Raw genomic sequence first — 72,089 nt, 5'->3', positions numbered from 1 at the left:
TTTATCTCTTACCTAATGTACCCACTTTATATATTATGTCCATCCTTTTTAAAGTTCTTATACAAAAACTTTACAAGTATAGATGCACACTTTTAAAATAATTCTACTTTAATTAAACTTAGGAGATAATGTAATCAATTCGTCAATACTGTTTAGGAAATAAATTATTGTTAACTAACTTTGCAGCAATTGCGCAAGTAATAATAACTTGTATTCGCACTAAATGGATTTAAGTTCATACAATATTTGATATGCTAAATAGCAGCTATTATCGCTATATATCTCTTACCTAATGTACCCACTTTATATATTATCTCCATCCTTTTTAAGTTTTAAAGTTCTTATACAAAAACTTTACCAGTATAGATGCGCACTTTTAAAATAATTCTACTTTAATTAAACTTAGGAGATAATATAATGAATTCATCAATACTGTTTAGGAAATAAATTATTATTAACTAACTTTGCAGCAATTGCGCAAGTAATAATAACTTGTATTCGCACTAAATGGATTTAAGTTCATACAACATTTGATATGCTAAATAGCAGCTATTAGCGCTATTTATCTCTTACCTAACGTACCCACTTTATATATTATCTCCATCCTTTTTAAGTTTTAAAGTTTTTATACAAAAACTTTACCAGTATAGATGCGCACTTTTAAAATAATTCTACTTTAATTAAACTTAGGAGATAATATAATCAATACATCAATACTGTTTAGGAAATAAATTATTATTAACTAACTTTGCAGCAATTGCGCAAGTAATAATAACTTGTATTCGCACTAAATGGATTTAAGTTCATACAACATTTGATATGCTTAATAGCAGCTATTAGCGCTATTTATCTCTTACCTATTGTACCCACTTTATATATTATCTCCATCCTTTTTAAGTTTTAAAGTTCTTATACAAAAACTTTACCAGTATAGATGCACACTTTTAAAATAATTCTACTTTAATTAAACTTAGGAGATAATATAATCAATTCATCAATACTGTTTAGGAAATAAATTATTATTAACTAACTTTGCAGCAATTCCGCAAGTAATAATAACTTGTATTCGCACTAAATGGATTTAAGTTCATACAACATTTGATATGCTAAATAGCAGCTATTAGCGCTATTTATCTCTTACCTAATGTACCCACTTTATATATTATCTCCATCCTTTTTAAGTTTTAAAGTTCTTATACTAAACTTTACCAGTATAGATGCACACTTTTAAAATAATTCTACTTTAATTAAACTTAGGAGATAATATCAATTCATCAATACTGTTTAGGAAATAAATTATTATTAACTAACTTTGCAGCAATTGCGCAAGTAATAATAACTTGTAATCGCACTAAATGGATTTAAGTTCATACAACATTTGATATGCTAAATAGCAGCTATTAGCGCTATTTATCTCTTACCTAATGTACCCACTTTATATATTATGTCCATCCTTTTTAAAGTTCTTATACAAAAACTTTACCAGTATAGATGCACACTTTTAAAATAATTCTACTTTAATTAAACTTAGGAGATAATGTAATCAATTCGTCAATACTGTTTAGGAAATAAATTATTATTAACTAACTTTGCAGCAATTGCGCAAGTAATAATAACTTGTATTCGCACTAAATGGATTTAAGTTCATACAACATTTGATATGCTAAATAGCAGCTATTAGCGCTATTTATCTCTTACGTAATGTACCCACTTTATATATTATCTCCATTCTTTTTAAGTTTTAAAGTTCTTATACAAAAACTTTACCAGTATAGATGCACACTTTCAAAATAATTCTACTTTAATTAAACTTAGGAGATAATATAATCAATTCATCAATACTGTTTAGGAAATAAATTATTATTAACTAACTTTGCAGCAATTGCGCAAGTAATAATAACTTGTATTCGCAATAAATGGATTTAAGTTCATACAACATTTGACATGCTAAATAGCAGCTATTAGCGCTATTTATCTCTTACCTAATGTACCCACTTTATATATTATCTCCATCCTTTTTAAGTTTTAAAGTTCTTATACTAAACTTTACCAGTATAGATGCACACTTTTAAAATAATTCTACTTTAATTAAACTTAGGAGATAATATAATCAATTCATCAATACTGTTTAGGAAATAAATTATTATTAACTAACTTTGCAGCAATTGCGCAAGTAATAATAACTTGTATTCGCACTAAATGGATTTAAGTTCATACAACATTTGATATGCTTAATAGCAGCTATTAGGGCTATTTATCTCTTACCTAATGTACCCACTTTATATATTACCTCCATCCTTTTTAAGTTTTAAAGTTCTTATACAAAAACTTTACCAGTATAGATGCACACTTTTAAAATAATTCTACTTTAATTAAACTTAGGAGATAATATAATCAATTCATCAATACTGTTTAGGAAATAAATTATTATTAACTAACTTTGCAGCAATTCCGCAAGTAATAATAACTTGTATTCGCACTAAATGGATTTAAGTTCATACAACATTTGATATGCTAAATAGCAGCTATTAGCGCTATTTATCTCTTACCTAATGTACCCACTTTATATATTATCTCCATCCTTTTTAAGTTTTAAAGTTCTTATACTAAACTTTACCAGTATAGATGCACACTTTTAAAATAATTCTACTTTAATTAAACTTAGGAGATAATATAATCAATTCATCAATACTGTTTAGGAAATAAATTATTATTAACTAACTTTGCAGCAATTGCGCAAGTAATAATAACTTGTAATCGCACTAAATGGATTTAAGTTCATACAACATTTGATATGCTAAATAGCAGCTATTAGCGCTATTTATCTCTTACCTAATGTACCCACTTTATATATTATGTCCATCCTTTTTAAAGTTCTTATACAAAAACTTTACAAGTATAGATGCACACTTTTAAAATAATTCTACTTTAATTAAACTTAGGAGATAATGTAATCAATTCGTCAATACTGTTTAGGAAATAAATTATTGTTAACTAACTTTGCAGCAATTGCGCAAGTAATAATAACTTGTATTCGCACTAAATGGATTTAAGTTCATACAATATTTGATATGCTAAATAGCAGCTATTATCGCTATATATCTCTTACCTAATGTACCCACTTTATATATTATCTCCATCCTTTTTAAGTTTTAAAGTTCTTATACAAAAACTTTACCAGTATAGATGCGCACTTTTAAAATGATTCTACTTTAATTAAACTTAGGAGATAATATAATGAATTCATCAATACTGTTTAGGAAATAAATTATTATTAACTAACTTTGCAGCAATTGCGCAAGTAATAATAACTTATCCTTTTTAAAGTTCTTATACAAAAACTTTACAAGTATAGATGCACACTTTTAAAATAATTCTACTTTAATTAAACTTAGGAGATAATGTAATCAATTCGTCAATACTGTTTAGGAAATAAATTATTGTTAACTAACTTTGCAGCAATTGCGCAAGTAATAATAACTTGTATTCGCACTAAATGGATTTAAGTTCATACAATATTTGATATGCTAAATAGCAGCTATTATCGCTATATATCTCTTACCTAATGTACCCACTTTATATATTATCTCCATCCTTTTTAAGTTTTAAAGTTCTTATACAAAAACTTTACCAGTATAGATGCGCACTTTTAAAATAATTCTACTTTAATAATTCTACTTTAATTTTGTACCCACTTTATATATTATCTCCATCCTTTTTAAGTTTTAAAGTTCTTATACTAAACTTTACCAGTATAGATGCACACTTTTAAAATAATTCTACTTTAATTAAACTTAGGAGATAATATAATCAATTCATCAATACTGTTTAGGAAATAAATTATTATTAACTAACTTTGCAGCAATTGCGCAAGTAATAATAACTTGTAATCGCACTAGATGGATTTAAGTTCATACAACATTTGATATGCTAAATAGCAGCTATTAGCGCTATTCATACAACATTTGATATGCTTAATAGCAGCTATTAGGGCTATTTATCTCTTACCTAATGTACCCACTTTATATATTACCTCCATCCTTTTTAAGTTTTAAAGTTCTTATACAAAAACTTTACCAGTATAGATGCACACTTTTAAAATAATTCTACTTTAATTAAACTTAGGAGATAATATAATCAATTCATCAATACTGTTTAGGAAATAAATTATTATTAACTAACTTTGCAGCAATTCCGCAAGTAATAATATCTTGTATTCGCACTAAATGGATTTAAGTTCATACAACATTTGATATGCTAAATAGCAGCTATTAGCGCTATTTATCTCTTACCTAATGTACCCACTTTATATATTATCTCCATCCTTTTTAAGTTTTAAAGTTCTTATACTAAACTTTACCAGTATAGATGCACACTTTTAAAATAATTCTACTTTAATTAAACTTAGGAGATAATATAATCAATTCATCAATACTGTTTAGGAAATAAATTATTATTAACTAACTTTGCAGCAATTGCGCAAGTAATAATAACTTGTAATCGCACTAAATGGATTTAAGTTCATACAACATTTGATATGCTAAATAGCAGCTATTAGCGCTATTTATCTCTTACCTAATGTACCCACTTTATATATTATGTCCATCCTTTTTAAAGTTCTTATACAAAAACTTTACAAGTATAGATGCACACTTTTAAAATAATTCTACTTTAATTAAACTTAGGAGATAATGTAATCAATTCGTCAATACTGTTTAGGAAATAAATTATTGTTAACTAACTTTGCAGCAATTGCGCAAGTAATAATAACTTGTATTCGCACTAAATGGATTTAAGTTCATACAATATTTGATATGCTAAATAGCAGCTATTATCGCTATATATCTCTTACCTAATGTACCCACTTTATATATTATCTCCATCCTTTTTAAGTTTTAAAGTTCTTATACAAAAACTTTACCAGTATAGATGCGCACTTTTAAAATAATTCTACTTTAATTAAACTTAGGAGATAATATAATGAATTCATCAATACTGTTTAGGAAATAAATTATTATTAACTAACTTTGCAGCAATTGCGCAAGTAATAATAACTTGTATTCGCACTAAATGGATTTAAGTTCATACAACATTTGATATGCTAAATAGCAGCTATTAGCGCTATTTATCTCTTACCTAACGTACCCACTTTATATATTATCTCCATCCTTTTTAAGTTTTAAAGTTTTTATACAAAAACTTTACCAGTATAGATGCGCACTTTTAAAATAATTCTACTTTAATTAAACTTAGGAGATAATATAATCAATACATCAATACTGTTTAGGAAATAAATTATTATTAACTAACTTTGCAGCAATTGCGCAAGTAATAATAACTTGTATTCGCACTAAATGGATTTAAGTTCATACAACATTTGATATGCTTAATAGCAGCTATTAGCGCTATTTATCTCTTACCTATTGTACCCACTTTATATATTATCTCCATCCTTTTTAAGTTTTAAAGTTCTTATACAAAAACTTTACCAGTATAGATGCACACTTTTAAAATAATTCTACTTTAATTAAACTTAGGAGATAATATAATCAATTCATCAATACTGTTTAGGAAATAAATTATTATTAACTAACTTTGCAGCAATTGCGCAAGTAATAATAACTCTATTCGCACTAAATGGATTTAAGTTCATACAACATTTGATATGCTTAATAGCAGCTATTAGGGCTATTTATCTCTTACCTAATGTACCCACTTTATATATTACCTCCATCCTTTTTAAGTTTTAAATTTCATATACAAAAACTTTACCAGTATACATGCACACTTTTAAAATAATTCTACTTTAATTAAACTTAGGAGATAATATAATCAATACATCAATACTGTTTAGGAAATAAATTATTATTAACTAACTTTGCAGCAATTGCGCAAGTAATAATAACTTGTATTCGCACTAAATGGATTTAAGTTCATACAACATTTGATATGCTTAATAGCAGCTATTAGCGCTATTTATCTCTTACCTATTGTACCCACTTTATATATTATCTCCATCCTTTTTAAGTTTTAAAGTTCTTATACAAAAACTTTACCAGTATAGATGCACACTTTTAAAATAATTCTACTTTAATTAAACTTAGGAGATAATATAATCAATTCATCAATACTGTTTAGGAAATAAATTATTATTAACTAACTTTGCAGCAATTGCGCAAGTAATAATAACTTGTATTCGCACTAAATGGATTTAAGTTCATACAACATTTGATATGCTTAATAGCAGCTATTAGGGCTATTTATCTCTTACCTAATGTACCCACTTTATATATTACCTCCATCCTTTTTAAGTTTTAAAGTTCTTATACAAAAACTTTACCAGTATAGATGCACACTTTTAAAATAATTCTACTTTAATTAAACTTAGGAGATAATATAATCAATTCATCAATACTGTTTAGGAAATAAATTATTATTAACTAACTTTGCAGCAATTCCGCAAGTAATAATAACTTGTATTCGCACTAAATGGATTTAAGTTCATACAACATTTGATATGCTAAATAGCAGCTATTAGCGCTATTTATCTCTTACCTAATGTACCCACTTTATATATTATGTCCATCCTTTTTAAAGTTCTTATACAAAAACTTTACAAGTATAGATGCACACTTTTAAAATAATTCTACTTTAATTAAACTTAGGAGATAATGTAATCAATTCGTCAATACTGTTTAGGAAATAAATTATTGTTAACTAACTTTGCAGCAATTGCGCAAGTAATAATAACTTGTATTCGCACTAAATGGATTTAAGTTCATACAACATTTGATATGCTAAATAGCAGCTATTAGCGCTATTTATCTCTTACCTAATGTACCCACTTTATATATTATGTCCATCCTTTTTAAAGTTCTTATACAAAAACTTTACAAGTATAGATGCACACTTTTAAAATAATTCTACTTTAATTAAACTTAGGAGATAATATAATCAATTCATCAATACTGTTTAGGAAATAAATTATTATTAACTAACTTTGCAGCAATTCCGCAAGTAATAATAACTTGTATTCGCACTAAATGGATTTAAGTTCATACAACATTTGATATGCTAAATAGCAGCTATTAGCGCTATTTATCTCTTACCTAATGTACCCACTTTATATATTATGTCCATCCTTTTTAAAGTTCTTATACAAAAACTTTACAAGTATAGATGCACACTTTTAAAATAATTCTACTTTAATTAAACTTAGGAGATAATGTAATCAATTCGTCAATACTGTTTAGGAAATAAATTATTGTTAACTAACTTTGCAGCAATTGCGCAAGTAATAATAACTTGTATTCGCACTAAATGGATTTAAGTTCATACAATATTTGATATGCTAAATAGCAGCTATTATCGCTATATATCTCTTACCTAATGTACCCACTTTATATATTATCTCCATCCTTTTTAAGTTTTAAAGTTCTTATACAAAAACTTTACCAGTATAGATGCGCACTTTTAAAATGATTCTACTTTAATTAAACTTAGGAGATAATATAATGAATTCATCAATACTGTTTAGGAAATAAATTATTATTAACTAACTTTGCAGCAATTGCGCAAGTAATAATAACTTATCCTTTTTAAAGTTCTTATACAAAAACTTTACAAGTATAGATGCACACTTTTAAAATAATTCTACTTTAATTAAACTTAGGAGATAATGTAATCAATTCGTCAATACTGTTTAGGAAATAAATTATTGTTAACTAACTTTGCAGCAATTGCGCAAGTAATAATAACTTGTATTCGCACTAAATGGATTTAAGTTCATACAATATTTGATATGCTAAATAGCAGCTATTATCGCTATATATCTCTTACCTAATGTACCCACTTTATATATTATCTCCATCCTTTTTAAGTTTTAAAGTTCTTATACAAAAACTTTACCAGTATAGATGCGCACTTTTAAAATAATTCTACTTTAATAATTCTACTTTAATTTTGTACCCACTTTATATATTATCTCCATCCTTTTTAAGTTTTAAAGTTCTTATACTAAACTTTACCAGTATAGATGCACACTTTTAAAATAATTCTACTTTAATTAAACTTAGGAGATAATATAATCAATTCATCAATACTGTTTAGGAAATAAATTATTATTAACTAACTTTGCAGCAATTCCGCAAGTAATAATAACTTGTATTCGCACTAAATGGATTTAAGTTCATACAACATTTGATATGCTAAATAGCAGCTATTAGCGCTATTTATCTCTTACCTAATGTACCCACTTTATATATTATGTCCATCCTTTTTAAAGTTCTTATACAAAAACTTTACAAGTATAGATGCACACTTTTAAAATAATTCTACTTTAATTAAACTTAGGAGATAATGTAATCAATTCGTCAATACTGTTTAGGAAATAAATTATTGTTAACTAACTTTGCAGCAATTGCGCAAGTAATAATAACTTGTATTCGCACTAAATGGATTTAAGTTCATACAATATTTGATATGCTAAATAGCAGCTATTATCGCTATATATCTCTTACCTAATGTACCCACTTTATATATTATCTCCATCCTTTTTAAGTTTTAAAGTTCTTATACAAAAACTTTACCAGTATAGATGCGCACTTTTAAAATGATTCTACTTTAATTAAACTTAGGAGATAATATAATGAATTCATCAATACTGTTTAGGAAATAAATTATTATTAACTAACTTTGCAGCAATTGCGCAAGTAATAATAACTTATCCTTTTTAAAGTTCTTATACAAAAACTTTACAAGTATAGATGCACACTTTTAAAATAATTCTACTTTAATTAAACTTAGGAGATAATGTAATCAATTCGTCAATACTGTTTAGGAAATAAATTATTGTTAACTAACTTTGCAGCAATTGCGCAAGTAATAATAACTTGTATTCGCACTAAATGGATTTAAGTTCATACAATATTTGATATGCTAAATAGCAGCTATTATCGCTATATATCTCTTACCTAATGTACCCACTTTATATATTATCTCCATCCTTTTTAAGTTTTAAAGTTCTTATACAAAAACTTTACCAGTATAGATGCGCACTTTTAAAATAATTCTACTTTAATAATTCTACTTTAATTTTGTACCCACTTTATATATTATCTCCATCCTTTTTAAGTTTTAAAGTTCTTATACTAAACTTTACCAGTATAGATGCACACTTTTAAAATAATTCTACTTTAATTAAACTTAGGAGATAATATAATCAATTCATCAATACTGTTTAGGAAATAAATTATTATTAACTAACTTTGCAGCAATTGCGCAAGTAATAATAACTTGTAATCGCACTAAATGGATTTAAGTTCATACAACATTTGATATGCTAAATAGCAGCTATTAGCGCTATTCATACAACATTTGATATGCTTAATAGCAGCTATTAGGGCTATTTATCTCTTACCTAATGTACCCACTTTATATATTACCTCCATCCTTTTTAAGTTTTAAAGTTCTTATACAAAAACTTTACCAGTATAGATGCACACTTTTAAAATAATTCTACTTTAATTAAACTTAGGAGATAATATAATCAATTCATCAATACTGTTTAGGAAATAAATTATTATTAACTAACTTTGCAGCAATTCCGCAAGTAATAATATCTTGTATTCGCACTAAATGGATTTAAGTTCATACAACATTTGATATGCTAAATAGCAGCTATTAGCGCTATTTATCTCTTACCTAATGTACCCACTTTATATATTATCTCCATCCTTTTTAAGTTTTAAAGTTCTTATACTAAACTTTACCAGTATAGATGCACACTTTTAAAATAATTCTACTTTAATTAAACTTAGGAGATAATATAATCAATTCATCAATACTGTTTAGGAAATAAATTATTATTAACTAACTTTGCAGCAATTGCGCAAGTAATAATAACTTGTAATCGCACTAAATGGATTTAAGTTCATACAACATTTGATATGCTAAATAGCAGCTATTAGCGCTATTTATCTCTTACCTAATGTACCCACTTTATATATTATGTCCATCCTTTTTAAAGTTCTTATACAAAAACTTTACAAGTATAGATGCACACTTTTAAAATAATTCTACTTTAATTAAACTTAGGAGATAATGTAATCAATTCGTCAATACTGTTTAGGAAATAAATTATTGTTAACTAACTTTGCAGCAATTGCGCAAGTAATAATAACTTGTATTCGCACTAAATGGATTTAAGTTCATACAATATTTGATATGCTAAATAGCAGCTATTATCGCTATATATCTCTTACCTAATGTACCCACTTTATATATTATCTCCATCCTTTTTAAGTTTTAAAGTTCTTATACAAAAACTTTACCAGTATAGATGCGCACTTTTAAAATAATTCTACTTTAATTAAACTTAGGAGATAATATAATGAATTCATCAATACTGTTTAGGAAATAAATTATTATTAACTAACTTTGCAGCAATTGCGCAAGTAATAATAACTTGTATTCGCACTAAATGGATTTAAGTTCATACAACATTTGATATGCTAAATAGCAGCTATTAGCGCTATTTATCTCTTACCTAACGTACCCACTTTATATATTATCTCCATCCTTTTTAAGTTTTAAAGTTTTTATACAAAAACTTTACCAGTATAGATGCGCACTTTTAAAATAATTCTACTTTAATTAAACTTAGGAGATAATATAATCAATACATCAATACTGTTTAGGAAATAAATTATTATTAACTAACTTTGCAGCAATTGCGCAAGTAATAATAACTTGTATTCGCACTAAATGGATTTAAGTTCATACAACATTTGATATGCTTAATAGCAGCTATTAGCGCTATTTATCTCTTACCTATTGTACCCACTTTATATATTATCTCCATCCTTTTTAAGTTTTAAAGTTCTTATACAAAAACTTTACCAGTATAGATGCACACTTTTAAAATAATTCTACTTTAATTAAACTTAGGAGATAATATAATCAATTCATCAATACTGTTTAGGAAATAAATTATTATTAACTAACTTTGCAGCAATTGCGCAAGTAATAATAACTCTATTCGCACTAAATGGATTTAAGTTCATACAACATTTGATATGCTTAATAGCAGCTATTAGGGCTATTTATCTCTTACCTAATGTACCCACTTTATATATTACCTCCATCCTTTTTAAGTTTTAAATTTCATATACAAAAACTTTACCAGTATACATGCACACTTTTAAAATAATTCTACTTTAATTAAACTTAGGAGATAATATAATCAATACATCAATACTGTTTAGGAAATAAATTATTATTAACTAACTTTGCAGCAATTGCGCAAGTAATAATAACTTGTATTCGCACTAAATGGATTTAAGTTCATACAACATTTGATATGCTTAATAGCAGCTATTAGCGCTATTTATCTCTTACCTATTGTACCCACTTTATATATTATCTCCATCCTTTTTAAGTTTTAAAGTTCTTATACAAAAACTTTACCAGTATAGATGCACACTTTTAAAATAATTCTACTTTAATTAAACTTAGGAGATAATATAATCAATTCATCAATACTGTTTAGGAAATAAATTATTATTAACTAACTTTGCAGCAATTGCGCAAGTAATAATAACTTGTATTCGCACTAAATGGATTTAAGTTCATACAACATTTGATATGCTTAATAGCAGCTATTAGGGCTATTTATCTCTTACCTAATGTACCCACTTTATATATTACCTCCATCCTTTTTAAGTTTTAAAGTTCTTATACAAAAACTTTACCAGTATAGATGCACACTTTTAAAATAATTCTACTTTAATTAAACTTAGGAGATAATATAATCAATTCATCAATACTGTTTAGGAAATAAATTATTATTAACTAACTTTGCAGCAATTCCGCAAGTAATAATAACTTGTATTCGCACTAAATGGATTTAAGTTCATACAACATTTGATATGCTAAATAGCAGCTATTAGCGCTATTTATCTCTTACCTAATGTACCCACTTTATATATTATCTCCATCCTTTTTAAGTTTTAAAGTTCTTATACTAAACTTTACCAGTATAGATGCACACTTTTAAAATAATTCTACTTTAATTAAACTTAGGAGATAATATAATCAATTCATCAATACTGTTTAGGAAATAAATTATTATTAACTAACTTTGCAGCAATTGCGCAAGTAATAATAACTTGTAATCGCACTAAATGGATTTAAGTTCATACAACATTTGATATGCTAAATAGCAGCTATTAGCGCTATTTATCTCTTACCTAATGTACCCACTTTATATATTATGTCCATCCTTTTTAAAGTTCTTATACAAAAACTTTACAAGTATAGATGCACACTTTTAAAATAATTCTACTTTAATTAAACTTAGGAGATAATGTAATCAATTCGTCAATACTGTTTAGGAAATAAATTATTGTTAACTAACTTTGCAGCAATTGCGCAAGTAATAATAACTTGTATTCGCACTAAATGGATTTAGTTCATACAATATTTGATATGCTAAATAGCAGCTATTATCGCTATATATCTCTTACCTAATGTACCCACTTTATATATTATCTCCATCCTTTTTAAGTTTTAAAGTTCTTATACAAAAACTTTACCAGTATAGATGCGCACTTTTAAAATAATTCTACTTTAATTAAACTTAGGAGATAATATAATGAATTCATCAATACTGTTTAGGAAATAAATTATTATTAACTAACTTTGCAGCAATTGCGCAAGTAATAATAACTTGTATTCGCACTAAATGGATTTAAGTTCATACAACATTTGATATGCTAAATAGCAGCTATTAGCGCTATTTATCTCTTACCTAACGTACCCACTTTATATATTATCTCCATCCTTTTTAAGTTTTAAAGTTTTTATACAAAAACTTTACCAGTATAGATGCGCACTTTTAAAATAATTCTACTTTAATTAAACTTAGGAGATAATATAATCAATACATCAATACTGTTTAGGAAATAAATTATTATTAACTAACTTTGCAGCAATTGCGCAAGTAATAATAACTTGTATTCGCACTAAATGGATTTAAGTTCATACAACATTTGATATGCTTAATATCAGCTATTAGCGCTATTTATCTCTTACCTATTGTACCCACTTTATATATTATCTCCATCCTTTTTAAGTTTTAAAGTTCTTATACAAAAACTTTACCAGTATAGATGCACACTTTTAAAATAATTCTACTTTAATTAAACTTAGGAGATAATATAATCAATTCATCAATACTGTTTAGGAAATAAATTATTATTAACTAACTTTGCAGCAATTCCGCAAGTAATAATAACTTGTATTCGCACTAAATGGATTTAAGTTCATACAACATTTGATATGCTAAATAGCAGCTATTAGCGCTATTTATCTCTTACCTAATGTACCCACTTTATATATTATCTCCATCCTTTTTAAGTTTTAAAGTTCTTATACTAAACTTTACCAGTATAGATGCACACTTTTAAAATAATTCTACTTTAATTAAACTTAGGAGATAATATCAATTCATCAATACTGTTTAGGAAATAAATTATTATTAACTAACTTTGCAGCAATTGCGCAAGTAATAATAACTTGTAATCGCACTAAATGGATTTAAGTTCATACAACATTTGATATGCTAAATAGCAGCTATTAGCGCTATTTATCTCTTACCTAATGTACCCACTTTATATATTATGTCCATCCTTTTTAAAGTTCTTATACAAAAACTTTACCAGTATAGATGCACACTTTTAAAATAATTCTACTTTAATTAAACTTAGGAGATAATGTAATCAATTCGTCAATACTGTTTAGGAAATAAATTATTGTTAACTAACTTTGCAGCAATTGCGCAAGTAATAATAACTTGTATTCGCACTAAATGGATTTAAGTTCATACAACATTTGATATGCTAAATAGCAGCTATTAGCGCTATTTATCTCTTACCTAATGTACCCACTTTATATATTATCTCCATCCTTTTTAAGTTTTAAAGTTCTTATACTAAACTTTACCAGTATAGATGCACACTTTTAAAATAATTCTACTTTAATTAAACTTAGGAGATAATGTAATCAATTCGTCAATACTGTTTAGGAAATAAATTATTATTAACTAACTTTGCAGCAATTGCGCAAGTAATAATAACTTGTATTCGCACTAAATGGATTTAAGTTCATACAACATTTGATATGCTAAATAGCAGCTATTAGCGCTATTTATCTCTTACGTAATGTACCCACTTTATATATTATCTCCATTATTTTTAAGTTTTAAAGTTCTTATACAAAAACTTTACCAGTATAGATGCACACTTTCAAAATAATTCTACTTTAATTAAACTTAGGAGATAATATAATCAATTCATCAATACTGTTTAGGAAATAAATTATTATTAACTAACTTTGCAGCAATTGCGCAAGTAATAATAACTTGTATTCGCACTAAATGGATTTAAGTTCATACAACATTTGACATGCTAAATAGCAGCTATTAGCGCTATTTATCTCTTACCTAATGTACCCACTTTATATATTATCTCCATCCTTTTTAAGTTTTAAAGTTCTTATACTAAACTTTACCAGTATAGATGCACACTTTTAAAATAATTCTACTTTAATTAAACTTAGGAGATAATATAATCAATTCATCAATACTGTTTAGGAAATAAATTATTATTAACTAACTTTGCAGCAATTGCGCAAGTAATAATAACTTGTATTCGCACTAAATGGATTTAAGTTCATACAACAATTAATATGCTAAATAGCAGCTATTAGGGCTATTTATCTCTTACCTAATGTACCCACTTTATATATTATCTCCATCCTTTTTAAGTTTTAAAGTTCTTATACTAAACTTTACCAGTATAGATGCACACTTTTAAAATAATTCTACTTTAATTAAACTTAGGAGATAATGTAATCATTTCGTCAATACTGTTTAGGAAATAAATTATTGTTAACTAACTTTGCAGCAATTGCGCAAGTAATAATAACTTGTATTCGCACTAAATGGATTTAAGTTCATACAACATTTGATATGCTAAATAGCAGCTATTAGCGCTATTTATCTCTTACCTAACGTACCCACTTTATATATTATCTCCATCCTTTTTAAGTTTTAAAGTTTTTATACAAAAACTTTACCAGTATAGATGCGCACTTTTAAAATAATTCTACTTTAATTAAACTTAGGAGATAATATAATCAATACATCAATACTGTTTAGGAAATAAATTATTATTAACTAACTTTGCAGCAATTGCGCAAGTAATAATAACTTGTATTCGCACTAAATGGATTTAAGTTCATACAACATTTGATATGCTTAATAGCAGCTATTAGCGCTATTTATCTCTTACCTATTGTACCCACTTTATATATTATCTCCATCCTTTTTAAGTTTTAAAGTTCTTATACAAAAACTTTACCAGTATAGATGCACACTTTTAAAATAATTCTACTTTAATTAAACTTAGGAGATAATATAATCAATTCATCAATACTGTTTAGGAAATAAATTATTATTAACTAACTTTGCAGCAATTCCGCAAGTAATAATAACTTGTATTCGCACTAAATGGATTTAAGTTCATACAACATTTGATATGCTAAATAGCAGCTATTAGCGCTATTTATCTCTTACCTAATGTACCCACTGTATATATTATCTCCATCCTTTTTAAGTTTTAAAGTTCTTATACTAAACTTTACCAGTATAGATGCACACTTTTAAAATAATTCTACTTTAATTAAACTTAGGAGATAATATCAATTCATCAATACTGTTTAGGAAATAAATTATTATTAACTAACTTTGCAGCAATTGCGCAAGTAATAATAACTTGTAATCGCACTAAATGGATTTAAGTTCATACAACATTTGATATGCTAAATAGCAGCTATTAGCGCTATTTATCTCTTACCTAATGTACCCACTTTATATATTATCTCCATCCTTTTTAAGTTTTAAAGTTTTTATACAAAAACTTTACCAGTATAGATGCGCACTTTTAAAATAATTCTACTTTAATTAAACTTAGGAGATAATATAATCAATACATCAATACTGTTTAGGAAATAAATTATTATTAACTAACTTTGCAGCAATTGCGCAAGTAATAATAACTTGTATTCGCACTAAATGGATTTAAGTTCATACAACATTTGATATGCTTAATAGCAGCTATTAGCGCTATTTATCTCTTACCTATTGTACCCACTTTATATATTATCTCCATCCTTTTTAAGTTTTAAAGTTCTTATACTAAACTTTACCAGTATAGATGCACACTTTTAAAATAATTCTACTTTAATTAAACTTAGGAGATAATATCAATTCATCAATACTGTTTAGGAAATAAATTATTATTAACTAACTTTGCAGCAATTGCGCAAGTAATAATAACTTGTATTCGCACTAAATGGATTTAAGTTCATACAACATTTGATATGCTAAATAGCAGCTATTAGCGCTATTTATCTCTTACCTAACGTACCCACTTTATATATTATGTCCATCCTTTTTAAGTTTTAAAGTTTTTATACAAAAACTTTACCAGTATAGATGCACACTTTTAAAATAATTCTACTTTAATTAAACTTAGGAGATAATGTAATCAATTCGTCAATACTGTTTAGGAAATAAATTATTGTTAACTAACTTTGCAGCAATTGCGCAAGTAATAATAACTTGTATTCGCACTAAATGGATTTAAGTTCATACAACATTTGATATGCTAAATAGCAGCTATTAGCGCTATTTATTTCTTACCTAATGTACCCACTTTATATATTATCTCCATCCTTTTTAAGTTTTAAAGTTCTTATACTAAACTTTACCAGTATAGATGCACACTTTTAAAATAATTCTACTTTAATTAAACTTAGGAGATAATGTAATCAATTCGTCAATACTGTTTAGGAAATAAATTATTATTAACTAACTTTGCAGCAATTGCGCAAGTAATAATAACTTGTATTCGCACTAAATGGATTTAAGTTCATACAACATTTGATATGCTAAATAGCAGCTATTAGCGCTATTTATCTCTTACGTAATGTACCCACTTTATATATTATCTCCATTCTTTTTAAGTTTTAAAGTTCTTATACAAAAACTTTACCAGTATAGATGCACACTTTCAAAATAATTCTACTTTAATTAAACTTAGGAGATAATATAATCAATTCATCAATACTGTTTAGGAAATAAATTATTATTAACTAACTTTGCAGCAATTGCGCAAGTAATAATAACTTGTATTCGCACTAAATGGATTTAAGTTCATACAACATTTGACATGCTAAATAGCAGCTATTAGCGCTATTTATCTCTTACCTAATGTACCCACTTTATATATTATCTCCATCCTTTTTAAGTTTTAAAGTTCTTATACTAAACTTTACCAGTATAGATGCACACTTTTAAAATAATTCTACTTTAATTAAACTTAGGAGATAATATAATCAATTCATCAATACTGTTTAGGAAATAAATTATTATTAACTAACTTTGCAGCAATTGCGCAAGTAATAATAACTTGTATTCGCACTAAATGGATTTAAGTTCATACAACAATTAATATGCTAAATAGCAGCTATTAGGGCTATTTATCTCTTACCTAATGTACCCACTTTATATATTATCTCCATCCTTTTTAAGTTTTAAAGTTCTTATACTAAACTTTACCAGTATAGATGCACACTTTTAAAATAATTCTACTTTAATTAAACTTAGGAGATAATGTAATCATTTCGTCAATACTGTTTAGGAAATAAATTATTGTTAACTAACTTTGCAGCAATTGCGCAAGTAATAATAACTTGTATTCGCACTAAATGGATTTAAGTTCATACAACATTTGATATGCTAAATAGCAGCTATTAGCGCTATTTATCTCTTACCTAATGTACCCACTTTATATATTATGTCCATCCTTTTTAAGTTTTAAAGTTTTTATACAAAAACTTTACCAGTATAGATGCACACTTTTAAAATAATTCTACTTTAATTAAACTTAGGAGATAATGTAATCAATTCGTCAATACTGTTTAGGAAATAAATTATTGTTAACTAACTTTGCAGCAATTGCGCAAGTAATAATAACTTGTATTCGCACTAAATGGATTTAAGTTCATACAAGATTTGATATGCTAAATAGCAGCTATTAGCGCTATTTATCTCTTACCTAATGTACCCACTTTATATATTATGTCCATCCTTTTTAAGTTTTAAAGTTTTTATACAAAAACTTTACCAGTATAGATGCACACTTTTAAAATAATTCTACTTTAATTAAACTTAGGAGATAATGTAATCAATTCGTCAATACTGTTTAGGAAATAAATTATTGTTAACTAACTTTGCAGCAATTGCGCAAGTAATAATAACTTGTATTCGTACTAAATGGATTTAAGTTCATACAACATTTGATATGCTAAATAGCAGCTATTAGCGCTATTTATCTCTTACCTAATGTACCCACTTTATATATTATGTCCATCCTTTTTAAAGTTCTTATACAAAAACTTTACAAGTATAGATGCACACTTTTAAAATAATTCTACTTTAATTAAACTTAGGAGATAATGTAATCAATTCGTCAATACTGTTTAGGAAATAAATTATTGTTAACTAACTTTGCCGCAATTGCGCAAGTAATAATAACTTGTATTCGCACTAAATGGATTTAAGTTCATACAACATTTGATATGCTAAATAGCAGCTATTAGCGCTATTTGTCTCTTACCTAATGTACCCACTTTATATATTATCTCCATCCTTTTTAAGTTTTAAAGTTCTTATACTAAACTTTACCAGTATAGATGCACACTTTTAAAATAATTCTACTTTAATTAAACTTAGGAGATAATGTAATCAATTCGTCAATACTGTTTAGGAAATAAATTATTATTAACTAACTTTGCAGCAATTGCGCAAGTAATAATAACTTGTATTCGCACTAAATGGATTTAAGTTGATACAACATTTGATATGCTAAATAGCAGCTATTAGCGCTATTTATGTCTTACGTAATGTACCCACTTTATATATTATCTCCATTCTTTTTAAGTTTTAAAGTTCTTATACAAAAACTTTACCAGTATAGATGCACACTTTTAAAATAATTCTATTTTAATTAAACTTAGGAGATAATATAATCAATTCATCAATACTGTTTAGGAAATAAATTATTATTAACTAACTTTGCAGCAATTGCGCAAGCAATAATAACTTGTATTCGCACTAAATGGATTTAAGTTCATACAACATTTGATATGCTTAATAGCAGCTATTAGCGCTATTTATCTCTTACCTATTGTACCCACTTTATATATTATGTCCATCCTTTTTAAAGTTCTTATACAAAAACTTTACAAGTATAGATGCACACTTTTAAAATAATTCTACTTTAATTAAACTTAGGAGATAATGTAATCAATTCGTCAATACTGTTTAGGAAATAAATTATTGTTAACTAACTTTGCAGCAATTGCGCAAGTAATAATAACTTGTATTCGCACTAAATGGATTTAAGTTCATACAATATTTGATATGCTAAATAGCAGCTATTATCGCTATATATCTCTTACCTAATGTACCCACTTTATATATTATCTCCATCCTTTTTAGTTTTAAAGTTCTTATACAAAAACTTTACCAGTATAGATGCGCACTTTTAAAATAATTCTACTTTAATTAAACTTAGGAGATAATATAATCAATTCGTCAATACTGTTTAGGAAATAAATTATTGTTAACTAACTTTGCAGCAATTGCGCAAGTAATAATAACTTGTATTCGCACTAAATGGATTTAAGTTCATACAACATTTGATATGCTAAATAGCAGCTATTAGCGCTATTTATCTCTTACCTAATGTACCCACTTTATATATTATCTCCATCCTTTTTAAGTTTTAAAGTTCTTATACTAAACTTTACCAGTATAGATGCACACTTTTAAAATAATTCTACTTTAATTAAACTTAGGAGATAATGTAATCAATTCGTCAATACTGTTTAGGAAATAAATTATTATTAACTAACTTTGCAGCAATTGCGCAAGTAATAATAACTTGTATTCGCACTAAATGGATTTAAGTTCATACAACATTTGATATGCTAAATAGCAGCTATTAGCGCTATTTATCTCTTACGTAATGTACCCACTTTATATATTATCTCCATTCTTTTTAAGTTTTAAAGTTCTTATACAAAAACTTTACCAGTATAGATGCACACTTTCAAAATAATTCTACTTTAATTAAACTTAGGAGATAATATAATCAATTCATCAATACTGTTTAGGAAATAAATTATTATTAACTAACTTTGCAGCAATTGCGCAAGTAATAATAACTTGTATTCGCACTAAATGGATTTAAGTTCATACAACATTTGACATGCTAAATAGCAGCTATTAGCGCTATTTATCTCTTACCTAATGTACCCACTTTATATATTATCTCCATCCTTTTTAAGTTTTAAAGTTCTTATACTAAACTTTACCAGTATAGATGCACACTTTTAAAATAATTCTACTTTAATTAAACTTAGGAGATAATATAATCAATTCATCAATACTGTTTAGGAAATAAATTATTATTAACTAACTTTGCAGCAATTGCGCAAGTAATAATAACTTGTATTCGCACTAAATGGATTTAAGTTCATACAACAATTAATATGCTAAATAGCAGCTATTAGGGCTATTTATCTCTTACCTAATGTACCCACTTTATATATTATCTCCATCCTTTTTAAGTTTTAAAGTTCTTATACTAAACTTTACCAGTATAGATGCACACTTTTAAAATAATTCTACTTTAATTAAACTTAGGAGATAATGTAATCATTTCGTCAATACTGTTTAGGAAATAAATTATTGTTAACTAACTTTGCAGCAATTGCGCAAGTAATAATAACTTGTATTCGCACTAAATGGATTTAAGTTCATACAACATTTGATATGCTAAATAGCAGCTATTAGCGCTATTTATCTCTTACCTAATGTACCCACTTTATATATTATGTCCATCCTTTTTAAAGTTCTTATACAAAAACTTTACAAGTATAGATGCACACTTTTAAAATAATTCTACTTTAATTAAACTTAGGAGATAATGTAATCAATTCGTCAATACTGTTTAGGAAATAAATTATTGTTAACTAACTTTGCAGCAATTGCGCAAGTAATAATAACTTGTATTCGCACTAAATGGATTTAAGTTCATACAAGATTTGATATGCTAAATAGCAGCTATTAGCGCTATTTATCTCTTACCTAATGTACCCACTTTATATATTATGTCCATCCTTTTTAAGTTTTAAAGTTTTTATACAAAAACTTTACCAGTATAGATGCACACTTTTAAAATAATTCTACTTTAATTAAACTTAGGAGATAATGTAATCAATTCGTCAATACTGTTTAGGAAATAAATTATTGTTAACTAACTTTGCCGCAATTGCGCAAGTAATAATAACTTGTATTCGCACTAAATGGATTTAAGTTCATACAACATTTGATATGCTAAATAGCAGCTATTAGCGCTATTTGTCTCTTACCTAATGTACCCAGTTTATATATTATCTCCATCCTTTTTAAGTTTTAAAGTTCTTATACTAAACTTTACCAGTATAGATGCACACTTTTAAAATAATTCTACTTTAATTAAACTTAGGAGATAATGTAATCAATTCGTCAATACTGTTTAGGAAATAAATTATTATTAACTAACTTTGCAGCAATTGCGCAAGTAATAATAACTTGTATTCGCACTAAATGGATTTAAGTTGATACAACATTTGATATGCTAAATAGCAGCTATTAGCGCTATTTATGTCTTACGTAATGTACCCACTTTATATATTATCTCCATTCTTTTTAAGTTTTAAAGTTCTTATACAAAAACTTTACCAGTATAGATGCACACTTTTAAAATAATTCTACTTTAATTAAACTTAGGAGATAATATAATCAATTCATCAATACTGTTTAGGAAATAAATTATTGTTAACTAACTTTGCAGCAATTGCGCAAGTAATAATAACTTGTATTCGCACTAAATGGATTTAAGTTCATACAACATTTGATATGCTAAATAGCAGCTATTAGCGCTATTTATCTCTTACCTAATGTACCCACTTTATATATTATCTCCATCCTTTTTAAGTTTTAAAGTTCTTATACTAAACTTTACCAGTATAGATGCACACTTTTAAAATAATTCTACTTTAATTAAACTTAGGAGATAATGTAATCAATTCGTCAATACTGTTTAGGAAATAAATTATTATTAACTAACTTTGCAGCAATTGCGCAAGTAATAATAACTTGTATTCGCACTAAATGGATTTAAGTTCATACAACATTTGATATGCTAAATAGCAGCTATTAGCGCTATTTATCTCTTACGTAATGTACCCACTTTATATATTATCTCCATTCTTTTTAAGTTTTAAAGTTCTTATACAAAAACTTTACCAGTATAGATGCACACTTTCAAAATAATTCTACTTTAATTAAACTTAGGAGATAATATAATCAATTCATCAATACTGTTTAGGAAATAAATTATTATTAACTAACTTTGCAGCAATTGCGCAAGTAATAATAACTTGTATTCGCACTAAATGGATTTAAGTTCATACAACAATTAATATGCTAAATAGCAGCTATTAGGGCTATTTATCTCTTACCTAATGTACCCACTTTATATATTATCTCCATCCTTTTTAAGTTTTAAAGTTCTTATACTAAACTTTACCAGTATAGATGCACACTTTTAAAATAATTCTACTTTAATTAAACTTAGGAGATAATGTAATCATTTCGTCAATACTGTTTAGGAAATAAATTATTGTTAACTAACTTTGCAGCAATTGCGCAAGTAATAATAACTTGTATTCGCACTAAATGGATTTAAGTTCATACAACATTTGATATGCTAAATAGCAGCTATTAGCGCTATTTATCTCTTACCTAATGTACCCACTTTATATATTATGTCCATCCTTTTTAAAGTTCTTATACAAAAACTTTACAAGTATAGATGCACACTTTTAAAATAATTCTACTTTAATTAAACTTAGGAGATAATGTAATCAATTCGTCAATACTGTTTAGGAAATAAATTATTGTTAACTAACTTTGCAGCAATTGCGCAAGTAATAATAACTTGTATTCGCACTAAATGGATTTAAGTTCATACAAGATTTGATATGCTAAATAGCAGCTATTAGCGCTATTTATCTCTTACCTAATGTACCCACTTTATATATTATGTCCATCCTTTTTAAGTTTTAAAGTTTTTATACAAAAACTTTACCAGTATAGATGCACACTTTTAAAATAATTCTACTTTAATTAAACTTAGGAGATAATGTAATCAATTCGTCAATACTGTTTAGGAAATAAATTATTGTTAACTAACTTTGCCGCAATTGCGCAAGTAATAATAACTTGTATTCGCACTAAATGGATTTAAGTTCATACAACATTTGATATGCTAAATAGCAGCTATTAGCGCTATTTGTCTCTTACCTAATGTACCCACTTTATATATTATCTCCATCCTTTTTAAGTTTTAAAGTTCTTATACTAAACTTTACCAGTATAGATGCACACTTTTAAAATAATTCTACTTTAATTAAACTTAGGAGATAATGTAATCAATTCGTCAATACTGTTTAGGAAATAAATTATTATTAACTAACTTTGCAGCAATTGCGCAAGTAATAATAACTTGTATTCGCACTAAATGGATTTAAGTTGATACAACATTTGATATGCTAAATAGCAGCTATTAGCGCTATTTATGTCTTACGTAATGTACCCACTTTATATATTATCTCCATTCTTTTTAAGTTTTAAAGTTCTTATACAAAAACTTTACCAGTATAGATGCACACTTTTAAAATAATTCTACTTTAATTAAACTTAGGAGATAATATAATCAATTCATCAATACTGTTTAGGAAATAAATTATTGTTAACTAACTTTGCAGCAATTGCGCAAGTAATAATAACTTGTATTCGCACTAAATGGATTTAAGTTCATACAACATTTGATATGCTAAATAGCAGCTATTAGCGCTATTTATCTCTTACCTAATGTACCCACTTTATATATTATCTCCATCCTTTTTAAGTTTTAAAGTTCTTATACTAAACTTTACCAGTATAGATGCACACTTTTAAAATAATTCTACTTTAATTAAACTTAGGAGATAATGTAATCAATTCGTCAATACTGTTTAGGAAATAAATTATTATTAACTAACTTTGCAGCAATTGCGCAAGTAATAATAACTTGTATTCGCACTAAATGGATTTAAGTTCATACAACATTTGATATGCTAAATAGCAGCTATTAGCGCTATTTATCTCTTACGTAATGTACCCACTTTATATATTATCTCCATTCTTTTTAAGTTTTAAAGTTCTTATACAAAAACTTTACCAGTATAGATGCACACTTTCAAAATAATTCTACTTTAATTAAACTTAGGAGATAATATAATCAATTCATCAATACTGTTTAGGAAATAAATTATTATTAACTAACTTTGCAGCAATTGCGCAAGTAATAATAACTTGTATTCGCACTAAATGGATTTAAGTTCATACAACATTTGACATGCTAAATAGCAGCTATTAGCGCTATTTATCTCTTACCTAATGTACCCACTTTATATATTATCTCCATCCTTTTTAAGTTTTAAAGTTCTTATACTAAACTTTACCAGTATAGATGCACACTTTTAAAATAATTCTACTTTAATTAAACTTAGGAGATAATATAATCAATTCATCAATACTGTTTAGGAAATAAATTATTATTAACTAACTTTGCAGCAATTGCGCAAGTAATAATAACTTGTATTCGCACTAAATGGATTTAAGTTCATACAACAATTAATATGCTAAATAGCAGCTATTAGGGCTATTTATCTCTTACCTAATGTACCCACTTTATATATTATCTCCATCCTTTTTAAGTTTTAAAGTTCTTATACTAAACTTTACCAGTATAGATGCACACTTTTAAAATAATTCTACTTTAATTAAACTTAGGAGATAATGTAATCATTTCGTCAATACTGTTTAGGAAATAAATTATTATTAACTAACTTTGCAGCAATTGCGCAAGTAATAATAACTTGTATTCGCACTAAATGGATTTAAGTTCATACAACATTTGATATGCTAAATAGCAGCTATTAGCGCTATTTATCTCTTACGTAATGTACCCACTTTATATATTATCTCCATTCTTTTTAAGTTTTAAAGTTCTTATACAAAAACTTTACCAGTATAGATGCACACTTTCAAAATAATTCTACTTTAATTAAACTTAGGAGATAATATAATCAATTCATCAATACTGTTTAGGAAATAAATTATTATTAACTAACTTTGCAGCAATTGCGCAAGTAATAATAACTTGTATTCGCACTAAATGGATTTAAGTTCATACAACATTTGACATGCTAAATAGCAGCTATTAGCGCTATTTATCTCTTACCTAATGTACCCACTTTATATATTATCTCCATCCTTTTTAAGTTTTAAAGTTCTTATACTAAACTTTACCAGTATAGATGCACACTTTTAAAATAATTCTACTTTAATTAAACTTAGGAGATAATATAATCAATTCATCAATACTGTTTAGGAAATAAATTATTATTAACTAACTTTGCAGCAATTGCGCAAGTAATAATAACTTGTATTCGCACTAAATGGATTTAAGTTCATACAACAATTAATATGCTAAATAGCAGCTATTAGGGCTATTTATCTCTTACCTAATGTACCCACTTTATATATTATCTCCATCCTTTTTAAGTTTTAAAGTTCTTATACTAAACTTTACCAGTATAGATGCACACTTTTAAAATAATTCTACTTTAATTAAACTTAGGAGATAATGTAATCATTTCGTCAATACTGTTTAGGAAATAAATTATTGTTAACTAACTTTGCAGCAATTGCGCAAGTAATAATAACTTGTATTCGCACTAAATGGATTTAAGTTCATACAACATTTGATATGCTAAATAGCAGCTATTAGCGCTATTTATCTCTTACCTAATGTACCCACTTTATATATTATGTCCATCCTTTTTAAGTTTTAAAGTTTTTATACAAAAACTTTACCAGTATAGATGCACACTTTTAAAATAATTCTACTTTAATTAAACTTAGGAGATAATGTAATCAATTCGTCAATACTGTTTAGGAAATAAATTATTGTTAACTAACTTTGCAGCAATTGCGCAAGTAATAATAACTTGTATTCGCACTAAATGGATTTAAGTTCATACAAGATTTGATATGCTAAATAGCAGCTATTAGCGCTATTTATCTCTTACCTAATGTACCCACTTTATATATTATGTCCATCCTTTTTAAGTTTTAAAGTTTTTATACAAAAACTTTACCAGTATAGATGCACACTTTTAAAATAATTCTACTTTAATTAAACTTAGGAGATAATGTAATCAATTCGTCAATACTGTTTAGGAAATAAATTATTGTTAACTAACTTTGCAGCAATTGCGCAAGTAATAATAACTTGTATTCGTACTAAATGGATTTAAGTTCATACAACATTTGATATGCTAAATAGCAGCTATTAGCGCTATTTATCTCTTACCTAATGTACCCACTTTATATATTATGTCCATCCTTTTTAAAGTTCTTATACAAAAACTTTACAAGTATAGATGCACACTTTTAAAATAATTCTACTTTAATTAAACTTAGGAGATAATGTAATCAATTCGTCAATACTGTTTAGGAAATAAATTATTGTTAACTAACTTTGCCGCAATTGCGCAAGTAATAATAACTTGTATTCGCACTAAATGGATTTAAGTTCATACAACATTTGATATGCTAAATAGCAGCTATTAGCGCTATTTGTCTCTTACCTAATGTACCCACTTTATATATTATCTCCATCCTTTTTAAGTTTTAAAGTTCTTATACTAAACTTTACCAGTATAGATGCACACTTTTAAAATAATTCTACTTTAATTAAACTTAGGAGATAATGTAATCAATTCGTCAATACTGTTTAGGAAATAAATTATTATTAACTAACTTTGCAGCAATTGCGCAAGTAATAATAACTTGTATTCGCACTAAATGGATTTAAGTTGATACAACATTTGATATGCTAAATAGCAGCTATTAGCGCTATTTATGTCTTACGTAATGTACCCACTTTATATATTATCTCCATTCTTTTTAAGTTTTAAAGTTCTTATACAAAAACTTTACCAGTATAGATGCACACTTTTAAAATAATTCTATTTTAATTAAACTTAGGAGATAATATAATCAATTCATCAATACTGTTTAGGAAATAAATTATTATTAACTAACTTTGCAGCAATTGCGCAAGCAATAATAACTTGTATTCGCACTAAATGGATTTAAGTTCATACAACATTTGATATGCTTAATAGCAGCTATTAGCGCTATTTATCTCTTACCTATTGTACCCACTTTATATATTATGTCCATCCTTTTTAAAGTTCTTATACAAAAACTTTACAAGTATAGATGCACACTTTTAAAATAATTCTACTTTAATTAAACTTAGGAGATAATGTAATCAATTCGTCAATACTGTTTAGGAAATAAATTATTGTTAACTAACTTTGCAGCAATTGCGCAAGTAATAATAACTTGTATTCGCACTAAATGGATTTAAGTTCATACAATATTTGATATGCTAAATAGCAGCTATTATCGCTATATATTTCTTACCTAATGTACCCACTTTATATATTATCTCCATCCTTTTTAGTTTTAAAGTTCTTATACAAAAACTTTACCAGTATAGATGCGCACTTTTAAAATAATTCTACTTTAATTAAACTTAGGAGATAATATAATCAATTCGTCAATACTGTTTAGGAAATAAATTATTGTTAACTAACTTTGCAGCAATTGCGCAAGTAATAATAACTTGTATTCGCACTAAATGGATTTAAGTTCATACAACATTTGATATGCTAAATAGCAGCTATTAGCGCTATTTATCTCTTACCTAATGTACCCACTTTATATATTATCTCCATCCTTTTTAAGTTTTAAAGTTCTTATACTAAACTTTACCAGTATAGATGCACACTTTTAAAATAATTCTACTTTAATTAAACTTAGGAGATAATGTAATCAATTCGTCAATACTGTTTAGGAAATAAATTATTATTAACTAACTTTGCAGCAATTGCGCAAGTAATAATAACTTGTATTCGCACTAAATGGATTTAAGTTCATACAACATTTGATATGCTAAATAGCAGCTATTAGCGCTATTTATCTCTTACGTAATGTACCCACTTTATATATTATCTCCATTCTTTTTAAGTTTTAAAGTTCTTATACAAAAACTTTACCAGTATAGATGCACACTTTCAAAATAATTCTACTTTAATTAAACTTAGGAGATAATATAATCAATTCATCAATACTGTTTAGGAAATAAATTATTATTAACTAACTTTGCAGCAATTGCGCAAGTAATAATAACTTGTATTCGCACTAAATGGATTTAAGTTCATACAACATTTGACATGCTAAATAGCAGCTATTAGCGCTATTTATCTCTTACCTAATGTACCCACTTTATATATTATCTCCATCCTTTTTAAGTTTTAAAGTTCTTATACTAAACTTTACCAGTATAGATGCACACTTTTAAAATAATTCTACTTTAATTAAACTTAGGAGATAATATAATCAATTCATCAATACTGTTTAGGAAATAAATTATTATTAACTAACTTTGCAGCAATTGCGCAAGTAATAATAACTTGTATTCGCACTAAATGGATTTAAGTTCATACAACAATTAATATGCTAAATAGCAGCTATTAGGGCTATTTATCTCTTACCTAATGTACCCACTTTATATATTATCTCCATCCTTTTTAAGTTTTAAAGTTCTTATACTAAACTTTACCAGTATAGATGCACACTTTTAAAATAATTCTACTTTAATTAAACTTAGGAGATAATGTAATCATTTCGTCAATACTGTTTAGGAAATAAATTATTGTTAACTAACTTTGCAGCAATTGCGCAAGTAATAATAACTTGTATTCGCACTAAATGGATTTAAGTTCATACAACATTTGATATGCTAAATAGCAGCTATTAGCGCTATTTATCTCTTACCTAATGTACCCACTTTATATATTATGTCCATCCTTTTTAAAGTTCTTATACAAAAACTTTACAAGTATAGATGCACACTTTTAAAATAATTCTACTTTAATTAAACTTAGGAGATAATGTAATCAATTCGTCAATACTGTTTAGGAAATAAATTATTGTTAACTAACTTTGCAGCAATTGCGCAAGTAATAATAACTTGTATTCGCACTAAATGGATTTAAGTTCATACAAGATTTGATATGCTAAATAGCAGCTATTAGCGCTATTTATCTCTTACCTAATGTACCCACTTTATATATTATGTCCATCCTTTTTAAGTTTTAAAGTTTTTATACAAAAACTTTACCAGTATAGATGCACACTTTTAAAATAATTCTACTTTAATTAAACTTAGGAGATAATGTAATCAATTCGTCAATACTGTTTAGGAAATAAATTATTGTTAACTAACTTTGCCGCAATTGCGCAAGTAATAATAACTTGTATTCGCACTAAATGGATTTAAGTTCATACAACATTTGATATGCTAAATAGCAGCTATTAGCGCTATTTGTCTCTTACCTAATGTACCCACTTTATATATTATCTCCATCCTTTTTAAGTTTTAAAGTTCTTATACTAAACTTTACCAGTATAGATGCACACTTTTAAAATAATTCTACTTTAATTAAACTTAGGAGATAATGTAATCAATTCGTCAATACTGTTTAGGAAATAAATTATTATTAACTAACTTTGCAGCAATTGCGCAAGTAATAATAACTTGTATTCGCACTAAATGGATTTAAGTTGATACAACATTTGATATGCTAAATAGCAGCTATTAGCGCTATTTATGTCTTACGTAATGTACCCACTTTATATATTATCTCCATTCTTTTTAAGTTTTAAAGTTCTTATACAAAAACTTTACCAGTATAGATGCACACTTTTAAAATAATTCTACTTTAATTAAACTTAGGAGATAATATAATCAATTCATCAATACTGTTTAGGAAATAAATTATTGTTAACTAACTTTGCAGCAATTGCGCAAGTAATAATAACTTGTATTCGCACTAAATGGATTTAAGTTCATACAACATTTGATATGCTAAATAGCAGCTATTAGCGCTATTTATCTCTTACCTAATGTACCCACTTTATATATTATCTCCATCCTTTTTAAGTTTTAAAGTTCTTATACTAAACTTTACCAGTATAGATGCACACTTTTAAAATAATTCTACTTTAATTAAACTTAGGAGATAATGTAATCAATTCGTCAATACTGTTTAGGAAATAAATTATTATTAACTAACTTTGCAGCAATTGCGCAAGTAATAATAACTTGTATTCGCACTAAATGGATTTAAGTTCATACAACATTTGATATGCTAAATAGCAGCTATTAGCGCTATTTATCTCTTACGTAATGTACCCACTTTATATATTATCTCCATTCTTTTTAAGTTTTAAAGTTCTTATACAAAAACTTTACCAGTATAGATGCACACTTTCAAAATAATTCTACTTTAATTAAACTTAGGAGATAATATAATCAATTCATCAATACTGTTTAGGAAATAAATTATTATTAACTAACTTTGCAGCAATTGCGCAAGTAATAATAACTTGTATTCGCACTAAATGGATTTAAGTTCATACAACAATTAATATGCTAAATAGCAGCTATTAGGGCTATTTATCTCTTACCTAATGTACCCACTTTATATATTATCTCCATCCTTTTTAAGTTTTAAAGTTCTTATACTAAACTTTACCAGTATAGATGCACACTTTTAAAATAATTCTACTTTAATTAAACTTAGGAGATAATGTAATCATTTCGTCAATACTGTTTAGGAAATAAATTATTGTTAACTAACTTTGCAGCAATTGCGCAAGTAATAATAACTTGTATTCGCACTAAATGGATTTAAGTTCATACAACATTTGATATGCTAAATAGCAGCTATTAGCGCTATTTATCTCTTACCTAATGTACCCACTTTATATATTATGTCCATCCTTTTTAAAGTTCTTATACAAAAACTTTACAAGTATAGATGCACACTTTTAAAATAATTCTACTTTAATTAAACTTAGGAGATAATGTAATCAATTCGTCAATACTGTTTAGGAAATAAATTATTGTTAACTAACTTTGCAGCAATTGCGCAAGTAATAATAACTTGTATTCGCACTAAATGGATTTAAGTTCATACAAGATTTGATATGCTAAATAGCAGCTATTAGCGCTATTTATCTCTTACCTAATGTACCCACTTTATATATTATGTCCATCCTTTTTAAGTTTTAAAGTTTTTATACAAAAACTTTACCAGTATAGATGCACACTTTTAAAATAATTCTACTTTAATTAAACTTAGGAGATAATGTAATCAATTCGTCAATACTGTTTAGGAAATAAATTATTGTTAACTAACTTTGCCGCAATTGCGCAAGTAATAATAACTTGTATTCGCACTAAATGGATTTAAGTTCATACAACATTTGATATGCTAAATAGCAGCTATTAGCGCTATTTGTCTCTTACCTAATGTACCCACTTTATATATTATCTCCATCCTTTTTAAGTTTTAAAGTTCTTATACTAAACTTTACCAGTATAGATGCACACTTTTAAAATAATTCTACTTTAATTAAACTTAGGAGATAATGTAATCAATTCGTCAATACTGTTTAGGAAATAAATTATTATTAACTAACTTTGCAGCAATTGCGCAAGTAATAATAACTTGTATTCGCACTAAATGGATTTAAGTTGATACAACATTTGATATGCTAAATAGCAGCTATTAGCGCTATTTATGTCTTACGTAATGTACCCACTTTATATATTATCTCCATTCTTTTTAAGTTTTAAAGTTCTTATACAAAAACTTTACCAGTATAGATGCACACTTTTAAAATAATTCTACTTTAATTAAACTTAGGAGATAATATAATCAATTCATCAATACTGTTTAGGAAATAAATTATTGTTAACTAACTTTGCAGCAATTGCGCAAGTAATAATAACTTGTATTCGCACTAAATGGATTTAAGTTCATACAACATTTGATATGCTAAATAGCAGCTATTAGCGCTATTTATCTCTTACCTAATGTACCCACTTTATATATTATCTCCATCCTTTTTAAGTTTTAAAGTTCTTATACTAAACTTTACCAGTATAGATGCACACTTTTAAAATAATTCTACTTTAATTAAACTTAGGAGATAATGTAATCAATTCGTCAATACTGTTTAGGAAATAAATTATTATTAACTAACTTTGCAGCAATTGCGCAAGTAATAATAACTTGTATTCGCACTAAATGGATTTAAGTTCATACAACATTTGATATGCTAAATAGCAGCTATTAGCGCTATTTATCTCTTACGTAATGTACCCACTTTATATATTATCTCCATTCTTTTTAAGTTTTAAAGTTCTTATACAAAAACTTTACCAGTATAGATGCACACTTTCAAAATAATTCTACTTTAATTAAACTTAGGAGATAATATAATCAATTCATCAATACTGTTTAGGAAATAAATTATTATTAACTAACTTTGCAGCAATTGCGCAAGTAATAATAACTTGTATTCGCACTAAATGGATTTAAGTTCATACAACATTTGACATGCTAAATAGCAGCTATTAGCGCTATTTATCTCTTACCTAATGTACCCACTTTATATATTATCTCCATCCTTTTTAAGTTTTAAAGTTCTTATACTAAACTTTACCAGTATAGATGCACACTTTTAAAATAATTCTACTTTAATTAAACTTAGGAGATAATATAATCAATTCATCAATACTGTTTAGGAAATAAATTATTATTAACTAACTTTGCAGCAATTGCGCAAGTAATAATAACTTGTATTCGCACTAAATGGATTTAAGTTCATACAACAATTAATATGCTAAATAGCAGCTATTAGGGCTATTTATCTCTTACCTAATGTACCCACTTTATATATTATCTCCATCCTTTTTAAGTTTTAAAGTTCTTATACTAAACTTTACCAGTATAGATGCACACTTTTAAAATAATTCTACTTTAATTAAACTTAGGAGATAATGTAATCATTTCGTCAATACTGTTTAGGAAATAAATTATTGTTAACTAACTTTGCAGCAATTGCGCAAGTAATAATAACTTGTATTCGCACTAAATGGATTTAAGTTCATACAACATTTGATATGCTAAATAGCAGCTATTAGCGCTATTTATCTCTTACCTAATGTACCCACTTTATATATTATGTCCATCCTTTTTAAGTTTTAAAGTTTTTATACAAAAACTTTACCAGTATAGATGCACACTTTTAAAATAATTCTACTTTAATTAAACTTAGGAGATAATGTAATCAATTCGTCAATACTGTTTAGGAAATAAATTATTGTTAACTAACTTTGCAGCAATTGCGCAAGGAATAATAACTTGTATTCGCACTAAATGGATTTAAGTTCATACAAGATTTGATATGCTAAATAGCAGCTATTAGCGCTATTTATCTCTTACCTAATGTACCCACTTTATATATTATGTCCATCCTTTTTAAGTTTTAAAGTTTTTATACAAAAACTTTACCAGTATAGATGCACACTTTTAAAATAATTCTACTTTAATTAAACTTAGGAGATAATGTAATCAATTCGTCAATACTGTTTAGGAAATAAATTATTGTTAACTAACTTTGCAGCAATTGCGCAAGTAATAATAACTTGTATTCGCACTAAATGGATTTAAGTTCATACAACATTTGATATGCTAAATAGCAGCTATTAGCGCTATTTATCTCTTACCTAATGTACCCACTTTATATATTATGTCCATCCTTTTTAAAGTTCTTATACAAAAACTTTACAAGTATAGATGCACACTTTTAAAATAATTCTACTTTAATTAAACTTAGGAGATAATGTAATCAATTCGTCAATACTGTTTAGGAAATAAATTATTGTTAACTAACTTTGCCGCAATTGCGCAAGTAATAATAACTTGTATTCGCACTAAATGGATTTAAGTTCATACAACATTTGATATGCTAAATAGCAGCTATTAGCGCTATTTGTCTCTTACCTAATGTACCCACTTTATATATTATCTCCATCCTTTTTAAGTTTTAAAGTTCTTATACTAAACTTTACCAGTATAGATGCACACTTTTAAAATAATTCTACTTTAATTAAACTTAGGAGATAATGTAATCAATTCGTCAATACTGTTTAGGAAATAAATTATTATTAACTAACTTTGCAGCAATTGCGCAAGTAATAATAACTTGTATTCGCACTAAATGGATTTAAGTTCATACAACAATTAATATGCTAAATAGCAGCTATTAGGGCTATTTATCTCTTACCTAATGTACCCACTTTATATATTATCTCCATCCTTTTTAAGTTTTAAAGTTCTTATACTAAACTTTACCAGTATAGATGCACACTTTTAAAATAATTCTACTTTAATTAAACTTAGGAGATAATGTAATCATTTCGTCAATACTGTTTAGGAAATAAATTATTGTTAACTAACTTTGCAGCAATTGCGCAAGTAATAATAACTTGTATTCGCACTAAATGGATTTAAGTTCATACAACATTTGATATGCTAAATAGCAGCTATTAGCGCTATTTATCTCTTACCTAATGTACCCACTTTATATATTATGTCCATCCTTTTTAAAGTTCTTATACAAAAACTTTACAAGTATAGATGCACACTTTTAAAATAATTCTACTTTAATTAAACTTAGGAGATAATGTAATCAATTCGTCAATACTGTTTAGGAAATAAATTATTGTTAACTAACTTTGCAGCAATTGCGCAAGTAATAATAACTTGTATTCGCACTAAATGGATTTAAGTTCATACAAGATTTGATATGCTAAATAGCAGCTATTAGCGCTATTTATCTCTTACCTAATGTACCCACTTTATATATTATGTCCATCCTTTTTAAGTTTTAAAGTTTTTATACAAAAACTTTACCAGTATAGATGCACACTTTTAAAATAATTCTACTTTAATTAAACTTAGGAGATAATGTAATCAATTCGTCAATACTGTTTAGGAAATAAATTATTGTTAACTAACTTTGCCGCAATTGCGCAAGTAATAATAACTTGTATTCGCACTAAATGGATTTAAGTTCATACAACATTTGATATGCTAAATAGCAGCTATTAGCGCTATTTGTCTCTTACCTAATGTACCCACTTTATATATTATCTCCATCCTTTTTAAGTTTTAAAGTTCTTATACTAAACTTTACCAGTATAGATGCACACTTTTAAAATAATTCTACTTTAATTAAACTTAGGAGATAATGTAATCAATTCGTCAATACTGTTTAGGAAATAAATTATTATTAACTAACTTTGCAGCAATTGCGCAAGTAATAATAACTTGTATTCGCACTAAATGGATTTAAGTTGATACAACATTTGATATGCTAAATAGCAGCTATTAGCGCTATTTATGTCTTACGTAATGTACCCACTTTATATATTATCTCCATTCTTTTTAAGTTTTAAAGTTCTTATACAAAAACTTTACCAGTATAGATGCACACTTTTAAAATAATTCTACTTTAATTAAACTTAGGAGATAATATAATCAATTCATCAATACTGTTTAGGAAATAAATTATTGTTAACTAACTTTGCAGCAATTGCGCAAGTAATAATAACTTGTATTCGCACTAAATGGATTTAAGTTCATACAACATTTGATATGCTAAATAGCAGCTATTAGCGCTATTTATCTCTTACCTAATGTACCCACTTTATATATTATCTCCATCCTTTTTAAGTTTTAAAGTTCTTATACTAAACTTTACCAGTATAGATGCACACTTTTAAAATAATTCTACTTTAATTAAACTTAGGAGATAATGTAATCAATTCGTCAATACTGTTTAGGAAATAAATTATTATTAACTAACTTTGCAGCAATTGCGCAAGTAATAATAACTTGTATTCGCACTAAATGGATTTAAGTTCATACAACATTTGATATGCTAAATAGCAGCTATTAGCGCTATTTATCTCTTACGTAATGTACCCACTTTATATATTATCTCCATTCTTTTTAAGTTTTAAAGTTCTTATACAAAAACTTTACCAGTATAGATGCACACTTTCAAAATAATTCTACTTTAATTAAACTTAGGAGATAATATAATCAATTCATCAATACTGTTTAGGAAATAAATTATTATTAACTAACTTTGCAGCAATTGCGCAAGTAATAATAACTTGTATTCGCACTAAATGGATTTAAGTTCATACAACAATTAATATGCTAAATAGCAGCTATTAGGGCTATTTATCTCTTACCTAATGTACCCACTTTATATATTATCTCCATCCTTTTTAAGTTTTAAAGTTCTTATACTAAACTTTACCAGTATAGATGCACACTTTTAAAATAATTCTACTTTAATTAAACTTAGGAGATAATGTAATCATTTCGTCAATACTGTTTAGGAAATAAATTATTGTTAACTAACTTTGCAGCAATTGCGCAAGTAATAATAACTTGTATTCGCACTAAATGGATTTAAGTTCATACAACATTTGATATGCTAAATAGCAGCTATTAGCGCTATTTATCTCTTACCTAATGTACCCACTTTATATATTATGTCCATCCTTTTTAAAGTTCTTATACAAAAACTTTACAAGTATAGATGCACACTTTTAAAATAATTCTACTTTAATTAAACTTAGGAGATAATGTAATCAATTCGTCAATACTGTTTAGGAAATAAATTATTGTTAACCAACTTTGCAGCAATTGCGCAAGTAATAATAACTTGTATTCGCACTAAATGGATTTAAGTTCATACAAGATTTGATATGCTAAATAGCAGCTATTAGCGCTATTTATCTCTTACCTAATGTACCCACTTTATATATTATGTCCATCCTTTTTAAGTTTTAAAGTTTTTATACAAAAACTTTACCAGTATAGATGCACACTTTTAAAATAATTCTACTTTAATTAAACTTAGGAGATAATGTAATCAATTCGTCAATACTGTTTAGGAAATAAATTATTGTTAACTAACTTTGCCGCAATTGCGCAAGTAATAATAACTTGTATTCGCACTAAATGGATTTAAGTTCATACAACATTTGATATGCTAAATAGCAGCTATTAGCGCTATTTGTCTCTTACCTAATGTACCCACTTTATATATTATCTCCATCCTTTTTAAGTTTTAAAGTTCTTATACTAAACTTTACCAGTATAGATGCACACTTTTAAAATAATTCTACTTTAATTAAACTTAGGAGATAATGTAATCAATTCGTCAATACTGTTTAGGAAATAAATTATTATTAACTAACTTTGCAGCAATTGCGCAAGTAATAATAACTTGTATTCGCACTAAATGGATTTAAGTTGATACAACATTTGATATGCTAAATAGCAGCTATTAGCGCTATTTATGTCTTACGTAATGTACCCACTTTATATATTATCTCCATTCTTTTTAAGTTTTAAAGTTCTTATACAAAAACTTTACCAGTATAGATGCACACTTTTAAAATAATTCTACTTTAATTAAACTTAGGAGATAATATAATCAATTCATCAATACTGTTTAGGAAATAAATTATTGTTAACTAACTTTGCAGCAATTGCGCAAGTAATAATAACTTGTATTCGCACTAAATGGATTTAAGTTCATACAACATTTGATATGCTAAATAGCAGCTATTAGCGCTATTTATCTCTTACCTAATGTACCCACTTTATATATTATCTCCATCCTTTTTAAGTTTTAAAGTTCTTATACTAAACTTTACCAGTATAGATGCACACTTTTAAAATAATTCTACTTTAATTAAACTTAGGAGATAATGTAATCAATTCGTCAATACTGTTTAGGAAATAAATTATTATTAACTAACTTTGCAGCAATTGCGCAAGTAATAATAACTTGTATTCGCACTAAATGGATTTAAGTTCATACAACATTTGATATGCTAAATAGCAGCTATTAGCGCTATTTATCTCTTACGTAATGTACCCACTTTATATATTATCTCCATTCTTTTTAAGTTTTAAAGTTCTTATACAAAAACTTTACCAGTATAGATGCACACTTTCAAAATAATTCTACTTTAATTAAACTTAGGAGATAATATAATCAATTCATCAATACTGTTTAGGAAATAAATTATTATTAACTAACTTTGCAGCAATTGCGCAAGTAATAATAACTTGTATTCGCACTAAATGGATTTAAGTTCATACAACATTTGACATGCTAAATAGCAGCTATTAGCGCTATTTATCTCTTACCTAATGTACCCACTTTATATATTATCTCCATCCTTTTTAAGTTTTAAAGTTCTTATACTAAACTTTACCAGTATAGATGCACACTTTTAAAATAATTCTACTTTAATTAAACTTAGGAGATAATATAATCAATTCATCAATACTGTTTAGGAAATAAATTATTATTAACTAACTTTGCAGCAATTGCGCAAGTAATAATAACTTGTATTCGCACTAAATGGATTTAAGTTCATACAACAATTAATATGCTAAATAGCAGCTATTAGGGCTATTTATCTCTTACCTAATGTACCCACTTTATATATTATCTCCATCCTTTTTAAGTTTTAAAGTTCTTATACTAAACTTTACCAGTATAGATGCACACTTTTAAAATAATTCTACTTTAATTAAACTTAGGAGATAATGTAATCATTTCGTCAATACTGTTTAGGAAATAAATTATTGTTAACTAACTTTGCAGCAATTGCGCAAGTAATAATAACTTGTATTCGCACTAAATGGATTTAAGTTCATACAACATTTGATATGCTAAATAGCAGCTATTAGCGCTATTTATCTCTTACCTAATGTACCCACTTTATATATTATGTCCATCCTTTTTAAGTTTTAAAGTTTTTATACAAAAACTTTACCAGTATAGATGCACACTTTTAAAATAATTCTACTTTAATTAAACTTAGGAGATAATGTAATCAATTCGTCAATACTGTTTAGGAAATAAATTATTGTTAACTAACTTTGCAGCAATTGCGCAAGGAATAATAACTTGTATTCGCACTAAATGGATTTAAGTTCATACAAGATTTGATATGCTAAATAGCAGCTATTAGCGCTATTTATCTCTTACCTAATGTACCCACTTTATATATTATGTCCATCCTTTTTAAGTTTTAAAGTTTTTATACAAAAACTTTACCAGTATAGATGCACACTTTTAAAATAATTCTACTTTAATTAAACTTAGGAGATAATGTAATCAATTCGTCAATACTGTTTAGGAAATAAATTATTGTTAACTAACTTTGCAGCAATTGCGCAAGTAATAATAACTTGTATTCGCACTAAATGGATTTAAGTTCATACAACATTTGATATGCTAAATAGCAGCTATTAGCGCTATTTATCTCTTACCTAATGTACCCACTTTATATATTATGTCCATCCTTTTTAAAGTTCTTATACAAAAACTTTACAAGTATAGATGCACACTTTTAAAATAATTCTACTTTAATTAAACTTAGGAGATAATGTAATCAATTCGTCAATACTGTTTAGGAAATAAATTATTGTTAACTAACTTTGCCGCAATTGCGCAAGTAATAATAACTTGTATTCGCACTAAATGGATTTAAGTTCATACAACATTTGATATGCTAAATAGCAGCTATTAGCGCTATTTGTCTCTTACCTAATGTACCCACTTTATATATTATCTCCATCCTTTTTAAGTTTTAAAGTTCTTATACTAAACTTTACCAGTATAGATGCACACTTTTAAAATAATTCTACTTTAATTAAACTTAGGAGATAATGTAATCAATTCGTCAATACTGTTTAGGAAATAAATTATTATTAACTAACTTTGCAGCAATTGCGCAAGTAATAATAACTTGTATTCGCACTAAATGGATTTAAGTTGATACAACATTTGATATGCTAAATAGCAGCTATTAGCGCTATTTATGTCTTACGTAATGTACCCACTTTATATATTATCTCCATTCTTTTTAAGTTTTAAAGTTCTTATACAAAAACTTTACCAGTATAGATGCACACTTTTAAAATAATTCTACTTTAATTAAACTTAGGAGATAATATAATCAATTCATCAATACTGTTTAGGAAATAAATTATTATTAACTAACTTTGCAGCAATTGCGCAAGCAATAATAACTTGTATTCGCACTAAATGGATTTAAGTTCATACAACATTTGATATGCTTAATAGCAGCTATTAGCGCTATTTATCTCTTACCTATTGTACCCACTTTATATATTATGTCCATCCTTTTTAAAGTTCTTATTCAAAAACTTTACAAGTATAGATGCACACTTTTAAAATAATTCTACTTTAATTAAACTTAGGAGATAATGTAATCAATTCGTCAATACTGTTTAGGAAATAAATTATTGTTAACTAACTTTGCAGCAATTGCGCAAGTAATAATAACTTGTATTCGCACTAAATGGATTTAAGTTCATACAACATTTGATATGCTAAATAGCAGCTATTAGCGCTATTTATCTCTTACCTAATGTACCCACTTTATATATTATCTCCATCCTTTTTAAGTTTTAAAGTTCTTATACTAAACTTTACCAGTATAGATGCACACTTTTAAAATAATTCTACTTTAATTAAACTTAGGAGATAATGTAATCAATTCGTCAATACTGTTTAGGAAATAAATTATTATTAACTAACTTTGCAGCAATTGCGCAAGTAATAATAACTTGTATTCGCACTAAATGGATTTAAGTTCATACAACATTTGATATGCTAAATAGCAGCTATTAGCGCTATTTATCTCTTACGTAATGTACCCACTTTATATATTATCTCCATTCTTTTTAAGTTTTAAAGTTCTTATACAAAAACTTTACCAGTATAGATGCACACTTTCAAAATAATTCTACTTTAATTAAACTTAGGAGATAATATAATCAATTCATCAATACTGTTTAGGAAATAAATTATTATTAACTAACTTTGCAGCAATTGCGCAAGTAATAATAACTTGTATTCGCACTAAATGGATTTAAGTTCATACAACATTTGACATGCTAAATAGCAGCTATTAGCGCTATTTATCTCTTACCTAATGTACCCACTTTATATATTATCTCCATCCTTTTTAAGTTTTAAAGTTCTTATACTAAACTTTACCAGTATAGATGCACACTTTTAAAATAATTCTACTTTAATTAAACTTAGGAGATAATATAATCAATTCATCAATACTGTTTAGGAAATAAATTATTATTAACTAACTTTGCAGCAATTGCGCAAGTAATAATAACTTGTATTCGCACTAAATGGATTTAAGTTCATACAACAATTAATATGCTAAATAGCAGCTATTAGGGCTATTTATCTCTTACCTAATGTACCCACTTTATATATTATCTCCATCCTTTTTAAGTTTTAAAGTTCTTATACTAAACTTTACCAGTATAGATGCACACTTTTAAAATAATTCTACTTTAATTAAACTTAGGAGATAATGTAATCATTTCGTCAATACTGTTTAGGAAATAAATTATTGTTAACTAACTTTGCAGCAATTGCGCAAGTAATAATAACTTGTATTCGCACTAAATGGATTTAAGTTCATACAACATTTGATATGCTAAATAGCAGCTATTAGCGCTATTTATCTCTTACCTAATGTACCCACTTTATATATTATGTCCATCCTTTTTAAGTTTTAAAGTTTTTATACAAAAACTTTACCAGTATAGATGCACACTTTTAAAATAATTCTACTTTAATTAAACTTAGGAGATAATGTAATCAATTCGTCAATACTGTTTAGGAAATAAATTATTGTTAACTAACTTTGCAGCAATTGAGCAAGGAATAATAACTTGTATTCGCACTAAATGGATTTAAGTTCATACAAGATTTGATATGCTAAATAGCAGCTATTAGCGCTATTTATCTCTTACCTAATGTACCCACTTTATATATTATGTCCATCCTTTTTAAGTTTTAAAGTTTTTATACAAAAACTTTACCAGTATAGATGCACACTTTTAAAATAATTCTACTTTAATTAAACTTAGGAGATAATGTAATCAATTCGTCAATACTGTTTAGGAAATAAATTATTGTTAACTAACTTTGCAGCAATTGCGCAAGTAATAATAACTTGTATTCGCACTAAATGGATTTAAGTTCATACAACATTTGATATGCTAAATAGCAGCTATTAGCGCTATTTATCTCTTACCTAATGTACCCACTTTATATATTATGTCCATCCTTTTTAAAGTTCTTATACAAAAACTTTACAAGTATAGATGCACACTTTTAAAATAATTCTACTTTAATTAAACTTAGGAGATAATGTAATCAATTCGTCAATACTGTTTAGGAAATAAATTATTGTTAACTAACTTTGCCGCAATTGCGCAAGTAATAATAACTTGTATTCGCACTAAATGGATTTAAGTTCATACAACATTTGATATGCTAAATAGCAGCTATTAGCGCTATTTGTCTCTTACCTAATGTACCCACTTTATATATTATCTCCATCCTTTTTAAGTTTTAAAGTTCTTATACTAAACTTTACCAGTATAGATGCACACTTTTAAAATAATTCTACTTTAATTAAACTTAGGAGATAATGTAATCAATTCGTCAATACTGTTTAGGAAATAAATTATTATTAACTAACTTTGCAGCAATTGCGCAAGTAATAATAACTTGTATTCGCACTAAATGGATTTAAGTTGATACAACATTTGATATGCTAAATAGCAGCTATTAGCGCTATTTATGTCTTACGTAATGTACCCACTTTATATATTATCTCCATTCTTTTTAAGTTTTAAAGTTCTTATACAAAAACTTTACCAGTATAGATGCACACTTTTAAAATAATTCTACTTTAATTAAACTTAGGAGATAATATAATCAATTCATCAATACTGTTTAGGAAATAAATTATTATTAACTAACTTTGCAGCAATTGCGCAAGCAATAATAACTTGTATTCGCACTAAATGGATTTAAGTTCATACAACATTTGATATGCTTAATAGCAGCTATTAGCGCTATTTATCTCTTACCTATTGTACCCACTTTATATATTATGTCCATCCTTTTTAAAGTTCTTATACAAAAACTTTACAAGTATAGATGCACACTTTTAAAATAATTCTACTTTAATTAAACTTAGGAGATAATGTAATCAATTCGTCAATACTGTTTAGGAAATAAATTATTGTTAACTAACTTTGCAGCAATTGCGCAAGTAATAATAACTTGTATTCGCACTAAATGGATTTAAGTTCATACAATATTTGATATGCTAAATAGCAGCTATTATCGCTATATATCTCTTACCTAATGTACCCACTTTATATATTATCTCCATCCTTTTTAGTTTTAAAGTTCTTATACAAAAACTTTACCAGTATAGATGCGCACTTTTAAAATAATTCTACTTTAATTAAACTTAGGAGATAATATAATCAATTCGTCAATACTGTTTAGGAAATAAATTATTGTTAACTAACTTTGCAGCAATTGCGCAAGTAATAATAACTTGTATTCGCACTAAATGGATTTAAGTTCATACAACATTTGATATGCTAAATAGCAGCTATTAGCGCTATTTATCTCTTACCTAATGTACCCACTTTATATATTATCTCCATCCTTTTTAAGTTTTAAAGTTCTTATACTAAACTTTACCAGTATAGATGCACACTTTTAAAATAATTCTACTTTAATTAAACTTAGGAGATAATGTAATCAATTCGTCAATACTGTTTAGGAAATAAATTATTATTAACTAACTTTGCAGCAATTGCGCAAGTAATAATAACTTGTATTCGCACTAAATGGATTAAAGTTCATACAACATTTGATATGCTAAATAGCAGCTATTAGCGCTATTTATCTCTTACGTAATGTACCCACTTTATATATTATCTCCATTCTTTTTAAGTTTTAAAGTTCTTATACAAAAACTTTACCAGTATAGATGCACACTTTCAAAATAATTCTACTTTAATTAAACTTAGGAGATAATATAATCAATTCATCAATACTGTTTAGGAAATAAATTATTATTAACTAACTTTGCAGCAATTGCGCAAGTAATAATAACTTGTATTCGCACTAAATGGATTTAAGTTCATACAACATTTGACATGCTAAATAGCAGCTATTAGCGCTATTTATCTCTTACCTAATGTACCCACTTTATATATTATCTCCATCCTTTTTAAGTTTTAAAGTTCTTATACTAAACTTTACCAGTATAGATGCACACTTTTAAAATAATTCTACTTTAATTAAACTTAGGAGATAATATAATCAATTCATCAATACTGTTTAGGAAATAAATTATTATTAACTAACTTTGCAGCAATTGCGCAAGTAATAATAACTTGTATTCGCACTAAATGGATTTAAGTTCATACAACAATTAATATGCTAAATAGCAGCTATTAGGGCTATTTATCTCTTACCTAATGTACCCACTTTATATATTATCTCCATCCTTTTTAAGTTTTAAAGTTCTTATACTAAACTTTACCAGTATAGATGCACACTTTTAAAATAATTCTACTTTAATTAAACTTAGGAGATAATGTAATCATTTCGTCAATACTGTTTAGGAAATAAATTATTGTTAACTAACTTTGCAGCAATTGCGCAAGTAATAATAACTTGTATTCGCACTAAATGGATTTAAGTTCATACAACATTTGATATGCTAAATAGCAGCTATTAGCGCTATTTATCTCTTACCTAATGTACCCACTTTATATATTATGTCCATCCTTTTTAAAGTTCTTATACAAAAACTTTACAAGTATAGATGCACACTTTTAAAATAATTCTACTTTAATTAAACTTAGGAGATAATGTAATCAATTCGTCAATACTGTTTAGGAAAAAAATTATTGTTAACTAACTTTGCAGCAATTGCGCAAGTAATAATAACTTGTATTCGCACTAAATGGATTTAAGTTCATACAAGATTTGATATGCTAAATAGCAGCTATTAGCGCTATTTATCTCTTACCTAATGTACCCACTTTATATATTATGTCCATCCTTTTTAAGTTTTAAAGTTTTTATACAAAAACTTTACCAGTATAGATGCACACTTTTAAAATAATTCTACTTTAATTAAACTTAGGAGATAATGTAATCAATTCGTCAATACTGTTTAGGAAATAAATTATTGTTAACTAACTTTGCAGCAATTGCGCAAGTAATAATAACTTGTATTCGCACTAAATGGATTTAAGTTCATACAACATTTGATATGCTAAATAGCAGCTATTAGCGCTATTTATCTCTTACCTAATGTACCCACTTTATATATTATGTCCATCCTTTTTAAAGTTCTTATACAAAAACTTTACAAGTATAGATGCACACTTTTAAAATAATTCTACTTTAATTAAACTTAGGAGATAATGTAATCAATTCGTCAATACTGTTTAGGAAATAAATTATTGTTAACTAACTTTGCCGCAATTGCGCAAGTAATAATAACTTGTATTCGCACTAAATGGATTTAAGTTCATACAACATTTGATATGCTAAATAGCAGCTATTAGCGCTATTTGTCTCTTACCTAATGTACCCACTTTATATATTATCTCCATCCTTTTTAAGTTTTAAAGTTCTTATACTAAACTTTACCAGTATAGATGCACACTTTTAAAATAATTCTACTTTAATTAAACTTAGGAGATAATGTAATCAATTCGTCAATACTGTTTAGGAAATAAATTATTATTAACTAACTTTGCAGCAATTGCGCAAGTAATAATAACTTGTATTCGCACTAAATGGATTTAAGTTCATACAACATTTGATATGCTAAATAGCAGCTATTAGCGCTATTTATGTCTTACGTAATGTACCCACTTTATATATTATCTCCATTCTTTTTAAGTTTTAAAGTTCTTATACAAAAACTTTACCAGTATAGATGCACACTTTTAAAATAATTCTACTTTAATTAAACTTAGGAGATAATATAATCAATTCATCAATACTGTTTAGGAAATAAATTATTATTAACTAACTTTGCAGCAATTGCGCAAGCAATAATAACTTGTATTCGCACTAAATGGATTTAAGTTCATACAACATTTGATATGCTTAATAGCAGCTATTAGCGCTATTTATCTCTTACCTATTGTACCCACTTTATATATTATGTCCATCCTTTTTAAAGTTCTTATACAAAAACTTTACAAGTATAGATGCACACTTTTAAAATAATTCTACTTTAATTAAACTTAGGAGATAATGTAATCAATTCGTCAATACTGTTTAGGAAATAAATTATTGTTAACTAACTTTGCAGCAATTGCGCAAGTAATAATAACTTGTATTCGCACTAAATGGATTTAAGTTCATACAATATTTGATATGCTAAATAGCAGCTATTATCGCTATATATCTCTTACCTAATGTACCCACTTTATATATTATCTCCATCCTTTTTAGTTTTAAAGTTCTTATACAAAAACTTTACCAGTATAGATGCGCACTTTTAAAATAATTCTACTTTAATTAAACTTAGGAGATAATATAATCAATTCATCAATACTGTTTAGGAAATAAATTATTATTAACTAACTTTGCAGCAATTGCGCAAGTAATAATAACTTGTATTCGCACTATATGGATTTAAGTTCATACAACATTTGATATGCTAAATAGCAGCTATTAGCGCTATTTATCTCTTACCTAACGTACCCACTTTATATATTATCTCCATCCTTTTTAAGTTTTAAAGTTTTTATACAAAAACTTTACCAGTATAGATGCGCACTTTTAAAATAATTCTACTTTAATTAAACTTAGGAGATAATATAATCAATACATCAATACTGTTTAGGAAATAAATTATTATTAACTAACTTTGCAGCAATTGCGCAAGTAATAATAACTTGTATTCGCACTAAATGGATTTAAGTTCATACAACATTTGATATGCTTAATAGCAGCTATTAGCGCTATTTATCTCTTACCTATTGTACCCACTTTATATATTACCTCCATCCTTTTTAAGTTTTAAAGTTCTTATACAAAAACTTTACCAGTATAGATGCACACTTTTAAAATAATTCTACTTTAATTAAACTTAGGAGATAATATAATCAATTCATCAATACTGTTTAGGAAATAAATTATTATTAACTAACTTTGCAGCAATTCCGCAAGTAATAATAACTTGTATTCGCACTAAATGGATTTAAGTTCATACAACATTTGATATGCTAAATAGCAGCTATTAGCGCTATTTATCTCTTACCTAATGTACCCACTTTATATATTATCTCCATCCTTTTTAAGTTTTAAAGTTCTTATACTAAACTTTACCAGTATAGATGCACACTTTTAAAATAATTCTACTTTAATTAAACTTAGGAGATAATGTAATCAATTCGTCAATACTGTTTAGGAAATAAATTATTGTTAACTAACTTTGCAGCAATTGCGCAAGTAATAATAACTTGTATTCGCACTAAATGGATTTAAGTTCATACAATATTTGATATGCTAAATAGCAGCTATTATCGCTATATATCTCTTACCTAATGTACCCACTTTATATATTATCTCCATCCTTTTTAAGTTTTAAAGTTCTTATACAAAAACTTTACCAGTATAGATGCGCACTTTTAAAATAATTCTACTTTAATTAAACTTAGGAGATAATATAATGAATTCATCAATACTGTTTAGGAAATAAATTATTATTAACTAACTTTGCAGCAATTGCGCAAGTAATAATAACTTGTATTCGCACTAAATGGATTTAAGTTCATACAACATTTGATATGCTAAATAGCAGCTATTAGCGCTATTTATCTCTTACCTATTGTACCCACTTTATATATTATCTCCATCCTTTTTAAGTTTTAAAGTTCTTATACAAAAACTTTACCAGTATAGATGCACACTTTTAAAATAATTCTACTTTAATTAAACTTAGGAGATAATATAATCAATTCATCAATACTGTTTAGGAAATAAATTATTATTAACTAACTTTGCAGCAATTCCGCAAGTAATAATAACTTGTATTCGCACTAAATGGATTTAAGTTCATACAACATTTGATATGCTAAATAGCAGCTATTAGCGCTATTTATCTCTTACCTAATGTACCCACTTTATATATTATCTCCATCCTTTTTAAGTTTTAAAGTTCTTATACTAAACTTTACCAGTATAGATGCACACTTTTAAAATAATTCTACTTTAATTAAACTTAGGAGATAATATCAATTCATCAATACTGTTTAGGAAATAAATTATTATTAACTAACTTTGCAGCAATTGCGCAAGTAATAATAACTTGTAATCGCACTAAATGGATTTAAGTTCATACAACATTTGATATGCTAAATAGCAGCTATTAGCGCTATTTATCTCTTACCTAATGTACCCACTTTATATATTATGTCCATCCTTTTTAAAGTTCTTATACAAAAACTTTACAAGTATAGATGCACACTTTTAAAATAATTCTACTTTAATTAAACTTAGGAGATAATGTAATCAATTCATCAATACTGTTTAGGAAATAAATTATTATTAACTAACTTTGCAGCAATTGCGCAAGTAATAATAACTTGTATTCGCACTAAATGGATTTAAGTTCATGCAACATTTGATATGCTAAATAGCAGCTATTAGCGCTATTTATCTCTTACCTAACGTACCCACTTTATATATTATGTCCATCCTTTTTAAGTTTTAAAGTTTTTATACAAAAACTTTACCAGTATAGATGCACACTTTTAAAATAATTCTACTTTAATTAAACTTAGGAGATAATGTAATCAATTCGTCAATACTGTTTAGGAAATAAATTATTGTTAACTAACTTTGCAGCAATTGCGCAAGTAATAATAACTTGTATTCGCACTAAATGGATTTAAGTTCATACAACATTTGATATGCTAAATAGCAGCTATTAGCGCTATTTATCTCTAACCTAATGTACCCACTTTATATATTATCTCCATCCTTTTTAAGTTTTAAAGTTCTTATACTAAACTTTACCAGTATAGATGCACACTTTTAAAATAATTCTACTTTAATTAAACTTAGGAGATAATGTAATCAATTCGTCAATACTGTTTAGGAAATAAATTATTATTAACTAACTTTGCAGCAATTGCGCAAGTAATAATAACTTGTATTCGCACTAAATGGATTTAAGTTCATACAACATTTGATATGCTAAATAGCAGCTATTAGCGCTATTTATCTCTTACGTAATGTACCCACTTTATATATTATCTCCATTCTTTTTAAGTTTTAAAGTTCTTATACAAAAACTTTACCAGTATAGATGCACACTTTCAAAATAATTCTACTTTAATTAAACTTAGGAGATAATATAATCAATTCATCAATACTGTTTAGGAAATAAATTATTATTAACTAACTTTGCAGCAATTGCGCAAGTAATAATAACTTGTATTCGCACTAAATGGATTTAAGTTCATACAACATTTGACATGCTAAATAGCAGCTATTAGCGCTATTTATCTCTTACCTAATGTACCCACTTTATATATTATCTCCATCCTTTTTAAGTTTTAAAGTTCTTATACTAAACTTTACCAGTATAGATGCACACTTTTAAAATAATTCTACTTTAATTAAACTTAGGAGATAATATAATCAATTCATCAATACTGTTTAGGAAATAAATTATTATTAACTAACTTTGCAGCAATTGCGCAAGTAATAATAACTTGTATTCGCACTAAATGGATTTAAGTTCATACAACAATTAATATGCTAAATAGCAGCTATTAGGGCTATTTATCTCTTACCTAATGTACCCACTTTATATATTATCTCCATCCTTTTTAAGTTTTAAAGTTCTTATACTAAACTTTACCAGTATAGATGCACACTTTTAAAATAATTCTACTTTAATTAAACTTAGGAGATAATGTAATCATTTCGTCAATACTGTTTAGGAAATAAATTATTGTTAACTAACTTTGCAGCAATTGCGCAAGTAATAATAACTTGTATTCGCACTAAATGGATTTAAGTTCATACAACATTTGATATGCTAAATAACAGCTATTAGCGCTATTTATCTCTTACCTAATGTACCCACTTTATATATTATGTCCATCCTTTTTAAGTTTTAAAGTTTTTATACAAAAACTTTACCAGTATAGATGCACACTTTTAAAATAATTCTACTTTAATTAAACTTAGGAGATAATATAATCAATTCATCAATACTGTTTAGGAAATAAATTATTATTAACTAACTTTGCAGCAATTGCGCAAGTAATAATAACTTGTATTCGCACTAAATGGATTTAAGTTCATACAACATTTGATATGCTAAATAGCAGCTATTAGCGCTATTTATCTCTTACCTAACGTACCCACTTTATATATTATGTCCATCCTTTTTAAGTTTTAAAGTTTTTATACAAAAACTTTACCAGTATAGATGCACACTTTTAAAATAATTCTACTTTAATTAAACTTAGGAGATAATATAATCAATTCATCAATACTGTTTAGGAAATAAATTATTATTAACTAACTTTGCAGCAATTGCGCAAGTAATAATAACTTGTATTCGCACTAAATGGATTTAAGTTCATACAACATTTGATATGCTAAATAGCAGCTATTAGCGCTATTTATCTCTTACCTAATGTACCCACTTTATATATTATCTCCATCCTTTTTAAGTTTTAAAGTTCTTATACTAAACTTTACCAGTATAGATGCACACTTTTAAAATAATTCTACTTTAATTAAACTTAGGAGATAATATAATCAATTCATCAATACTGTTTAGGAAATAAATTATTATTAACTAACTTTGCAGCAATTGCGCAAGTAATAATAACTTGTATTCGCACTAAATGGATTTAAGTTCATACAACATTTGATATGCTAAATAGCAGCTATTAGCGCTATTTATCTCTTACCTAACGTACCCACTTTATATATTATGTCCATCCTTTTTAAGTTTTAAAATTTTTATACAAAAACTTTACCAGTATAGATGCACACTTTTAAAATAATTCTACTTTAATTAAAGTTAGAAGATAATGTAATCAATTCGTCAATACTGTTTAGGAAATAAATTATTGTTAACTAACTTTGCAGCAATTGCGCAAGTAATAATAACTTGTATTCGCACTAAATGGATTTAAGTTCATACAACATTTGATATGCTAAATAGCAGCTATTAGCGCTATTTATCTCTTACGTAATGTACCCACTTTATATATTATCTCCATTCTTTTTAAGTTTTAAAGTTCTTATACAAAAACTTTACCAGTATAGATGCACACTTTTAAAATAATTCTACTTTAATTAAACTTAGGAGATAATATAATCAATTCATCAATACTGTTTAGGAAATAAATTATTATTAACTAACTTTGCAGCAATTGCGCAAGCAATAATAACTTGTATTCGCACTAAATGGATTTAAGTTCATACAACATTTGACATGCTAAATAGCAGCTATTAGCGCTATTTATCTCTTACCTAATGTACCCACTTTATATATTATCTCCATCCTTTTCAAGTTTTAAAGTTCTTATACTAAACTTTACCAGTATAGATGCACACTTTTAAAATAATTCTACTTTAATTAAACTTAGGAGGAATATAATCAATTCATCAATACTGTTTAGGAAATAAATTATTATTAACTAACTTTGCAGCAATTGCGCAAGTAATAATAACTTGTATTCGCACTAAATGGATTTAAGTTCATACAACATTTGATATGCTAAATAGCAGCTATTAGCGCTATTTATCTCTTACCTAATGTACCCACTTTATATATTATGTCCATCCTTTTTAAAGTTCTTATACAAAAACTTTACAAGTATAGATGCACACTTTTAAAATAATTCTACTTTAATTAAACTTAGGAGATAATGTAATCAATTCGTCAATACTGTTTAGAAAATAAATTATTGTTAACTAACTTTGCAGCAATTGCGCAAGTAATAATAACTTGTATTCGCACTAAATGGATTTAAGTTCATACAATATTTGATATGCTAAATAGCAGCTATTATCGCTATATATCTCTTACCTAATGTACCCACTTTATATATTATCTCCATCCTTTTTAGTTTTAAAGTTCTTATACAAAAACTTTACCAGTATAGATGCACACTTTTAAAATAATTCTACTTTAATTAAACTTAGGAGATAATATAATCAATTCATCAATACTGTTTAGGAAATAAATTATTATTAACTAACTTTGCAGCAATTGCGCAAGTAATAATAACTTGTAATCGCACTAAATGGATTTAAGTTCATACAACATTTGATATGCTAAATAGCAGCTATTAGCGCTATTTATCTCTTACCTAATGTACCCACTTTATATATTATGTCCATCCTTTTTAAAGTTCTTATACAAAAACTTTACAAGTATAGATGCACACTTTTAAAATAATTCTACTTTAATTAAACTTAGGAGATAATGTAATCAATTCGTCAATACTGTTTAGGAAATAAATTATTGTTAACTAACTTTGCAGCAATTGCGCAAGTAATAATAACTTGTATTCGCACTAAATGGATTTAAGTTCATACAATATTTGATATGCTAAATAGCAGCTATTATCGCTATATATCTCTTACCTAATGTACCCACTTTATATATTATCTCCATCCTTTTTAAGTTTTAAAGTTCTTATACAAAAACTTTACCAGTATAGATGCGCACTTTTAAAATAATTCTACTTTAATTAAACTTAGGAGATAATATAATGAATTCATCAATACTGTTTAGGAAATAAATTATTATTAACTAACTTTGCAGCAATTGCGCAAGTAATAATAACTTGTATTCGCACTAAATGGATTTAAGTTCATACAACATTTGATATGCTAAATAGCAGCTATTAGCGCTATTTATCTCTTACCTAACGTACCCACTTTATATATTATCTCCATCCTTTTTAAGTTTTAAAGTTTTTATACAAAAACTTTACCAGTATAGATGCGCACTTTTAAAATAATTCTACTTTAATTAAACTTAGGAGATAATATAATCAATACATCAATACTGTTTAGGAAATAAATTATTATTAACTAACTTTGCAGCAATTGCGCAAGTAATAATAACTTGTATTCGCACTAAATGGATTTAAGTTCATACAACATTTGATATGCTTAATAGCAGCTATTAGCGCTATTTATCTCTTACCTATTGTACCCACTTTATATATTATCTCCATCCTTTTTAAGTTTTAAAGTTCTTATACAAAAACTTTACCAGTATAGATGCACACTTTTAAAATAATTCTACTTTAATTAAACTTAGGAGATAATATAATCAATTCATCAATACTGTTTAGGAAATAAATTATTATTAACTAACTTTGCAGCAATTCCGCAAGTAATAATAACTTGTATTCGCACTAAATGGATTTAAGTTCATACAACATTTGATATGCTAAATAGCAGCTATTAGCGCTATTTATCTCTTACCTAATGTACCCACTTTATATATTATCTCCATCCTTTTTAAGTTTTAAAGTTCTTATACTAAACTTTACCAGTATAGATGCACACTTTTAAAATAATTCTACTTTAATTAAACTTAGGAGATAATATAATCAATTCATCAATACTGTTTAGGAAATAAATTATTATTAACTAACTTTGCAGCAATTGCGCAAGTAATAATAACTTGTATTCGCACTAAATGGATTTAAGTTCATACAACATTTGATATGCTTAATAGCAGCTATTAGCGCTATTTATCTCTTACCTATTGTACCCACTTTATATATTATCTCCATCCTTTTTAAGTTTTAAAGTTCTTATACAAAAACTTTACCAGTATAGATGCACACTTTTAAAATAATTCTACTTTAATTAAACTTAGGAGATAATATAATCAATTCATCAATACTGTTTAGGAAATAAATTATTATTAACTAACTTTGCAGCAATTCCGCAAGTAATAATAACTTGTATTCGCACTAAATGGATTTAAGTTCATACAACATTTGATATGCTTAATAGCAGCTATTAGCGCTATTTATCTCTTACCTATTGTACCCACTTTATATATTATCTCCATCCTTTTTAAGTTTTAAAGTTCTTATACAAAAACTTTACCAGTATAGATGCACACTTTTAAAATAATTCTACTTTAATTAAACTTAGGAGATAATATAATCAATTCATCAATACTGTTTAGGAAATAAATTATTATTAACTAACTTTGCAGCAATTCCGCAAGTAATAATAACTTGTATTCGCACTAAATGGATTTAAGTTCATACAACATTTGATATGCTAAATAGCAGCTATTAGCGCTATTTATCTCTTACCTAATGTACCCACTTTATATATTATCTCCATCCTTTTTAAGTTTTAAAGTTCTTATACTAAACTTTACCAGTATAGATGCACACTTTTAAAATAATTCTACTTTAATTAAACTTAGGAGATAATATCAATTCATCAATACTGTTTAGGAAATAAATTATTATTAACTAACTTTGCAGCAATTGCGCAAGTAATAATAACTTGTAATCGCACTAAATGGATTTAAGTTCATACAACATTTGATATGCTAAATAGCAGCTATTAGCGCTATTTATCTCTTACCTAATGTACCCACTTTATATATTATCTCCATCCTTTTTAAGTTTTAAAGTTCTTATACTAAACTTTACCAGTATAGATGCACACTTTTAAAATAATTCTACTTTAATTAAACTTAGGAGATAATGTAATCAATTCGTCAATACTGTTTAGGAAATAAATTATTATTAACTAACTTTGCAGCAATTGCGCAAGTAATAATAACTTGTATTCGCACTAAATGGATTTAAGTTCATACAACATTTGATATGCTAAATAGCAGCTATTAGCGCTATTTATCTCTTACCTAACGTACCCACTTTATATATTATGTCCATCCTTTTTAAGTTTTAAAGTTTTTATACAAAAACTTTACCAGTATAGATGCACACTTTTAAAATAATTCTACTTTAATTAAACTTAGGAGATAATATAATCAATTCATCAATACTGTTTAGGAAATAAATTATTATTAACTAACTTTGCAGCAATTGCGCAAGTAATAATAACTTGTATTCGCACTAAATGGATTTAAGTTCATACAACATTTGATATGCTAAATAGCAGCTATTAGCGCTATTTATCTCTTACCTAATGTACCCACTTTATATATTATCTCCATCCTTTTTAAGTTTTAAAGTTCTTATACTAAACTTTACCAGTATAGATGCACACTTTTAAAATAATTCTACTTTAATTAAACTTAGGAGATAATGTAATCATTTCGTCAATACTGTTTAGGAAATAAATTATTGTTAACTAACTTTGCAGCAATTGCGCAAGTAATAATAACTTGTATTCGCACTAAATGGATTTAAGTTCATACAACATTTGATATGCTAAATAACAGCTATTAGCGCTATTTATCTCTTACCTAATGTACCCACTTTATATATTATGTCCATCCTTTTTAAGTTTTAAAGTTTTTATACAAAAACTTTACCAGTATAGATGCACACTTTTAAAATAATTCTACTTTAATTAAACTTAGGAGATAATATAATCAATTCATCAATACTGTTTAGGAAATAAATTATTATTAACTAACTTTGCAGCAATTGCGCAAGTAATAATAACTTGTATTCGCACTAAATGGATTTAAGTTCATACAACAATTAATATGCTAAATAGCAGCTATTAGGGCTATTTATCTCTTACCTAATGTACCCACTTTATATATTATCTCCATCCTTTTTAAGTTTTAAAGTTCTTATACTAAACTTTACCAGTATAGATGCACACTTTTAAAATAATTCTACTTTAATTAAACTTAGGAGATAATGTAATCATTTCGTCAATACTGTTTAGGAAATAAATTATTGTTAACTAACTTTGCAGCAATTGCGCAAGTAATAATAACTTGTATTCGCACTAAATGGATTTAAGTTCATACAACATTTGATATGCTAAATAACAGCTATTAGCGCTATTTATCTCTTACCTAATGTACCCACTTTATATATTATGTCCATCCTTTTTAAGTTTTAAAGTTTTTATACAAAAACTTTACCAGTATAGATGCACACTTTTAAAATAATTCTACTTTAATTAAACTTAGGAGATAATATAATCAATTCATCAATACTGTTTAGGAAATAAATTATTATTAACTAACTTTGCAGCAATTGCGCAAGTAATAATAACTTGTATTCGCACTAAATGGATTTAAGTTCATACAACATTTGATATGCTAAATAGCAGCTATTAGCGCTATTTATCTCTTACCTAACGTACCCACTTTATATATTATGTCCATCCTTTTTAAGTTTTAAAGTTTTTATACAAAAACTTTACCAGTATAGATGCACACTTTTAAAATAATTCTACTTTAATTAAACTTAGGAGATAATATAATCAATTCATCAATACTGTTTAGGAAATAAATTATTATTAACTAACTTTGCAGCAATTGCGCAAGTAATAATAACTTGTATTCGCACTAAATGGATTTAAGTTCATACAACATTTGATATGCTAAATAGCAGCTATTAGCGCTATTTATCTCTTACCTAATGTACCCACTTTATATATTATCTCCATCCTTTTTAAGTTTTAAAGTTCTTATACTAAACTTTACCAGTATAGATGCACACTTTTAAAATAATTCTACTTTAATTAAACTTAGGAGATAATATAATCAATTCATCAATACTGTTTAGGAAATAAATTATTATTAACTAACTTTGCAGCAATTGCGCAAGTAATAATAACTTGTATTCGCACTAAATGGATTTAAGTTCATACAACATTTGATATGCTAAATAGCAGCTATTAGCGCTATTTATCTCTTACCTAACGTACCCACTTTATATATTATGTCCATCCTTTTTAAGTTTTAAAATTTTTATACAAAAACTTTACCAGTATAGATGCACACTTTTAAAATAATTCTACTTTAATTAAAGTTAGAAGATAATGTAATCAATTCGTCAATACTGTTTAGGAAATAAATTATTGTTAACTAACTTTGCAGCAATTGCGCAAGTAATAATAACTTGTATTCGCACTAAATGGATTTAAGTTCATACAACATTTGATATGCTAAATAGCAGCTATTAGCGCTATTTATCTCTTACGTAATGTACCCACTTTATATATTATCTCCATTCTTTTTAAGTTTTAAAGTTCTTATACAAAAACTTTACCAGTATAGATGCACACTTTTAAAATAATTCTACTTTAATTAAACTTAGGAGATAATATAATCAATTCATCAATACTGTTTAGGAAATAAATTATTATTAACTAACTTTGCAGCAATTGCGCAAGCAATAATAACTTGTATTCGCACTAAATGGATTTAAGTTCATACAACATTTGACATGCTAAATAGCAGCTATTAGCGCTATTTATCTCTTACCTAATGTACCCACTTTATATATTATCTCCATCCTTTTCAAGTTTTAAAGTTCTTATACTAAACTTTACCAGTATAGATGCACACTTTTAAAATAATTCTACTTTAATTAAACTTAGGAGGAATATAATCAATTCATCAATACTGTTTAGGAAATAAATTATTATTAACTAACTTTGCAGCAATTGCGCAAGTAATAATAACTTGTATTCGCACTAAATGGATTTAAGTTCATACAACATTTGATATGCTAAATAGCAGCTATTAGCGCTATTTATCTCTTACCTAATGTACCCACTTTATATATTATGTCCATCCTTTTTAAAGTTCTTATACAAAAACTTTACAAGTATAGATGCACACTTTTAAAATAATTCTACTTTAATTAAACTTAGGAGATAATGTAATCAATTCGTCAATACTGTTTAGAAAATAAATTATTGTTAACTAACTTTGCAGCAATTGCGCAAGTAATAATAACTTGTATTCGCACTAAATGGATTTAAGTTCATACAATATTTGATATGCTAAATAGCAGCTATTATCGCTATATATCTCTTACCTAATGTACCCACTTTATATATTATCTCCATCCTTTTTAGTTTTAAAGTTCTTATACAAAAACTTTACCAGTATAGATGCACACTTTTAAAATAATTCTACTTTAATTAAACTTAGGAGATAATATAATCAATTCATCAATACTGTTTAGGAAATAAATTATTATTAACTAACTTTGCAGCAATTGCGCAAGTAATAATAACTTGTAATCGCACTAAATGGATTTAAGTTCATACAACATTTGATATGCTAAATAGCAGCTATTAGCGCTATTTATCTCTTACCTAATGTACCCACTTTATATATTATGTCCATCCTTTTTAAAGTTCTTATACAAAAACTTTACAAGTATAGATGCACACTTTTAAAATAATTCTACTTTAATTAAACTTAGGAGATAATGTAATCAATTCGTCAATACTGTTTAGGAAATAAATTATTGTTAACTAACTTTGCAGCAATTGCGCAAGTAATAATAACTTGTATTCGCACTAAATGGATTTAAGTTCATACAATATTTGATATGCTAAATAGCAGCTATTATCGCTATATATCTCTTACCTAATGTACCCACTTTATATATTATCTCCATCCTTTTTAAGTTTTAAAGTTCTTATACAAAAACTTTACCAGTATAGATGCGCACTTTTAAAATAATTCTACTTTAATTAAACTTAGGAGATAATATAATGAATTCATCAATACTGTTTAGGAAATAAATTATTATTAACTAACTTTGCAGCAATTGCGCAAGTAATAATAACTTGTATTCGCACTAAATGGATTTAAGTTCATACAACATTTGATATGCTAAATAGCAGCTATTAGCGCTATTTATCTCTTACCTAACGTACCCACTTTATATATTATCTCCATCCTTTTTAAGTTTTAAAGTTTTTATACAAAAACTTTACCAGTATAGATGCGCACTTTTAAAATAATTCTACTTTAATTAAACTTAGGAGATAATATAATCAATACATCAATACTGTTTAGGAAATAAATTATTATTAACTAACTTTGCAGCAATTGCGCAAGTAATAATAACTTGTATTCGCACTAAATGGATTTAAGTTCATACAACATTTGATATGCTTAATAGCAGCTATTAGCGCTATTTATCTCTTACCTATTGTACCCACTTTATATATTATCTCCATCCTTTTTAAGTTTTAAAGTTCTTATACAAAAACTTTACCAGTATAGATGCACACTTTTAAAATAATTCTACTTTAATTAAACTTAGGAGATAATATAATCAATTCATCAATACTGTTTAGGAAATAAATTATTATTAACTAACTTTGCAGCAATTCCGCAAGTAATAATAACTTGTATTCGCACTAAATGGATTTAAGTTCATACAACATTTGATATGCTAAATAGCAGCTATTAGCGCTATTTATCTCTTACCTAATGTACCCACTTTATATATTATCTCCATCCTTTTTAAGTTTTAAAGTTCTTATACTAAACTTTACCAGTATAGATGCACACTTTTAAAATAATTCTACTTTAATTAAACTTAGGAGATAATATAATCAATTCATCAATACTGTTTAGGAAATAAATTATTATTAACTAACTTTGCAGCAATTGCGCAAGTAATAATAACTTGTATTCGCACTAAATGGATTTAAGTTCATACAACATTTGATATGCTTAATAGCAGCTATTAGCGCTATTTATCTCTTACCTATTGTACCCACTTTATATATTATCTCCATCCTTTTTAAGTTTTAAAGTTCTTATACAAAAACTTTACCAGTATAGATGCACACTTTTAAAATAATTCTACTTTAATTAAACTTAGGAGATAATATAATCAATTCATCAATACTGTTTAGGAAATAAATTATTATTAACTAACTTTGCAGCAATTCCGCAAGTAATAATAACTTGTATTCGCACTAAATGGATTTAAGTTCATACAACATTTGATATGCTTAATAGCAGCTATTAGCGCTATTTATCTCTTACCTATTGTACCCACTTTATATATTATCTCCATCCTTTTTAAGTTTTAAAGTTCTTATACAAAAACTTTACCAGTATAGATGCACACTTTTAAAATAATTCTACTTTAATTAAACTTAGGAGATAATATAATCAATTCATCAATACTGTTTAGGAAATAAATTATTATTAACTAACTTTGCAGCAATTCCGCAAGTAATAATAACTTGTATTCGCACTAAATGGATTTAAGTTCATACAACATTTGATATGCTAAATAGCAGCTATTAGCGCTATTTATCTCTTACCTAATGTACCCACTTTATATATTATCTCCATCCTTTTTAAGTTTTAAAGTTCTTATACTAAACTTTACCAGTATAGATGCACACTTTTAAAATAATTCTACTTTAATTAAACTTAGGAGATAATATCAATTCATCAATACTGTTTAGGAAATAAATTATTATTAACTAACTTTGCAGCAATTGCGCAAGTAATAATAACTTGTAATCGCACTAAATGGATTTAAGTTCATACAACATTTGATATGCTAAATAGCAGCTATTAGCGCTATTTATCTCTTACCTAATGTACCCACTTTATATATTATCTCCATCCTTTTTAAGTTTTAAAGTTCTTATACTAAACTTTACCAGTATAGATGCACACTTTTAAAATAATTCTACTTTAATTAAACTTAGGAGATAATGTAATCAATTCGTCAATACTGTTTAGGAAATAAATTATTATTAACTAACTTTGCAGCAATTGCGCAAGTAATAATAACTTGTATTCGCACTAAATGGATTTAAGTTCATACAACATTTGATATGCTAAATAGCAGCTATTAGCGCTATTTATCTCTTACGTAATGTACCCACTTTATATATTATCTCCATTCTTTTTAAGTTTTAAAGTTCTTATACAAAAACTTTACCAGTATAGATGCACACTTTCAAAATAATTCTACTTTAATTAAACTTAGGAGATAATATAATCAATTCATCAATACTGTTTAGGAAATAAATTATTATTAACTAACTTTGCAGCAATTGCGCAAGTAATAATAACTTGTATTCGCACTAAATGGATTTAAGTTCATACAACATTTGACATGCTAAATAGCAGCTATTAGCGCTATTTATCTCTTACCTAATGTACCCACTTTATATATTATCTCCATCCTTTTTAAGTTTTAAAGTTCTTATACTAAACTTTACCAGTATAGATGCACACTTTTAAAATAATTCTACTTTAATTAAACTTAGGAGATAATATAATCAATTCATCAATACTGTTTAGGAAATAAATTATTATTAACTAACTTTGCAGCAATTGCGCAAGTAATAATAACTTGTATTCGCACTAAATGGATTTAAGTTCATACAACAATTAATATGCTAAATAGCAGCTATTAGGGCTATTTATCTCTTACCTAATGTACCCACTTTATATATTATCTCCATCCTTTTTAAGTTTTAAAGTTCTTATACTAAACTTTACCAGTATAGATGCACACTTTTAAAATAATTCTACTTTAATTAAACTTAGGAGATAATGTAATCATTTCGTCAATACTGTTTAGGAAATAAATTATTGTTAACTAACTTTGCAGCAATTGCGCAAGTAATAATAACTTGTATTCGCACTAAATGGATTTAAGTTCATACAACATTTGATATGCTAAATAGCAGCTATTAGCGCTATTTATCTCTTACCTAATGTACCCACTTTATATATTATGTCCATCCTTTTTAAGTTTTAAAGTTTTTATACAAAAACTTTACCAGTATAGATGCACACTTTTAAAATAATTCTACTTTAATTAAACTTAGGAGATAATGTAATCAATTCGTCAATACTGTTTAGGAAATAAATTATTGTTAACTAACTTTGCCGCAATTGCGCAAGTAATAATATCTTGTATTCGCACTAAATGGATTTAAGTTCATACAACATTTGATATGCTAAATAGCAGCTATTAGCGCTATTTGTCTCTTACCTAATGTACCCACTTTATATATTATCTCCATCCTTTTTAAGTTTTAAAGTTCTTATACTAAACTTTACCAGTATAGATGCACACTTTTAAAATAATTCTACTTTAATTAAACTTAGGAGGAATATAATCAATTCATCAATACTGTTTAGGAAATAAATTCTTATTAACTAACTTTGCAGCAATTGCGCAAGTAATAATAACTTGTATTCGCACTAAATGGATTTAAGTTCATACAACATTTGATATGCTAAATAGCAGCTATTAGCGCTATTTATCTCTTACCTAATGTACCCACTTTATATATTATGTCCATCCTTTTTAAAGTTCTTATACAAAAACTTTACAAGTATAGATGCACACTTTTAAAATAATTCTACTTTAATGAAACTTAGGAGATAATGTAATCAATTCGTCAATACTGTTTAGGAAATAAATTATTGTTAACTAACTTTGCAGCAATTGCACAAGTAATAATAACTTGTATTCGCACTAAATGGATTTAAGTTCATACAATATTTGATATGCTAAATAGCCGCTATTACCGCTATATATCTCTTACCTAATGTACCCACTTTATATATTATCTCCATCCTTTTTAAGTTTTAAAGTTCTTATACAAAAACTTTACCAGTATAGATGCGCACTTTTAAAATAATTCTACTTTAATTAAACTTACGAGATAATATAATCAATTCATCTATACTGTTTAGGAAATAAATTATTATTAACTAACTTTGCAGCAATTGCGCAAGTAATAATAACTTGTATTCGCACTAAATGGATTTAAGTTCATACAACATTTGATATGCTAAATAGCAGCTATTAGCGCTATTTATCTCTTACCTAACGTACCCACTTTATATATTATGTCCATCCTTTTTAAGTTTTAAAGTTTTTATACAAAAACTTTACCAGTATAGATGCACACTTTTAAAATAATTCTACTTTAATTAAACTTAGGAGATAATATAATCAATTCATCAATACTGTTTAGGAAATAAATTATTATTAACTAACTTTGCAGCAATTGCGCAAGTAATAATAACTTGTATTCGCACTAAATGGATTTAAGTTCATACAACATTTGATATGCTAAATAGCAGCTATTAGCGCTATTTATCTCTTACCTAATGTACCCACTTTATATATTATCTCCATCCTTTTTAAGTTTTAAAGTTCTTATACTAAACTTTACCAGTATAGATGCACACTTTTAAAATAATTCTACTTTAATTAAACTTAGGAGATAATATAATCAATTCATCAATACTGTTTAGGAAATAAATTATTATTAACTAACTTTGCAGCAATTGCGCAAGTAATAATAACTTGTATTCGCACTAAATGGATTTAAGTTCATACAACATTTGATATGCTAAATAGCAGCTATTAGCGCTATTTATCTCTTACCTAACGTACCCACTTTATATATTATGTCCATCCTTTTTAAGTTTTAAAATTTTTATACAAAAACTTTACCAGTATAGATGCACACTTTTAAAATAATTCTACTTTAATTAAAGTTAGAAGATAATGTAATCAATTCGTCAATACTGTTTAGGAAATAAATTATTGTTAACTAACTTTGCAGCAATTGCGCAAGTAATAATAACTTGTATTCGCACTAAATGGATTTAAGTTCATACAACATTTGATATGCTAAATAGCAGCTATTAGCGCTATTTATCTCTTACGTAATGTACCCACTTTATATATTATCTCCATTCTTTTTAAGTTTTAAAGTTCTTATACAAAAACTTTACCAGTATAGATGCACACTTTTAAAATAATTCTACTTTAATTAAACTTAGGAGATAATATAATCAATTCATCAATACTGTTTAGGAAATAAATTATTATTAACTAACTTTGCAGCAATTGCGCAAGCAATAATAACTTGTATTCGCACTAAATGGATTTAAGTTCATACAACATTTGACATGCTAAATAGCCGCTATTAGCGCTATTTATCTCTTACCTAATGTACCCACTTTATATATTATCTCCATCCTTTTTAAGTTTTAAAGTTCTTATACTAAACTTTACCAGTATAGATGCACACTTTTAAAATAATTCTACTTTAATTAAACTTAGGAGGAATATAATCAATTCATCAATACTGTTTAGGAAATAAATTATTATTAACTAACTTTGCAGCAATTGCGCAAGTAATAATAACTTGTATTCGCACTAAATGGATTTAAGTTCATACAACATTTGATATGCTAAATAGCAGCTATTAGCGCTATTTATCTCTTACCTAATGTACCCACTTTATATATTATGTCCATCCTTTTTAAAGTTCTTATACAAAAACTTTACAAGTATAGATGCACACTTTTAAAATAATTCTACTTTAATTAAACTTAGGAGATAATGTAATCAATTCGTCAATACTGTTTAGGAAATAAATTATTGTTAACTAACTTTGCAGCAATTGCGCAAGTAATAATAACTTGTATTCGCACTAAATGGATTTAAGTTCATACAATATTTGATATGCTAAATAGCAGCTATTATCGCTATATATCTCTTACCTAATGTACCCACTTTATATATTATCTCCATCCTTTTTAGTTTTAAAGTTCTTATACAAAAACTTTACCAGTATAGATGCACACTTTTAAAATAATTCTACTTTAATTAAACTTAGGAGATAATATAATCAATTCATCAATACTGTTTAGGAAATAAATTATTATTAACTAACTTTGCAGCAATTGCGCAAGTAATAATAACTTGTAATCGCACTAAATGGATTTAAGTTCATACAACATTTGATATGCTAAATAGCAGCTATTAGCGCTATTTATCTCTTACCTAATGTACCCACTTTATATATTATGTCCATCCTTTTTAAAGTTCTTATACAAAAACTTTACAAGTATAGATGCACACTTTTAAAATAATTCTACTTTAATTAAACTTAGGAGATAATGTAATCAATTCGTCAATACTGTTTAGGAAATAAATTATTGTTAACTAACTTTGCAGCAATTGCGCAAGTAATAATAACTTGTATTCGCACTAAATGGATTTAAGTTCATACAATATTTGATATGCTAAATAGCAGCTATTATCGCTATATATCTCTTACCTAATGTACCCACTTTATATATTATCTCCATCCTTTTTAAGTTTTAAAGTTCTTATACAAAAACTTTACCAGTATAGATGCGCACTTTTAAAATAATTCTACTTTAATTAAACTTAGGAGATAATATAATGAATTCATCAATACTGTTTAGGAAATAAATTATTATTAACTAACTTTGCAGCAATTGCGCAAGTAATAATAACTTGTATTCGCACTAAATGGATTTAAGTTCATACAACATTTGATATGCTAAATAGCAGCTATTAGCGCTATTTATCTCTTACCTAACGTACCCACTTTATATATTATCTCCATCCTTTTTAAGTTTTAAAGTTTTTATACAAAAACTTTACCAGTATAGATGCGCACTTTTAAAATAATTCTACTTTAATTAAACTTAGGAGATAATATAATCAATACATCAATACTGTTTAGGAAATAAATTATTATTAACTAACTTTGCAGCAATTGCGCAAGTAATAATAACTTGTATTCGCACTAAATGGATTTAAGTTCATACAACATTTGATATGCTTAATAGCAGCTATTAGCGCTATTTATCTCTTACCTATTGTACCCACTTTATATATTATCTCCATCCTTTTTAAGTTTTAAAGTTCTTATACAAAAACTTTACCAGTATAGATGCACACTTTTAAAATAATTCTACTTTAATTAAACTTAGGAGATAATATAATCAATTCATCAATACTGTTTAGGAAATAAATTATTATTAACTAACTTTGCAGCAATTCCGCAAGTAATAATAACTTGTATTCGCACTAAATGGATTTAAGTTCATACAACATTTGATATGCTAAATAGCAGCTATTAGCGCTATTTATCTCTTACCTAATGTACCCACTTTATATATTATCTCCATCCTTTTTAAGTTTTAAAGTTCTTATACTAAACTTTACCAGTATAGATGCACACTTTTAAAATAATTCTACTTTAATTAAACTTAGGAGATAATATCAATTCATCAATACTGTTTAGGAAATAAATTATTATTAACTAACTTTGCAGCAATTGCGCAAGTAATAATAACTTGTAATCGCACTAAATGGATTTAAGTTCATACAACATTTGATATGCTAAATAGCAGCTATTAGCGCTATTTATCTCTTACCTAATGTACCCACTTTATATATTATGTCCATCCTTTTTAAAGTTCTTATACAAAAACTTTACAAGTATAGATGCGCACTTTTAAAATAATTCTACTTTAATTAAACTTAGGAGATAATATAATGAATTCATCAATACTGTTTAGGAAATAAATTATTATTAACTAACTTTGCAGCAATTGCGCAAGTAATAATAACTTGTATTCGCACTAAATGGATTTAAGTTCATACAACATTTGATATGCTAAATAGCAGCTATTAGCGCTATTTATCTCTTACCTAACGTACCCACTTTATATATTATCTCCATCCTTTTTAAGTTTTAAAGTTTTTATACAAAAACTTTACCAGTATAGATGCGCACTTTTAAAATAATTCTACTTTAATTAAACTTAGGAGATAATATAATCAATACATCAATACTGTTTAGGAAATAAATTATTATTAACTAACTTTGCAGCAATTGCGCAAGTAATAATAACTTGTATTCGCACTAAATGGATTTAAGTTCATACAACATTTGATATGCTTAATAGCAGCTATTAGCGCTATTTATCTCTTACCTATTGTACCCACTTTATATATTATCTCCATCCTTTTTAAGTTTTAAAGTTCTTATACAAAAACTTTACCAGTATAGATGCACACTTTTAAAATAATTCTACTTTAATTAAACTTAGGAGATAATATAATCAATTCATCAATACTGTTTAGGAAATAAATTATTATTAACTAACTTTGCAGCAATTGCGCAAGTAATAATAACTTGTATTCGCACTAAATGGATTTAAGTTCATACAACATTTGATATGCTTAATAGCAGCTATTAGCGCTATTTATCTCTTACCTATTGTACCCACTTTATATATTATCTCCATCCTTTTTAAGTTTTAAAGTTCTTATACAAAAACTTTACCAGTATAGATGCACACTTTTAAAATAATTCTACTTTAATTAAACTTAGGAGATAATATAATCAATTCATCAATACTGTTTAGGAAATAAATTATTATTAACTAACTTTGCAGCAATTCCGCAAGTAATAATAACTTGTATTCGCACTAAATGGATTTAAGTTCATACAACATTTGATATGCTAAATAGCAGCTATTAGCGCTATTTATCTCTTACCTAATGTACCCACTTTATATATTATCTCCATCCTTTTTAAGTTTTAAAGTTCTTATACTAAACTTTACCAGTATAGATGCACACTTTTAAAATAATTCTACTTTAATTAAACTTAGGAGATAATATCAATTCATCAATACTGTTTAGGAAATAAATTATTATTAACTAACTTTGCAGCAATTGCGCAAGTAATAATAACTTGTAATCGCACTAAATGGATTTAAGTTCATACAACATTTGATATGCTAAATAGCAGCTATTAGCGCTATTTATCTCTTACCTAATGTACCCACTTTATATATTATCTCCATCCTTTTTAAGTTTTAAAGTTCTTATACAAAAACTTTACCAGTATAGATGCGCACTTTTAAAATAATTCTACTTTAATTAAACTTAGGAGATAATATAATGAATTCATCAATACTGTTTAGGAAATAAATTATTATTAACTAACTTTGCAGCAATTGCGCAAGTAATAATAACTTGTATTCGCACTAAATGGATTTAAGTTCATACAACATTTGATATGCTAAATAGCAGCTATTAGCGCTATTTATCTCTTACCTAACGTACCCACTTTATATATTATCTCCATCCTTTTTAAGTTTTAAAGTTTTTATACAAAAACTTTACCAGTATAGATGCGCACTTTTAAAATAATTCTACTTTAATTAAACTTAGGAGATAATATAATCAATACATCAATACTGTTTAGGAAATAAATTATTATTAACTAACTTTGCAGCAATTGCGCAAGTAATAATAACTTGTATTCGCACTAAATGGATTTAAGTTCATACAACATTTGATATGCTTAATAGCAGCTATTAGCGCTATTTATCTCTTACCTATTGTACCCACTTTATATATTATCTCCATCCTTTTTAAGTTTTAAAGTTCTTATACAAAAACTTTACCAGTATAGATGCACACTTTTAAAATAATTCTACTTTAATTAAACTTAGGAGATAATATAATCAATTCATCAATACTGTTTAGGAAATAAATTATTATTAACTAACTTTGCAGCAATTCCGCAAGTAATAATAACTTGTATTCGCACTAAATGGATTTAAGTTCATACAACATTTGATATGCTAAATAGCAGCTATTAGCGCTATTTATCTCTTACCTAATGTACCCACTTTATATATTATCTCCATCCTTTTTAAGTTTTAAAGTTCTTATACTAAACTTTACCAGTATAGATGCACACTTTTAAAATAATTCTACTTTAATTAAACTTAGGAGATAATATCAATTCATCAATACTGTTTAGGAAATAAATTATTATTAACTAACTTTGCAGCAATTGCGCAAGTAATAATAACTTGTAATCGCACTAAATGGATTTAAGTTCATACAACATTTGATATGCTAAATAGCAGCTATTAGCGCTATTTATCTCTTACGTAATGTACCCACTTTATATATTATCTCCATTCTTTTTAAGTTTTAAAGTTCTTATACAAAAACTTTACCAGTATAGATGCACACTTTCAAAATAATTCTACTTTAATTAAACTTAGGAGATAATATAATCAATTCATCAATACTGTTTAGGAAATAAATTATTATTAACTAACTTTGCAGCAATTGCGCAAGTAATAATAACTTGTATTCGCACTAAATGGATTTAAGTTCATACAACATTTGACATGCTAAATAGCAGCTATTAGCGCTATTTATCTCTTACCTAATGTACCCACTTTATATATTATCTCCATCCTTTTTAAGTTTTAAAGTTCTTATACTAAACTTTACCAGTATAGATGCACACTTTTAAAATAATTCTACTTTAATTAAACTTAGGAGATAATATAATCAATTCATCAATACTGTTTAGGAAATAAATTATTATTAACTAACTTTGCAGCAATTGCGCAAGTAATAATAACTTGTATTCGCACTAAATGGATTTAAGTTCATACAACAATTAATATGCTAAATAGCAGCTATTAGGGCTATTTATCTCTTACCTAATGTACCCACTTTATATATTATCTCCATCCTTTTTAAGTTTTAAAGTTCTTATACTAAACTTTACCAGTATAGATGCACACTTTTAAAATAATTCTACTTTAATTAAACTTAGGAGATAATGTAATCATTTCGTCAATACTGTTTAGGAAATAAATTATTGTTAACTAACTTTGCAGCAATTGCGCAAGTAATAATAACTTGTATTCGCACTAAATGGATTTAAGTTCATACAACATTTGATATGCTAAATAGCAGCTATTAGCGCTATTTATCTCTTACCTAATGTACCCACTTTATATATTATGTCCATCCTTTTTAAGTTTTAAAGTTTTTATACAAAAACTTTACCAGTATAGATGCACACTTTTAAAATAATTCTACTTTAATTAAACTTAGGAGATAATGTAATCAATTCGTCAATACTGTTTAGGAAATAAATTATTGTTAACTAACTTTGCCGCAATTGCGCAAGTAATAATATCTTGTATTCGCACTAAATGGATTTAAGTTCATACAACATTTGATATGCTAAATAGCAGCTATTAGCGCTATTTGTCTCTTACCTAATGTACCCACTTTATATATTATCTCCATCCTTTTTAAGTTTTAAAGTTCTTATACTAAACTTTACCAGTATAGATGCACACTTTTAAAATAATTCTACTTTAATTAAACTTAGGAGGAATATAATCAATTCATCAATACTGTTTAGGAAATAAATTCTTATTAACTAACTTTGCAGCAATTGCGCAAGTAATAATAACTTGTATTCGCACTAAATGGATTTAAGTTCATACAACATTTGATATGCTAAATAGCAGCTATTAGCGCTATTTATCTCTTACCTAATGTACCCACTTTATATATTATGTCCATCCTTTTTAAAGTTCTTATACAAAAACTTTACAAGTATAGATGCACACTTTTAAAATAATTCTACTTTAATGAAACTTAGGAGATAATGTAATCAATTCGTCAATACTGTTTAGGAAATAAATTATTGTTAACTAACTTTGCAGCAATTGCACAAGTAATAATAACTTGTATTCGCACTAAATGGATTTAAGTTCATACAATATTTGATATGCTAAATAGCAGCTATTACCGCTATATATCTCTTACCTAATGTACCCACTTTATATATTATCTCCATCCTTTTTAAGTTTTAAAGTTCTTATACAAAAACTTTACCAGTATAGATGCGCACTTTTAAAATAATTCTACTTTAATTAAACTTACGAGATAATATAATCAATTCATCTATACTGTTTAGGAAATAAATTATTATTAACTAACTTTGCAGCAATTGCGCAAGTAATAATAACTTGTATTCGCACTAAATGGATTTAAGTTCATACAACATTTGATATGCTAAATAGCAGCTATTAGCGCTATTTATCTCTTACCTAACGTACCCACTTTATATATTATGTCCATCCTTTTTAAGTTTTAAAGTTTTTATACAAAAACTTTACCAGTATAGATGCACACTTTTAAAATAATTCTACTTTAATTAAACTTAGGAGATAATATAATCAATTCATCAATACTGTTTAGGAAATAAATTATTATTAACTAACTTTGCAGCAATTGCGCAAGTAATAATAACTTGTATTCGCACTAAATGGATTTAAGTTCATACAACATTTGATATGCTAAATAGCAGCTATTAGCGCTATTTATCTCTTACCTAATGTACCCACTTTATATATTATCTCCATCCTTTTTAAGTTTTAAAGTTCTTATACTAAACTTTACCAGTATAGATGCACACTTTTAAAATAATTCTACTTTAATTAAACTTAGGAGATAATATCAATTCATCAATACTGTTTAGGAAATAAATTATTATTAACTAACTTTGCAGCAATTGCGCAAGTAATAATAACTTGTAATCGCACTAAATGGATTTAAGTTCATACAACATTTGATATGCTAAATAGCAGCTATTAGCGCTATTTATCTCTTACCTAATGTACCCACTTTATATATTATCTCCATCCTTTTTAAGTTTTAAAGTTCTTATACAAAAACTTTACCAGTATAGATGCGCACTTTTAAAATAATTCTACTTTAATTAAACTTAGGAGATAATATAATGAATTCATCAATACTGTTTAGGAAATAAATTATTATTAACTAACTTTGCAGCAATTGCGCAAGTAATAATAACTTGTATTCGCACTAAATGGATTTAAGTTCATACAACATTTGATATGCTAAATAGCAGCTATTAGCGCTATTTATCTCTTACCTAACGTACCCACTTTATATATTATCTCCATCCTTTTTAAGTTTTAAAGTTTTTATACAAAAACTTTACCAGTATAGATGCGCACTTTTAAAATAATTCTACTTTAATTAAACTTAGGAGATAATATAATCAATACATCAATACTGTTTAGGAAATAAATTATTATTAACTAACTTTGCAGCAATTGCGCAAGTAATAATAACTTGTATTCGCACTAAATGGATTTAAGTTCATACAACATTTGATATGC

This window comes from Stegodyphus dumicola, chromosome 1, assembly GCF_044657685.1.
Source record: "Stegodyphus dumicola isolate Sdum_Otavi_A_Nest chromosome 1, ASM4465768v1".
Classification (NCBI taxonomy): domain Eukaryota; kingdom Metazoa; phylum Arthropoda; class Arachnida; order Araneae; family Eresidae; genus Stegodyphus; species Stegodyphus dumicola.
Note: the sequence above shows the minus strand (reverse complement) of the source record.